The 72,089-nt window shown below is 31.2% G+C and overlaps 1 protein-coding gene across 2 annotated transcripts; it reads left to right on the top strand.

Annotated features, from left to right (window-relative positions):
- Positions 1–29,492: 29,492 nt before the first annotated feature.
- On the top strand, positions 29,493–71,887 carry LOC107168699 (uncharacterized). 2 transcript variants are annotated; one of them, XM_015518202.2, is made up of 8 exons: positions 29,493–30,618; positions 41,834–41,884; positions 59,936–59,992; positions 61,372–61,490; positions 68,215–68,346; positions 68,416–68,598; positions 68,681–68,993; positions 69,077–71,887. In XM_015518202.2, exons 1-8 carry the CDS (start codon positions 30,189–30,191, stop codon positions 69,664–69,666), a joined length of 1,875 nt encoding a protein of 624 aa, XP_015373688.2. In that variant the 5' UTR covers positions 29,493–30,188; the 3' UTR covers positions 69,667–71,887. The 2 variants fall into 2 exon arrangements, with proteins under 2 accessions (XP_015373688.2, XP_089075941.1); XM_089219815.1 differs by lacking the exon at positions 41,834–41,884.
- Positions 71,888–72,089: the final 202 nt, after the last annotated feature.

The following is a 72,089-nucleotide window of genomic DNA, read 5'->3' as shown; positions in this document are numbered from 1 at the left end:
GAACCATCCGAGAATGATTTTTTTATTCGGTATTTTAAAGGTTTAATGCGGCGAATATTTTTTATTTCTTATCACCAACGATGGCCATGTCGATTAGTCCGGGTACTTAAGGAATACTGACCATATATTATATAAGTACTAAAGTAGATTACTGCACGCAGATCGATCGGGTCTTTATGGGCTGCATCAAATCTCCACGTCGGAAATGCTCGAAAATCGACATATCTTTAATATGCATATTTCATAAAAAAAAATCGGCAATCATTAAACTCTCACTATATATAGGTCGGAGCTGGTCAACATTCTCTAGTTAAAACCTTTATCTGATATCTATATCCAAACATTTTTAATAGTTACACCGACGATGATGGTGTTATTCGTTAAATATATTACCTATTATTGTTGTATATTGATAATCCACTGGTTATTGCACTGGGCGATCGTCCTTAAACGAGAAGCATGCAAAATAAGACTATCTGCGGCGGAATACAATATAATATATATAGGTATTATCGTTTTGCCTATACCACCTATACCTTATAACCTAACCGATCGCACCGCGTGCGGTGTTTATAATCAAAGTACAATAGTATTATACATATATATTGTTATATAATATACAGTATAGGTATGGGTAGGTAAGGGGTATACGACGTTTTTCCACCCGCGTAAATATATACCGCTCCGGTGGAATAATAATAAAAATGTAGATGAGATCCCGGACAGATAGTGCAGCAGGTGATCGGGGGGACCGATAACGAGGTCACGATGAACGACTTTTGTTCAGCTTTTTATGGCTCCGTCTCCTATCCGTTTCTCACTCTTTCTCACTCGCTCCCTCCCTCTCTCTCTCTTTCTCTTTCTCGCTTGCTTGCTCTCCCGGTCCGGTCCGTCCGTTTCTGAGGTGCGCTGCTCGTAGTCCACCGCAGCGGTGCAGGTATTTTTTTTATATTTTTTTTTGTGATTCGTGTCGGTTTTTTACGGGGAAAAAAACGTTTTCCCTTGCATACGTTTACGCGCGAAACGCCCATCCGGCCGGCACCGACCAAATTGACACGTCACGACTACCAGCTATATTACCCAACTAGGTATATTATTGTGTATAATATTATAAACGCGTATTATGGTGTATATGTAATGAAATAATTACGCACGACCGTCGTCGTCGTCGTATGGTCATATAACGATATAATAATAATAGTAGTATAGTGGTGATACAGTTGGGCGATACTTGTTCTACAACCGATGTACAATTATTATTATTATTCGTATACAATGGCTTTTATAGATGCTGGTTATATTATTATGTGATATTATGTTTAAGTAAATATACGCATGTGTAAATATGTATAAGTTAAAAACCCGATTAAGACCGGTAGTGCGGCGGGGTCAGCCGCGTGGGTGTTTTAATTGTTAGTTTTTCTGTACATATTTTATTATAATATGTATATTTATACATACTATATAATATATTCAGATGTATATAAGCTGCTTGTCCTCGGAACGCGACAATATTATTATGTTATTATTTTTCAACGACGATAAGACCTGCGAACTTCGGCGACGTGAATGTACGTGAAATCGTAGTAGGTATCTGTAGGTTTAGCATTTATTTTACGAAATAGGTATGATCATAATAATTCAATCATCTGTATAGTCCACATAGACTATAGAACATAGACCAGGGGTGGCTAACTTCCGGCTAGCGTCTTATTATGGAAAACCAAAACTTGCTTATTGTTATTATGAATATTTTTAATACATTTATAATACAGATAAATAAACCAAAACAATGTGATTAATAATTATTAGGAAAAATTATAAGATGCTTCAAGCTAGATTTCTTTCATATCAATTTTTTTTATGATGAGCATCATGAGATTTTGTCGCATTGATGTCTTAAAATCGTTCTTCGAAGTCAGCAAATAAAAATGTATTCAAGTTTGAGTATATAATCGCCACAATTAATTTGTGTTTCTAATCGTATCAAACACTAATATTTTTTTCAAAACATAAAAAATTAATGAAACTATTTAATTTTAATTTTCTTATAAAAAGTTTTAGTTTATTTTAGAAACTAAATAGTGGAAACCCAACTTTAATTGTATTTACAGGGGTTATTATTTTATTTTATTGAAAATAACAAAAAACCTTTATTATGTAAAATTGTATTTTGTAGTTTCTACATTTTTAATCAGTTTTGTCCCATCATGGACCATGCCTGAGGTAAGATTCCCATTCATAACAGATACAATTAATTTCATATCATATAAGTGATTAAATGTAATTTAAACCTAATAGTTTTGTTTCTTTTTATTGCATGAATATATTTTAATCGCATATAATTGATGTACATTAATATTTATCAGGAAAATGAGTTATTGTATTAAATGTCCACATCTAATGACTAAATAATAATAATACCTATTGTTAAATTTGCTTATAAAGCATTTATTTTTTTACTTTACTGGGTATATTCTTAAAATAAGACAAAAATAAAGCTGAATTTTAAATTTTAAAAACAATAATGACATGGGAGATGGTTCATTTTATCCAATTATATTTTTCCTGTCTTACCCAAAATAGTAATATTTTAATTGTACGTGTTTATTATTATTAAAACAAGGATAAACTCTATCAAAGTCAAATGAATCGATACCTAACAAAATTAGACATAAAAGTTATAGGTATAGGGACAGTTAAGAATAATCAATAATTTAATTACTTATTCATTGCTTAATGTTCGCAAAATCTCCCATTGCGTACGAGTATAGTAATTAAATTCAACACACCTGTGCAGTGTGCACCATATCACTTGAATTATTATTTATTTATATCAAATAATATTATTATAGTGTGATCAGCTCGCTACAATATTTTTGTTTGAACATTTTTCTTTCGAAAACTCAAGTGTTTCCAAAATACGACGATGGCCCATCTTACCTCTAGATCTCGTCTAACCCAAGTTTCCCATACTATTTATCCCATCGTATAAATATTTTTATAAATATTAATGTTTTACAACAGAATTGTTCAACTCTAACTTTTAACAGCGACATAATGTAATGGAATTCATAGATAGTTCGTAATCTAATCAAAACCAAATAATATTAAACTAATTCTAATAGTTACTTACGTAATTTGATATATTTATCGGCTGTTAGTTATCTTTATTACTCAGAACAAATTATAAAAATTATAAAATGTATTTATTAACATTTTGGCTCTTGATACCATTGTCATTATTATACATGTGACTCGCGAACATAGTCATGGTGGCATAGACTACCTATACTGGTGTATATTTTAGCTACGATTTGTTTCGGTGTAGACATTGTATTTAAATACTGAAATATAAACTATATAAGAATTCGAAGATAAAAATATTATCTATTAGATAGGTATAAAATACATTAATTAAAATATAAATTATACCATAAAATGGTTTTAAATAATACCACTTATATGTGTGCTATGAACACAAAGACAATATACGCAAAACCGCGAACAGTCGCTTATGCGCATATAGGGGGTGCTTGGGGGTGCTTAGCACCCACAGGTTTAAAATTAGCACCCCATTAACTATTTAAAATATTTATTACATGGTCATATCTTTTGAAATATTACTATAACAATCTGTTTATGTATATCAGGATATTTTGAAAATATCAACATCTAGTTTATCAGCAGAAATGCTGGTCTTAAAGAATAGTCTACCAGCCAGCTTTGTATTTGAAGACATGAAAAATCAATGTTATAAAAGTTCGTTTCCAAATGTCTATAAACTACTTCAAGTGGGAATGACAATTCCAATTTCTTCTTCAACGTGTGAACGCTCCTTCTCAGCTGTGCGTAGATTGAAAAACTGGTTACGCACCAGTATGGGCCAAGAAAGATTTACTAAGCTATCTACGCTTAGCATTGAGAGAGATCTTACCAATAAAATAGAGGGGGAAATTACATTGCAAATTTTTGCAATATCAAACGTAAAATTAAATCTAACTTGTAATGTGATATAATATAATAGTAATATAATTACTTTTAATAAAAATTTATAATTATCGCAATGCGGTTTATCATAGTATTAGGGTGGTGTGGGGGCAAAGCCCTCCACCGGTCTGTGTACTATAAATTATTCCAGCACCCCCTAAATTTACACCGTATGTGCGCATATGGGCCGAACACGTGTTAAATATTTCAAATTTTACAGTTGGTACAATATTATACTATAGCCTATAGGTGTATATTACGTAGATCTACGATAAACAACTGTACATATAAAATCGATATGAAATAATATGGAAACATTGTATATACAATTGTGCAATATTTTAAAAACTATACTTCATAGTTCATAATATTATTGTTGGAAATATTCGAACAAAAATCCGGTATCCTATCGGTTGGGCATATCCGTATATGATTATTATAAACTTCTCTTCGAATTTGCATGTCTTCGACGCGCGATAAGTGAAACTGGCACATCACGAAACCCCAAGGCACTTGCAGGACGGCACGTGTTCCGTCGGCTAGCCAACAAACGATTCACCTAACTAATAAACATTCAATCCAGTCATCAGTTACGCAGAAAAGTATTACGCGAGACTTGTTATCCCATTATAGTTTATGGGCCACTACATGTCACAACATTACAATACACATTTGTTTTAATATAATTAATATACGGCGGCGCTGGTGCGCTACTATATTGTTATTATATTTATTTCTCGTTTTCTTGCGTTCAATTTAAATTACGCACAGATGACTGTAATAATATAAGCACTTCATTTATTATGTATCGTGATTGAACAATAATAAATATCTAAGGAGATTATCCGTTTGTAAGCGTCACCACGTATTGTTTTCATAATTATTGTACGAGTTCAACAGTCCTTTTAATTAAATTTTCAATAAAAAAAAGTTTTTAATAACATTATAATATCAATGAACTACGATTTGATCGGTAGTCGGTGCCTATAACTAACCGTTCAGCCTTATTATATTTCGTGCATGTGTATATAGGTAATACAGGCTGATATAGAGAAATAACTATTGTATATTAATAACCCCAACTATATTGTATTGCTGTATTACATAAAGGTATTGCTTATTGGCACTCTCCGACAAATGAATATTATTACAGACAAGCAAATATAAAGGACAAGATAGTTACAATTTTTACTCGGTTTGGCCGTAAAGGTATATAATAATATATATGTACCTGACTTGAGCATATCTTCTTATCGTACTCGGGGATCGGCATTATTTATAAACGGTTTACAATCTTTATTGAAATGCATTCTAATGTAAAATTCAAAGTATTTATTTATTATTATCGTTGTTAATATATTATTATTTTTTTGAAACATAATAAAACGGTTCGGTCTCTCTTGTTGAAGTCTCCGACTTGGCGGCGTCAGACTGTGTGATGATTCCCCGATACATAATCGGCCACCCAAAAAAATAAAGAAACACAAACACTCTTCGCGCGGCGGGTGGGTTCTTGCAGGACACTATTGTCGAGTGTCGACGCCGTCGTCTTAAATTTCTCGTTAAATGTCCCACCGACGGAACACTGCAGGACGACTATCCGCTGCAAATGAAACACGCCCCGTTTATAATAAGACCGTCTTCTTTATTATTTAAAACTCGAGTGTGTATAATATAATAGCATATTAAAAACTATAATAATAGTTTGGCGGAACTGTGAGTGCCCGATGTGGACAAAAATATTGTATTACTCTGCGCACACAATGTTCAACGGTCGCCCGCCAACACACATTATTATAATATTTTACATATAGGTACATAGGTACCAGGTATTTAATATGATACTATTATATAGGTATATATGGTATATGGTATATACCTATACTGGCTACTACAATAAAATCGCATTCTGCAACCGATTTGTGATTCGTGTGCACTCGACGAATTCGGCATGACTATGCGTTTATTGCGATTTATTTTCATTTCGTTTAATCATATTATACTGTAGGTACGTAGTATAATATTGTACACAAAATTTAGGGTGTCGGAAAATTTGTCGTCGAACATGGTATTTTCTTCCTACCACCGTGATGGCACACTAAAGTAGGTACTCCATTTCGAGTTATAATAATACTATATACCTACTGTCTTATTCCGAATTTAAATACGGTTAATTACGACCCGATAACATAATAATATCAACACGGCGAGTTATGTTATACAGTTTCACCTGCCTGGAGACGTACACGAGCGAAGGAAATCAAATAATATGATGAAACAGACACTATCATTTCAGAGCAATGCTATATATAACCGGTTGAGGTTGATGAGAAAATAACTGGATCATAATAATAATAATATATGATGATGAATATGATATGCCTTCTTCAATATAACATTGCAGATAAAACTATTAAAACGCATACACTATACAACAGTACATAATATTATAGTATGTCCGCGTATGAATAATAGCACTTTTACACAAGTTTTTTTTTACTATTCATTGGACATTCCGCGCGTGTTTGTGCGTGCGGGTAAAACTTTCTTTCCGCGTAAAATAATTATTTGAATCTTTTCAACGTACAGTAATAAAAATAATTTTGCAACACATTGACACGTCACTAAGACATCATATTTCTCACGTAATTTGGTGTGTTTTAGAGGACGCAGCGTTTGAATATTTAAATATTATAGAAATATTTTATAAGTTCAATATTATAATCGGTTTGCTAAAACGTACCTACATATAGTAATTGGCAGTACATAGTAACCACGTCACGGGATAAACATATTTACCATACTATATACATTTTCATAACTCTATAATAATCACTATATTTCATAGAATATCTGTATATTTGTAATTTGAATTCATTCCACCGTTAATAATGGATTACTAATATTATTAACCGATAACCGTACTAACGTAGTCGTATATACTGCCCTCCTAGTGGAACCAACAGTAAGTGCCAAATTTCAAAATTTGAGGTTATTTCATATTCGGCATAACCGCATAATTTCGAGTTTTTTTTCTTTATAAAAAACACCGTAACTCCACAATGAATGCCTTTATAATGCATTATAAAATGTCGTATCGACCAAAATATCGTCAAATACTAGGGGAAAACGCAGTATGTACCATGCATATGGCATATAGCATGTCCTAGAGAATAAACCAGTTATATCCATCGGAGATACTGTTTATTTTACTAGTAAAATAATTTCTCAATGTAAATAGGTACTACATATTTGCCTAGTAATCTTATCTAAAACGGATTTTCAGTATGTACGCTTTATTTTTAATCAGTGAATGGTCGTGAGTCGTGACTAGACAGTCACACACGCCATGTACCAAACGTTTTGGTCAAAAGCATTTATTGAGCTAAATGACCATGTATTTGGGTCTTATAATATTAATAGATATTATATTTGTTTTTTTGATTTGAATATTTAAATTCGCTAAAATAAACATACTTAATGCAATTTACATTATTTTATTTTATTTATTGTTATGATATTTTAATGGGTGGAATGCCCATTGTAAACTAAACCAGGTAATAGTTCTAAATTTTAATTCATATACATGTGTACTTTTTATTATAAAAAGTAGACAAGTCCATTTCTTTATGGAGATACTGCATTTATTAAAGTTTATTTTTCTTTTAATACACAATAATACTATATAGATACAAATGCAGTATCTCCTTAAATATGAAAAAAAAACCAAAATTATGATCTATGTTCAAAAAAAAATTAAGAATTTCTTTGACTAATAGTTAATGAAAAAAAAATGGGCAAAAATGATTCTATGGTGATAAACAAAGAAATCGAAAAACTCAAATTCCCAACAATTAAACTATTGGAGATACTGATTGTTTTGCTAGGAGGGCAGTATATAGTAATGGCCGAAAAACATGGTAAAATATTTTAATATTTATTTAAAAATTAAAAAAAAAAAACAGGATTGAAATGGTATTATTTGAATAATTATTAGTAGTTTTTAAATGAAATCATGAGATAAGGGAAAGTAAAAAAAGCATATTATAAACTAATTATGAATGTGGGTAAATATCTAATAAATTTTAATTTAGAATATAGATTAATGATCCGCGAAGACTATCGATACCTGACTAATTATTTACCTACGTACGTCGTTTTAGAGATTTATAGATAGGTAAATGCATTCAATGGACCCATAACTACTAATAACTGCTATATACGCACAATACGGGTGTAACACATTCACGAAATGTAGAAATAAGTTTATCTTATTATTCTAAAGCTGAAAAATATAGTCAATCAAATTTAAATTTACAAGGCAATTAACGTTTCCGTGGTTGTTTGTTACCTATAATAATAAGTAGTGAAAATTATAAGTAATAACATTTTAATAATAATTAATATCATAATATCTTATTAATGTATACACATTTGAATACTCGCTATATAAAATATAAAGTAATTTTTAGACCGTAATATAATATTATGTTGAGGCTAATTAGTAATTCGTAATAATTATTATAAACATTTTTCAAATCACGTTAACCCATATTTTTTTGTTATGATAAAAACCAAAATGTTTTCATAACTTAATTTATCTAATTATAATTCTGAGGTATGTCTAAATTTGTAAAATTATACTCGAATAAACAATATTCAAAAAAGGAATGCTTGAGCTCATGTGCGTCCTGCGTCCTAGACCTGCGGTAGAATTAATGACTTAATAGTTCTACGGTATTCATTAGATAGACAAAAATATAATACATTTAAAATAAAATATTTATAACATATTATGTAAAATACTTAATAAATTAAATTTTTTATTTCTTGGTTAGTTTTTAGTTTTTATTTTGCTTTATTAAATGTATAAAATATAACAAACATTGATAATAAATTTATAAATACTATTATAGCATATATAAATTGTTGTCACTTATCAATGGCATAAATTATTTTGATTTAATGTATTCCTAATAAAAAGTGATTATATACTAATAGGTAATAAGTTAAAATATTAAAATGAATGATATTATTAATTCGGCACTCATTTTTTTAACCAACGATGTAAATTAATATTTTAATCGACTAGATAATATTTGGACTTAATATTCTGGCATTCATTTTTATTTTTTATTTAAATGGTTTTTAAATAAAATAATACAAACTAAAGCGTATAAATATATAAATATTTGATCACGAATTTCCACGATCATCATTTTAAGAACCAATGGATGTATAAATCAAAATAATAATAATATGTATTGTGTTTAAGCCATTATAAATGCAACAGCATCATCATTCGGCGGCTTGTGTGTGCTGTGCAAAAATTGGAAAAATTAAATAACAGGAATAGGGTAAAAAGGACGGGGGTAGGGTCCAAATTAAAAATCCACCGGCGCCGTTTCGGTGTCTGCGCGGTTTCTTGTCTCTCCGCATTATATTTATTCTTTTTATTATTATTATTATTATTCCTTTCTTTTTTTTGTCGGCGGCCAACTGTTGCCGCAGAATGCCAAACAAGAGGCGCCAGACTTTTGGTACGAAATATCCATTTTAAATATTGACAGTTACCACAGGTAATACACAAGTCTTGAGCAATGCGCAGGTAGTGAACATATACACGCGTGCGCTCACACACCCCCATAATTATGTCCGCACAATAATAATATAATATTATCATCATTATTATTATTGTCTGTGTGTATACATGACAGTGTACCCGCCGAAACCTGCAATATTACAGTAATAAAATATATATTTGCGAAAAATAAGACAATAAAATCGACCGGTGAAACCTCACGTTTTGTGGTTTTTTCTCCGAGAATCGAATAAAAAAAAGAAACTAAATACCCTTCGATGGGCCCAATCGTTATTAATTTGGTTACAAACCGAAATGAAACAAAAAACAAAAAAAAAACCAACAACGGAATAATAATTTGTGTGCTGAAAATGTAATGTAATCGGCAAATGTATAGTTTTATTGGTAGCATTATTATTTGTCTTGCAAGTGGCTTAATTTGTATTAACGTCAATAAAAAAAAATTAATTCGATTAGATGTCGTTAATAAGAAAAACTATAGCCAATATATAATAAACGTGAAATTCGGTATTCGAAGGGCGTAATAGATTATGACTATGTCACACGCCCTTTTTTTTTACACAAACTCAATTATAAAATATAGTGCCACAAAATTATCTAATTGCTGTGGCTAAATTATGTGTAATGAAAGTTACCCGACACCCACATCGATGTAAAACAAATATTTTGAATGAATTTTTGATCATCTTTACTAATTACTGACAAGTGTAGTATAATTGTTTTTATTGGTGTATTTGGTACACATTTTTAATTAATTGGTAATAACCTCAAATTGATAATATTATATTTTGCTCAATTAAAATTCTATGAATACATAATATGCAAATATATAGCGATTAATATAATAAACTATAACGATTTTATGTCGAAACTGTATAAATACATTATTTGTTCAATCATCCTATATTATAATATATCGCATAGAATAAAAATTAATAAATTCAAAATTAATCGTATTCAGAATATCGACAATTTTGAAAAAATAAATGTTCAATGTGAATGTATACATGTATTAGAAATAAATTAAATGTTTTAAGTATATGAACCTACTGAGTATTTACTATTTTGTATTTGGCCGTTGCCATTACTAAACAGTTAAGTAATAAAACTATTTTTATGGACAATCATTTCAAATAAATTGGTACCTCTTTCAATTTTCACATCATAAACAAAAGACAAAACTAACATAAGCATTTCAACATAGGTACGTTATTGTAATTTAACTTATACATTAAACTGCAAACATAAAATAATGTGAGCCAGAAAACAAACTGTTTAGGAAAAACATCATATACATATGGATATTATGCGAAATTCATTAATATTAAATATTTTTGGTAACGACTCGCCGCACTATGTGTGCGCACCGGGTGTTCCGTGGTTAGGGAGGGGGGAGGTGATTCCGGTTAATTACCAACATTTCGCCTTATTCCTAACACAAAACCCTCTAAATGATTGTTCAAAAATCCGCCCGAGAGAACATAATGACGCGGAATGGCAGACGTCAAACGAGGAACAAAAAATAATAGCATAAAAAGGGTCTAAAAACAAGAGTGACTGGTCGATTTTATTGTTTCCGATACACGTTTTCGCGATATCCGTGAAATATCCCTCCCGAAGCGTTAGCAATAGTAATAATAATAATAATAATAATAATATTATTATTTAGTGTAATATTATTATTGTATGAAAATCGCGATGGAAAAGAGAGAGAGAGAGATGGGAAAAAAAACGTTATTGAATAACGACTATAGATGTTGCGCCTAACCGGTATAATAATAATATCCTCTGTGTATAGATATAGGTAGGACTAAGCGGTGCTGCAGCGATATTCCGATCTCGACAAAATCGACCGTCGTCGGTATATATAGGCAGGTACACATATTATATTATATGGTCGCGGTGTATACCGCTGCTGGACGGGCTGCAGGAGACAGTATACGCATAAACGACGTATTATTATTTTTATTATTCTTATCATACTGCAGGTACCTAAGCGTGAAACGTATTTGCATATCGTATATTATATAGCAAGCTGGTTAGGTGCACTGCTGCAACGTGACCGTAATAACCACGGTCGCGGTCGTCGTATTGCCGAGATATAGGTACGCGATATTATTATGTTATTGTACGGGTATGTTATACGCGTACCTCTATGGGCTCTATGCGCGAGTGGTGCGGCAATAAATATGAAGACAGATTTTTAAACTCTGCCGCCGACACCTATTTATAATATATAATGTTATACACATATATATGTGTGTGTGTGTGTACTGTATAGGCATTATGATAATAATAATATATTATACCTATACTCGCGCGTATATTATAATAATAATAATAATAATAATAATATAATAATATTCTCCACGCGCGCCAAACAATACGCGCTGGGGGACTGCTGCTGTTGCTGCTGAAATCGCCGTACAAAGCCATTGTGCACGCGCACACACACACACGCACACACACACACACATACACACGCAGACTCGCGCATACACACGCAGACTCGCGCGTACACAAACTAGGTATTATATTTTATACACACGTCTATATAATATTACGGTGGGCCACGATATAACGCATAGTAAGTATATACCATAATAATATAGTCTACTGAACTGTAAGGCACTATGGATAATTTATATTTTGAGACAGTGAGAGCTAGTGTTGAGTGTAAGTTTGAGTGAATATGAGTGATCGAGTAAATGAGAGAGTGTGATATTAAAACCGTCACGTGATATGCAGGCCCCGTATGTTATGTTATAATTTTGTTTTTGTTTTTTTTTGGAATGTTTATCAATTTAATACGAAGATTGTCGTTTTTTACATATTATACATATTATTATTGTTATTATTTATTATTATCATATTGTATTATATATTTATATTGGAAACTATAATAACATTATTATTTATTAAATTGTTACAATATATCATACGGTGTTCTAAATCGACTTGTACACAGTATAATATACAAAATATCACATATCATGTGATATAATAATAATAATAATTATAATTATAGTGTGATTCGTTCGACCACAGGAGACTACACAGACACGCAGTACACTGCACTAGTGTCTAGTTGCCCAAGTAAATTTTAATTATTTTGAAACACAATATTATGTATATTTTGGAGTATGTGTACAACTCAATTTTTTTTCACAAAAAAATATATAGACTAGTCATATTACTGCAATATTTATCAGTGATTTAAAAAACAAAAATGATTAACAACATTTAATACATCTCGTAAAACCGTATAGTTTTTTGAAGTATAATGTATAATAAATAATAAATATCGAATTATAGTTGCTATTATTTTTTATTAATAAATAGTATATACTATATTTAAATAAAAGTTCTTAATCACATTACATTTTTTGATAATACATAATACCTACAAAACTGGATTTTAATTATCAGCAAAATAATTTTTTTATTTTTTTATAAAGGAAAATAATTAAAAAAGTTTTTCAAATAACGTACTATTGTCTATTAATAAATCAATTAAAAGCAAAACGGACAGCGTGTATATTCTAGAACTTCTATACTGCAATAAATCCATCTATTTCTTTTTATCAATAATTTATAAGGTAAAATTTTATTTTAAATTTTAAAATGTATTAAATAAGCTTAGTTGTATCCTTTAAAACCTTCACGAACGTAAGTTGTATTATTTTATCGTCTCAACGAGTACCAGCCGAAGGTACATTACTGTACTAAAAATATTATTTTGTTAAAAAATATTTTATATTATTTATCCTTAGATTTATAAACCATCTGAAATACAAGAATCTGAGGTAATCGCAAAATGTTATGAATAGAGGAACATATAGATATTCAATCCCGCAATAGGTAATGTATACATTGCAAATAATGTGTTTTGAAATGGTTAAAAAAAGTATTTAAAATAATGCTAAGTCCAAAAATAGGTCTTGTTTCAATTTAAGATGTACAATAATAAGTGTTATTTTCGAAATAATTATATACCATATAATCATGTATCTCGTTAAAATTTTAAATGGATATGAAGTAGATTATTATTTTTTCCTTAATTTTTACTTGAGGAACAAACTGGTTTACCCGAAACATGATCGTTTTAAAGTAGATAAATCCAAAGATTAAAATACTAATAACTAATAAGATAGATAGAAGATACATGTAGTACCTACATTAAATTATCAGTGATGTATTGCTAAAAAAAATGTGCGGGTATTTCAAATAGAAAAATGACTATGAATTATGATATAAAACTTAACATTGAGTAAAAAAAAAATTGTATCACCTCATTCGATACATCAGACATTTACCTAATCTATAAGTATTTATTAGTAAGTTACTGTACAAATTGAGTACAAGTACAGTTTATACTTTAAGAAGGTCATTTTTGTATGTTTCATTAAAGAATTTTTCAAAAAAATATTTTTCAAAATTATACGTTACACTTGAATTTATAAGACAAATTTGAATAATCTAATAATAAAAAATGTACTTTTAAATTTCCATACATTATTTCTTAAGGTAACAAGCTTTCAAATAAGTAAAAATAAATAGTTGGCCAATTTTGATGTTATATTTTATTTTCAATCTTGCAAACCGTGGTTTTGGTCATTGGTTCTCAAAATTATAATCATATCTGATATCTATATTAGATTATTATCAAGTGTTATGTGAGAATTTGCAATTTCAAATAGGTAGTTATAGAATATTTTGTCAACAACCCAGACAATTCTATTAGGTTTACGGGGAAAAAGTCTATATATTATTATATTCTATAATGTCATCGTAAATTTAATGAGCATAGCACGCTTAAAAAAAAAAAAAACTAGAGAATCGAGATCACACTGTATTATATTCCTCAATACATTTACTGTGGCAAAATATATTATTATTTAATATACGATTCACCTCATCTTAGAAGAATATATTATGTCTGAAAATAACGATAATAAATATAAGATAAGGATAATTATAATTTGAGGATAATTTGTATAAAAATGGCACCTATCTAATTGATCAATAATAATATACCTAATTAATTAGAGACTTAATTTTATGTATACAACAATATACACAATATTACCTATACACTAATTCATTTCAAATTGACATAACATTTTAATATATTAATTGAATTTGTTGAACCCTAGTTCATTTTAATGTACAATTAGTTAACTCACAACATACATACGTATATATAGATGTTATATCAGTATAATGGCCAATTGGTTTCCTATGGCGACTATTATAAAAGGTACCTACAATACTATAATATTGTCCATACTCAATAATATTATTCTGCTCTAATTACAAGAGATATCATACCGATATGAATGTGCTTTCAACACGTATTATTGTTGTTATTTTTAATTTTTAACTATTGATAGAAGAGAATATCAAAAAATAAATAAGCACTCAAAATATACGCTATCGTATATTGTATAATAGTATACGCACGTGCCATCAACAGGATGCGCTACCGGTCGTTTATGTATATTTTCCCTCGTAATAATGTATCTTATTTACATGGAGGTTACGAGTAATTAATAGTAATTATTCTATCAATATCTTGTAAATTTTACTGCACAAACTCTTTATTAACTATCTAAATTAGTGTTCATCTATACAGATATTGATTATTAATGTGATGTAATATTACAATGTGTCCTTGTATTAGTCATTTGGACAATTATTAGGGGCATTTTATGAACGTTACCTTCAACAAATTTCCAATAATTGGTAAAACATTACTACAAATTAGGTTAAATAACTGTTTAGTATTAAGGTTTAAGTGAAGCATAAACTCACTTTTATTTTAAGAAGAAAAAAATATTAAAATTTATTATCTATAAACAGTCGATTTTATATTATTATAATCGTCATAATATATATTTATTATATAAAAAGTTAGAGATATCTATACATTTATTCCTCCCAAGCTCATGAAATAAAATATAAAAATCACGTTTTTGTTTATTTGTCAATTGAATAGAATTTGAATTATATTATGTCCAAATAACAAATGAAATTTAATGACTTTTGATTTACAATAAGTGCCGATGACATATTACTATACGATATAAATACCTACTCAATACTATGTTATATCAGAGGATTTCAACGTGCCGAAGATATTAATTGATTAATTAAATTTCATAATGAGTTGTTATAATGCATACGCGCATAAAATTTATCCGGAACTCGTATAGTTTTATTATGTATACGAAACGTGATTTTTAAATGATAAAATTTGTATGTTCCTATTTCTGCATTAGGTTAAACATAGAACTTGACCGTTGCTGACACCACATTTTATTTTAATCATATTATGACATTTTATATATTTTATAATCTGGGCTAATTTGAACAAAACACCGTTATCTACGCATGGGTATCATTTCAATGATTATTTTTTAAATCGTATTTAAAGTAGTATTTGACCATAGAAGCCGAAATGGCAAGTTCAGTATAGTTTATTTGCGGCAGTTATTTAATATTTTAAAATATTTTTATTTAGAGGACGATAATGTTTTTAATTCAATAAAATACAATTATTTAAAATTTTTTTTTTTCTTTTATTGAATTTATTTAACTTTATGCATTTTTGTAATATTACTTTATTTTACCGTGGTTATTAAGAATATCCAAAATAGTACGAAATAAAACCAAATTATAAATGTATACTCATTAGTATCAATGTATCATTAGTAATTACTTATAGCTGTGTTATCATAGAATATGAATAGGTACTTCTGTGTTTATTATAACGATTGTTAATAGTAGGCATGTTATGTCTAGACAATTTTATCACGATTATTAAAATATTATTCACCGTCAGTAAATGAGTAAATCCTCCATTGAGTCTACCACTCTAGTGTCACAATGTAATTACGTACACATGATAACGTCATAATACTTTATTTTCGTTCACGATAAAAATGGTAGTAGACAATAATATTGTTATTGGAAATATTTTACAGTAGGTAATGAAAAGTATCAGCAACCAGCAACACCACAAAATGTTATCCTATAGGTGCTCCATATTAGTTTTGTACTCAATATGTACCCGATAATATAATTTTTGGTGCCCTATATATATTTTTTTGATAATGTTGATGGGGGGGGGGGGGGGGGGGGAGATCACGAAAGATCCAATACGTTAATCAATAGAACTTATGCCTATGATTCGTGTTGGTGGTCCTATACTAAAAAAAATTCATTGAGTCACCAATTATAACTGTTACTATTATTTCATATTTTATTGGAGGGTTGAGTGGGTAGGTATTTATATAAAATAATATGTGACTTGTATCGCTAAATACCTATAATCTATACAACACTTTTTCAAACCTCCTCTAAGTAGGTACGTCATTATATGTTTTCTTGTTTTTATGAAAGAAATAATCTGATAACATATTATTGTAAATAACAAAAAATATCAATACAGGCGCATATATATTCAGAAAATATAGTGTTTAGGTACTAAGAATTTAATAAACTATATGTACCTAAATAAAACCAAGTTGGCTCTTTCTAGTTCTTCAATAACGACGTTTAAAAGACGGAAGTATTAATTTTGTTCTTGTCCCAGTATGGTTAACAGTTTTGCTTTATGCAGCACTAAATTGGGATTATTGCAATCATCAACGGTTAATGTAGTTATGGTCTATAATTATTATATCAATATGTATGATTTTCATCAATTTTAATTCATAATACTTAGTTAATCGTTTTAATCAATGCATTATTTAATAATATGAGTTGTAAATTTGTCATAATAAATACATCTACAAAATAACTTTCATTAGGTACACCTCTATACCTTCCAATAATATGCAGTATTTTGATATCAAATTATGTTAGGTATAAGTAATAACATTTTTGTGTTTTTATTATTTTTAATTATTCGTTAAATAATTAACATGTAGGTACTAAACAGTATAATCATCTTAATAATAGTATGTGAAAAAAATTGTCAAGGTTAATTCACCATATAAAATTATTAAGTATTTACACATATATGATGAATCTAATGAATATGAATATAATCTTATGAAAATAATATATTCATATGATTATGAATAATAGTATACACTACATTCTATAAAAAGATATGAAAGTGTTTTCTTATATTATGCTAATAAAAAAATAACAACTATATGTCTATATATACATGAGTATTATTTACGTCTACATATTACTGCTGTCTTTCAACAAATTCGACAATCGCCATTTTGCTATTACATTTGGTCGTTATAATAAATACTGTATAATGTAATGTACATGCGCGTATTTTGAAGGATCATTTTTTAGCGTGGGTTAAAAAACGGCACACCCCTTTTTTCTGATTTGCGTACGCGGTCGCGCATACATTACGGTATACACAAATAATACCTCCTTCACCTGTTGACGGATCGACAAACTTTCAGGGATATACCCTTGGAGTAACCCACCCCTATCCTATAATATTATGATAGATGCAAAGCGCAGAGTTTTCCGTCGCCTCGTGTATATACGTATAATTATATATGTCGTAGGTATATTATGTATATTATATGCACATTGCCCACGCATAATATATACTATATCATATATCATATGATGCCTCTAGTTTATATAGGGTGTTACGATTGACTGGAGCTAACAAGAGACTATGTAGGTACGCGAAATTCTTTTGACGCACGCAGTCGTTTTATATTATGTAAATTCACTTGGGGATAAACTCTATATATACGCGGTGCTGCAGGGATCGAAAAAAAAAACACTGTTTTTTTTTCTCATCTTTTTCTCAACCTTATACATGTATGATATACGTATATGCCGCTGCACAGCGGTCTCGGTTTCGCGTTATTAATGGTCCGTCGTTCAATATCTTTTTAACCGTGAAACTCCGTACGCCTCCTATTGTGATGCGTAAAACGAAATAATATATAATATATACATATATATCATGCGTATTCAAATCACTGTTGTTGAGCGAAACATAAGCCTGCCAGACGCCAGTAAAAATGATGTCGTGATATAGCGTTTTTTATACGAATGTGCACAATACACATCTGTTCTCACCCCCTAGCATATGCATTTGGCTCAATTATTTTAAAAAGTGTTTGAATTTTTTTTTTGTATAATATACTATCATTATATTATTATACAGTTGACCAATAATTTATTAAATACCTAAGCTAGGTATTTATTCCAAAAACGAACAAGATAATGTAATATAAATATATGACATAGTATGTTATAATATGTGTAAAGCTATAATTATTAATTAATCATACGACTATGATAAACCACGTCTTAGACAAAATATGACACAATAATAATAACTAAACCAAAATGAAATAATTCGATTAAGACTTAGATAATTTATGTTAATATTGTAAAATATTTTTTTATATTGGTATATCAGTATTATATATTCATTTAAATCAAACCAGCAAATAACAAAATTAACTATATGTAATACTAATAATAAAATTGTAAAACAAAACACATGTCAATACTCTATTAAACTTAATACTCATATTTCTATAGATAGTATTATGATATAAATAATATAATATAAGTAATGTATAAACAATTATGGTTAGAAAATAAAAATATTGGATACTCATATATATTTATATTTTAATTAAAATAACACGCACACGAAGTAGGAAAAAATTCTAGAGATATTCATTGGTACCTATAATATACATGACGTAGGTATGATAGTCATATGTATATTTTCAATACTCAGTAGAAAGTATCGATAATTAATTTAAAAAAATCTTAATACTTCGTTTCTGAAAATCATATTCTAAAATTTTACTTCGCACATAAACACACTTCATAATGTTAATATTTGTATAATCCTTAACGCATAATAATGTATGGTAATTTTATCATTGTTACACAAATCATTATTACTTGCTTGTGTTAATTCAGTTGATAAAACGTATTATATTAAATTTAAAATTAAGTATTATTGTAAAATGTAAATAACCGTTGTTAATACGTATTCAGCAGATTTTTCATTGAATAAATATACCCGTATAGGTAAACCTATTCATTTTTATAGCCATCTTTTGTATCAACACATACTTATATAAATATAGATAAACATATATATATATAAAAGAATACATAAACCATAATACTATAGTCATTTTATACATGCATCTTTTAACGGTCCCAACTGTAAATTCATGTTTGACAACGTTAGTTTCAAAATATGATTAAAATATTGTATACACTCGAAAAAGTAACATAATATATAGGTACCTATAATAAGATGTGACATTGTATGAAATTAAATTTGTGTGACAAAGATTCATCCTAAAATAGGGTTTGAAAAAATTGCCCATGGCAACCCCTTCAAACAAAAATACAACCGACCAAATCATAGTACATTTTTATACATATATGCATGCGCATTTTGGTATTTCCTGGTTTTCGGTAAACCCTTTCCAATTTACCAGTATTTACATTGAATACGCATATTATACGTTTTGTATATTTTTTTTCCGTGAAACGTAAAAAAAATCGACACAATACATCCCGGAGACGTTAGACAAACCAAAGAGGGTTGTCACTACTATACGTATTATGTATCATTTCTAAAAAACAGTAAAAATCCCTAGCAGCCGTTGACCTAAAAATCTTGGTCTCACACTAAAAAAAAATATATATACATATATATTATATATTATACGAATCCCCATCGTTTTTCGTTAAAAAAAAACTTACATAAAGGTGGATATTCATGGGAAAAAATATTCTAAAACCTCTTTTTATTCCGTTATTGGGGTGTTTTTTTAACAGATGGGTGCGAATTTCGACGGATACTGCGAGAATAATTACAAGATTATGTATGGGGAATCTAGGTCAACTTAGATTGGGGAGCGATTTTTTTTCCTTAAATCAAAATCCGGTCGAAACTCTTTTCATAGTCTTCGGGTGTGTAGTTTTTTTTTTTTACATCATCCATGCAAAATATGTATGGCAAGAGGACAGGTTTATATTATTGATGTATATATACTATGAAACTCCCACGCAGGGAACCGGAATGTAATTATATTTTAACAATGTATATAATAAAGAACAAAATATAAACCTCAGGTCAGGTTTGTTATACGGTTGTATTTTTGTGCTTATCCCGCGATGATCGACAAATTGAATGATTTAACGGCAACAAATGGGGGAGAGAATCGAAAGGAAACGAATTTTGCCTATCATTTTTATGTAGGTACCTAACTATAATATATACCTTGTTGTAGCATGAGTGCAGAGTGCAGGTGATGCGTGAAGTGTTTTGTTCAAGACGCAAATTATTGCGATTAAGCAACACGATCCGTCTGTGAGCACAATAAAATATTTATTTTTACCTTAACTACAGCACAATATAATATTTAAGTGGTACCAACTATACTACTGGCAACTACAGAAATGGCATATTATTGTAAAAACATATAATTGCGTTTAAATATAATATCCTCCACGTACCACCTAAGTCGTAACATTTTATCAAACGCAGTTGGGTACACATATTATTGAATTTATATGTTATTCCGGTTTGTATCAGGGTTGATATTATATATTATTTTTGAACTATTTCACCCCAAAAAATATACATACAACTAATGAAAAATGGGTGAAGATTAATGCGCTATTAAAAACAGCTAATAAGTTGAGAGGGATCGAATAACATGCGGTACCCACATACAAAATGGTAATGGAAATTTATACCTTTCCTGTGTATCATTTAATGTAATTAGGCTATTCCATATTATATTAAAAGTACAGCACGTCTGTACGGTATATACTTTTCAAATACGATTATTGTATTTTCCTTTCCTATGGGCTGGACCCTTCCTGAATATTTTTCCTCACAGCGGGGTTGTATTATTCGTTGACATTAATCGGCAATAATATATATATATATATATATATATATATATATATATATATATATATATATATATATATATATATATATATATATATAATTTAAGTATATATTTATGTATTATACGACAGCACGAATAGGAATAATATAAGTATACCTGTAAGGCTATAACCGATTTTCAATATGTTACTTTTTTTTATAATATTCGACCATCATAGATCGTTTACTCGGTTATTTCAGAAATTGAAAATTTTGTACGAAAAATAATGATAGGTACATAATATGAAATCAATTATAATATATATTACGAACACTTTAAATTAATGTATACACTGAACAATTTCGGCTAAATATTTAAAATAAGTTATTTTTAACTAAATGTGATTTTAAAAAACACTCTAATTGCGTTTTTCTTACTGCACAAAAAAATTACCACGAATAGGCATATTTTAATCATGTTTATTCAAATATTCATACAATTTAAATAATTATTATTGTTATCGTAGAATCAACTATTTAAAAGATTTATTATGAATTAATATTTAATGATATTATAATGCTTGTAAGAACAATTTGAATATAATATCTTGCACGCACTTTTTAACATACTTTACATACTTTGGTTGTTTTACACGTTGAAATATAAAAATATTGGTTTGGTAAATTTGAAATCAAGCATTTAATTATATTTTAAATATAAATTAATATAATATAATATATATTATTATATTTTAATCCAACGATAAAACAGCTTTAGAATAAAGGATTAAAAATATGATACAAATAATATCAATGACGGGCAACATATTATTATCTATAAAATATGCTGGTTAGTAGGTATATACATGTAAGACGTAGGTAAAATATATATAGTATATAATATATTTATACCTATGGTTTTCAATTACTATTTGTATTTATTTAATAATAGTCTTATCTATAGTTATGTCTCATAATTCATTTTTAACAACGTTTTTTTTTGTTCTAAACAGTTTTATCATTATTATAGAAAATTGTAAATATCACGTAGGCATTTAGAATGAATTCTTTATAGTATATTTGATTAAAAACTTTGTACATGTAACTATATTGTTCCTACCAATGTATATTATTTAATTACATTATACGCATACGATACAATGATGGCTGAATTCACCATAATATACTATATTGTTGCTAACTGAATAAGTTACAATATATTTCTTATCAATTGTTGATACATATTATACATATATATTTGACAATTAATTAGTATGCGATAAATCCAGATGATTGATGAATGCCATGGTCGTTGATCATCATTGCACATTTATTATTATATGTAAATATATAATATATGTCATTATGTATCGGTTGAGATCGTCGATAGGTGGGTTCAAACAATATTATACATTATAGGGACAGGGAGGGACATTTCAAGATAAAACAATAGTAAAAAAATGTATTGAATATTTAAAGTACATTGTACGAATGATAACAATAATTACCATATTATAAGGTATTATTGGTATTATGTTGGTTATATTAGTATTATACCGTGTGCGATAAGTGAAAGGTGTGACATTTATGATGTGACCTTAAAGACGTCATATATACCTATATGTATGAATACAATACCTATATTCTGTATACCTACTGTAGCCACTTGCATGTCTGTAGGTAGTTCAACTGTCAAATCCATAAGTTGTCTCTTGTCCTGTTGCAGGATTATCCTCACATATAGTCGCATATTATTGTTATTGTTTCTGTTAGTTATTGGCTTTGATCACAATATTTGTATGAATTTAGGTTTATTTGGATTTAAAATATTATATAAATAACTAGGTAGGGACATATCAGCATTGAATATTATATCTAAATGTTTAAAATCTATTATAGGCTATATTAGAATTTGGTCAAAATTGTATTTAACTTAAAAGTGAAGATACACGATGGATACTCCACACAGACATTGATTTTTTTTTATCTCCTCCATATATTATATAAAGTTGCAAAAACAGAGAATTACGTGGTGTCGCCGCTCAAGTGACGATATTGAGTTTCCGTAATCCTCTACGTCACGTGCGTGTACTTAAATCTAGCAATAGAAAATGTATGAATAGGTACTTACAGGTAGTTGAATTGCTGGAAACATATGTCTTTATCCTCTTTTCGGTTTTTTATATTATACTTAAAGATACTGTTCGAAAAAAACACTTTCATTCACAAATTCATTCGATTATGCATTATTATTCGAAAAAATATTTTCAAGAATTTTTCATCGAGGGAGAAGCATTTTTGTCTTGTTTTCAATGTATGATAAGTATTATTAAGGCGATCGTACACTGTTTCAATATTTAACAGCTTCTTTGTTACGCCGCACAGTTGTAACAGTAAATGTGCAGTAACATAATATTATTATGCTATATTTATACCTATCATATTATGTTATGTACGAAATTTGACATCGGTGTACATTTTCAGTGTTGATCGATTGAAATCGCTACTTGTATAATGTAATAATGAAGTCAAATGCGTTTCGTAATACACGCGTGTGCTATTTTTTAATTGGCAAAATAATATCGAGACAATATATTTTTTTTATTCCTGAATTTTGTGATTGGGATTATTATTTTTCGTATTTTGTTTATCATTTATCTTTAGATTGCACATAATTAGTGAGCGAAGGTCGTGGTTCGACGTAGTACTGAGGATTCAATATTATTAAACAAGTGATTGACGTGCAGTGCGGACGGTGCGACACAATATAAAAGATAAAATTGTAATGATTATAAGATAAAACAAAAAACAAATATATTTTTTCAATTTTAATTTAATTTTAACTTAATTTATAAAAAATCTAAATCATTTCAATTTTTAATTTCACGCGCACACACATAAATAAGCAATCCATTTTTAATCATACCCGTGGAATTCATGGAAAGTCCCAAGTCTGTCAAAATAAGAGGTAAAATGGATTAATAAAATACAGCGTCCCAGGGTATTCAAAATAAATAATAAAAAAATGGTCGTCCAAACGCGTTACAATGTTTTAAAATCACTCGCCCAAACGCATTATGCTAAATTGCCCAAACACATTGCAATTTTTAAAAATTCACCCAAACGCGTGACGCCCCTTGATATGTGGTCACCCATCCTGAATTCCTGCGGTAACTGTTACTAACAGCTATTTTGCATATAGGCAAACATTGTAAATCCTGTGTGACATCTTACTGTGTCCGCGTCTCGTCGCGACGATCAGTTTTACACGTTGATTTCCGCTCAGTGCCCGATGAAGAATGTTGATTGAATAAAACACACATATATATATATATATTATATATATGGCTTAGCGTATTCAAACGTAAGTAATTAATATAATATATTTGTAAAAGTAATATGACTATCAATCATTATATAGTTAAAACAACATTAGAACAGAGATGTTAATATCTATAGACTAAGTGTAATTTTATAACCTATAGACAAGACGTCTACTCTGTGAGAAGCAATAAGAGGAATGGCAAAGAATTGTTTTTGAAACAAGTCCGCGTGAGGTTCAAATCAAAATATCTCTTAACATGCACTATTGACATTTTTGATATTTTGTCTATAAAATCGAAATGAATTTATCGATTGCTATTGGAAATAATCATATTTCCTATAAATAAGCCAAAAAATGCAACAAAGTTTGATTCCTGTGTTTATGATTTATGGTTATTATTAATTATTAGTAGAGACCATGGAATTAACCCAGTGACGTATATAGGTGTCTTAAGGTGTTTATCCGTCTTCTCTCTCATTAAATTAAATTTTAAATACGTCACAGATGGAATTAGATGCATTTGCATCATCATGTACTGAGTGAACGTATACCTACACATCTTGATAATAATGTGGGCTTTTAAATTCTAACTGATTTCATAGACCAAATTTATTTTGCATACGAATACATTTAGTTGAAGGTTAAGGGTTCTTAATGCTATGTGCTCAATTGTCATTAAGCATGTTTACATCATAGGATATTTAGCACCTCTTCAGTGGATATAATATAATTCTGGTCTCTATAGACGTCTTACTATATATAGTACTTATTATTAGTTATTAGTTTATTGCATAAACTAATCGTATAATATATGATATAGGTTCGCGACGTTCGTTGACCACTGCGAGTAGCCAAGTCAGTCAAACATAACCCGTATATAGTATATAGTATAAGTACCAATATATCTTATATGGCTTGCATACGAGTGTTATACATTATATTATTACAAAAATACTTTGTTCGTTAGAAGTCCGTTATTATATCGATACAATATACATAATATATAATAAAGTGTAACGCGTGCGTAGCGGCGTCCGTCTGGTTAAAATAATAATAATAATAATAATAATACGTCCCCTCTGCGCGGCGTGCACCGGTCAACACCGCGGGCCCCATTGTGCCTAAGTGTGCGTGCGGGCGCAACGCCCGTGTGTGTGAATGCGAAAAATCAATACCGCCCCCGCGCCGCACCTTTGGGCCGTGGACGAGATGACCATTCGACGGCGGAGGCTGCTTTATATATATAATATGTATACCAAACACATAATGCACGATATGGTATACATTATATTATTATTATAGGTACCTCTATATATACGCGTATATTATGTGTGTAACGTCAACATCTGTTGAAATGACCCAGTTGTCGCCGTCGTCGTCGTCGTATATACGCGCATATATGTACAGCAGCGTTTTCCGTATCCGGATGTATATATACGCGGGGGTGGAGGCGCGAATAGCAATAAAATGGGGAAAAAATAAAATAAATAACGTTTCGTATATTATATGTACGACTCTCGTCGCGCGTCTGTTATATTATTATTATATTGTCGCCGTCGCCGTCGTTATAATATTATGTATAGATAGGTATACTATATACGTGTGCAGAGGTGAGCGCGCGTGTATAATATATATACATATATAGTCCATCGTGGTGAAATGACCGTTGTATTGTTGTGTCGAATATATATAATATGTACGCTACGAGTGCAATTAGAATATGACGGGTCACATATATATACGTAGGTATATGCTGCGTTATAAATGTACATATTATGTGTGTCCGTCGACCCTCGGCCGTAACACAAAAGAAGCACTGATGAAGGGTTCGCGATAATATTATTATTACTATTATTATTAGTAGTAGTAGTATGTGCGTTATAATAATATGTATATTAGGTGATGTGGGCGAAACAAATTTCCCACGTGTGCGAGAGTACTTATATGTACCACGCGGTTAGGTCATATAATGCTATTTAGACTAAACATTGCGAGGTCAGAGGGAGCGATGAGCTGTGGTCTTTGAAAAGGCGATACTCATGCCGGTCACCGCGTCTCACACTTCGATTATATAGGTACCCAAAGGTGTGCATCTATGTATATGATATTATATGGGCAGCACATGCATATTATGTAAACGAAAACGGCCGGTACTAAGAAGCAAAAAATCGACTTTTGTCGACTTGGTCGACGGTAAAGCGTCGTGACGGAATATCGGAGCATGGGTGGACATCGCATCTCTGCTGACGAAAAAAAAACAATTCAACAATAATAATATTACAGAGTTGTACTATAACATATAATATATTGTCGTGCAGTGTTCGACCAAGTCAACGTGTGCCACCGAGTTCGTTCGACTTGTCGTCATAGAACCTAATAGTTGTTGATTTATAATTATGCTTGTCGTCCCACTGTTGTAACTTGTGTAGTCTGCTTGCTGCTGCAGGTCGCGTGGTTGGATGCGGAGACGGTATCTAAAGAAAAATATATAATGTTATTATTTATATATTATTAATTATTAATATCCTTGTCCGCACACGTTATACAATCAAATTACAATATTTTAAAATTATATTTCAATGCGGATACGACAGTCTTGCGAATTTGCCAAAAACATTTTATTTCGGCAGTATACCCGAAAACGGTTAGGTACCGCGACTAAATACGACCGATTGTCTTCATTCTATATATTTATGTACTCAAGCCTGAAGCTTTTTACTCGCATACGAACACGCTTACCCCGCGTCATTGCAGCACCGAAATCGACGTATACGCGACTATAAAAGTATCATATAATATATATATATATACTGTGGCATGAATGAACTCGATTGGCTATATATTATTAGCGCGATGTGCAAGTAAAGGGCTACTTTTCCACTACTGCGGGGACTTCGCAAAAGGGATTTTATCGTTGTTTTTATATAATAGTATAATAGTTTCTAAAGCGACACGTTCACGAATCCGTTGGCTTTATTTTCGATAGTTTTTATCGCACTACAATTTTATTATATACGACGGCCGAAAATAGGTAAGTATTATATAAGATTATAGACTATAGCTATATATTTAAATTATAATATGGCAAAATTTTCAAATATATTTTGTAGTTATTTTGATTTTGTCAATTAATGTTTTTCAAATACTTTTATGTATAACACAGTTCATTAAAAATAATATACGTTTGTACAAAAAAAAGATTTAATTCAGTTATGGATTTAATTAATGAATAATTATGTACCTATTTATAATAGTAAGCTTAAACTATAATTAGTGTCTTAGACTTATAAAAATTATACATGTACTATGACTATATTACTATATATTATATACTATTATAGTATCTTTCGCAATATATATGCACAATAAATATCTACTAAACTATTGGTACTAATATTTTAATTTAATTTATAGCGGTATGCTGTACATAATCAAACTGTGTATAAATTAAATATTATATTTAACTTCAAGTATTAATAACTGTTTAAGTTTAGAAATAAGTACCAGTGTACATATAAGTGCAATGATTCCTCATTATACCAGTCATGCCTGTATACTTGTATTATCCAATTAGTGGTTTTACTGAAGTATAAAATAATAAGTACTTGTGTGATTCGTATATAGTAAAAACAAATTTTATTAATTGTCGTGCTAATTATAATAAAACAAAAACATTTTTATGTCTGACAAATTATTTTACATTTAGTTAATATAATAGTAATTGAAATAAACACTACTTTTATGTTACATAATATAGTTATTATATTTACCGATATATGATAATAATAATTGTATAAGTATCTATAACTCTATCAAGTTATTCTAGCAATTAATGATATATTGTACGATTTTAAACGAGGTTCGCGGCTAGATAGTAAAGTTGAACCTATTATACTTTTAACAACGTCTTCACTATATCTAATGGACGTAGAGGACGTCGTTTATCAGAGTAGAATTTAAAATAGGCGATATATAACTTTGAAAGTTAAACGTCTCTCGGCGCTTGAAAAACGTATATAGGCATTAGGTAGTTCGTAGTTGGGAAAATAATACAATAATGAAACGGAATATTTGTACTTCAAATACCTGCTGCAGCGACGCGCACGTATAATAAATATATTGTATTATATTATTATATTATGTATATAAAAAAAAAAAAAAAAATGTCAAGTGTATAAATAAAATAAAAATAAAAAAACGAAAAAAGCGTAGAAAAAACCTTAAAAAGCCGTGCGGCCAAACGGAAGTCCGATTTAAAGAACTAGGCGTGTCCTTTTGAGAAGACAGGAGATGCAAGAAAAAATCCGTACCCGCGCGAAAAGTTATAAGGACCACCGGGTGGTGGGTCGGCGACGAGTGGGGTGGTCGTAAGAGAAGGGGAGGGGGGCTCGAAAGTTTTGCAAATCCTTACGCGCACACGTCCGACGGGGACGGAGTGGAAAATCGTCGTCGCCTCCGACGGAAATGCCCGCGAACAGCGCTCGCGGAACACCGGCGCGCACACGCACGCGGGGCGTGTTCCGATTGGTCCCGCCGCCCGTCATGCCCCCTCGGACGGCCCCACTAGTACCTGTGTGCGTAAGCGTTCTCCCCCCTACACGACGTAACCGACGTGGTGGCGTCGGTGGAGGTGGCGTGGCGGCGGCGGTGGCCGACGACGTCGACGGCGACGACTGAATGAGACAACACCGCGCGCCGCCTTCATATAGTCATACGCACCGGTCAAACGTACACGGTCGTCCCGCGTGCGGTTATCGTCCGTTTTTTTTTTGGGTTTTTTTCCGTTTTTTATTTTCCATATTTTTTAAAAAATAAATAAATTCGTCTTCGTACTCAACAGTGAAAACCCCAAAAAAAAAATCGTCGCGAGACAGTGCCGTGTCGAATATTATAAACGATATTATTAATAATAACGCATTGTTATTAAGATCGTCGTTGTTATCTATATATATATATATATATTAATATTATATACACTTATATTAATTATATAATTACAATACGAAATACGCGCAGTGATAATATTATTATAATTTTTTTTATAACAATCGTGTGCTCGCGATTGTGCCGTTGTCGAAACAAGTTTTCCGTGCGAGCATTCGTCGCGCGCGCACGTTCGTCCGTGTTTCCGTCCGTCCGTTAAGCTGGAGGGCTTACCCGCAGTGGCCGGCGGAGAGGGGCTGAGGCTGGCCACGGCCACCAGCGCCCAGTACCGCCGCGTCGACGACGAGTCAAAGCTCGCGCACAAGTTCCACCCGGCCGGGTTTGAATTCTACCGGAATCTGCACAAGTTCCACAACCTGAACAACAACAACAACCACAGCAGTAAGAACAACAACAACAACGACTCGCCGCCCTCGGAAAAGGCGGCTGCCGTAGCGGCCGCGACCGCGGCCATGATCCTGCAACAGCATCACCGAATCGGCGGTTTGTTGGCCGGACGGCGGGCGTCGTCGTGTGACGTCACTGCCGCTACAGCCGCGGCCACCGACCAGCAACCGCTTGACCTTAGCTCGTTGTCCGTGCCCAAGTACAACAACGGTGGCCGGGCGCATCCGTACTTCGCGCACCACCTCCATAATACCCATCACAACAATCGGGTGGCGGGCGGCCACCCGGCGTCGTCTGCAAAGTCGACGGTGCCATCGCCGCCGCCGATGGCCCTGATGCGCGCCGTCCACGCTTCCGTCGGTTCGTCGTCCGAAGACGATGACGACGACGACGAGAACGAAGACGACGAAGATGACGAACGTGGCAGCATCGGCGGAAGTAGGAGTCGCGGCGATCAGTCGTCACCGCTACCGCCGCCCACGCCCAACGAAAACGGTAAGTCCCGAGACATATTATGATATCGATCTGCTCGATTGTATTTTATTATATTATTCGAAAGTGACCCCCAGTGCTTGAATTGAGGGGGCTCGAGGGGTATGAGTTTCTCTTATTTTTATAAAGTAATCTTGCAATTCTCTTCCATAATAATGTCCTAATCCATGATAATTAAATATTCAGTTACGAACATTTTTTTTTTTTAACTTTTTTACCGCCCCTTTATAATTTGTTCCCAATTCAAGCATTGAATATTTTTTGCCGTTCTCGTCGAGTCTCGATGATCTTTTATAATATTTTCATGACAATTTTGTGCCTGCATACTTTTTCAATTTTTTTGGACCAACTGTTATGTCGCCATCTATTCCTGCGGCACCTGTTAATTATGGCTATTTAGCATAGGCAAATATTGCAGATCGTGTGTGCGACGTCGAAGTGTGTCCGCGTCACATCGACGATGGGTTTTACATCACAATATTCAGAATGGTCGTCGCTCATATTGCACGATATTTAGAACAAGGGCACTACGATATTATTATAATTAGCGATCGTTTAGTAACGACACGTCAATTAGTCATGGTTTAATGGTTCATATCGAAAATCCGACGCTTACATGTCTCTCTCTCGGGAGTTATTTCCGGTGAATGAATAATATCATCATGTTTTCCCGAATATTCGTCAATCGCGTTACGTCATAAGTCGACATAATAATATTATAATTATTATACCCTGTAGTCATGGTAAGATGATGAGATATACCTGTACGGTTATAATATGAGATGCGACGAAACAATTGGTTGTTAATAGTCTCCGCGACTATGTGTATCCTTTTTAATTAACCAATTATTATTATTATAACATAATAATGTCATAGTATTCCTTCTAGACGCGCCTGCAAGGACGTGTTATTTCATGACTATTATTGGAAATCGTGCCATATTGTCCATTAGGATTGATTGACATTTCTGCTGGTTGATATTCTGTATACTATTTTCCCACAGTCTCAAATTTATCTCAAACTCTACTGTAATATTATGCAATGATTAATAATATTGTGGATATTTATGTCTATAGTTCGTCTACTACCTACTTAATTTTGGAAACGAATTCAATGGGAATTTGTGTGTATACATAATTTATTTTACTATTATATTCTATTGATTAACACGATAAATAATTCACAAACTTCAGTTTGATCCTGGTGAATATAAAATTAAATAGGTACTTAAGATTAAAAAAAAATAGCATTTCGTAGAAAATCTATTTTTACGGTATACGGGTTTGAATGTAATCATTATTATACCCGTCTACATTTCCCAAATTCTAAATACAAAATTAGAATAATATACCTAAATGAGATTGATCGATTATTTGAGACGGCACGTGTACATAAAACGTGAAATTACGATTAGATATTTTGATATGGCTTTAGAAAATTAGTTTCATCATGGCCAATTACATTTAACAATATTATTTTTAAAACTTCTCAATAAGAATAGGAAAATTGAGATCCAATTAATTGAATAATTTATTATTATATATTTTATAATTCGCATTCAATAATAAATTGATAACAATGTAATTTATTAATAGTATTTTTCGTGGGTATTGCTATACCTACGATGTAAATTTTTTATTAACAAATATACTTTTTATGCATAATTAAATTACGTAAAAAGTTGAAACTATATTCGTATTTTAAACATTATAAGTATGAAATAATCAGGATATATCATTTATTTTTATATTATAATTTAAGTGTATTTAAATAAATTGTTTGATGTACACATCTTAATATGATTTTTTATAGCATGAGTACAATTATTATTGATATAAGTGCGTACAACAAATAGATAGTTTGTTACCTATATAATCAATTTATAACCATAATAATAAATAAAATATAAACATTACCTTTTAAATGCATATTTTATTCCTTGAAATTAGTTCAATTTTATTTGAATTTAAAAATTTACTTCTTAATGAACTACTCAAACATATTTCATGAAGCATAATGAATGATAGTGTATAGCCGTGAAGATATGTAAATATTATATTTTGATGTATATTTTTAAAATACCCTATAAAAAATAAAATAAGAATCTGTCTTGTTTTCATACGAATTTTATTATTTTATATAATTAATTTGATCATTATAATTCATAATCTATACAAAAATGCAGTACTATTTCAGTTTAAATAGTTTTGTTTATGATATAACATTTCTTTATTTTAATTATTATTCAAATTTTTTTCTGAAGCAGTTAAAAATCGCATTAATTACAATGTTTCTTTATGTTATACTATCATATTTATTTGCATTTCATGTATGAGTTATTACTTTACGGTTCACCTGTTTTAATTTTATCATTATGAATTCTTATGGAGATACACACACAGGAAAATAGGTAATTATATGCATTTTATCTCGTGCGCAGATTGTGTGAATTACAAACATCCATCATAAAATAATCTTGCACATATCGTATTTAAATCCATAAAATGTGTACTTATTATAATAGAAATGAATAATATAGTTGTTGCACTACAAAACAATAAAAAAAAATGTATGTTTATATTTCTCTCATGTTCTTTGACGCGATTCTCAGTAAAAACTAGAAAATATAATATAATTACGAAATGAACTACGCACGCGTGTGCAATATCGTGTAACTTCAGTTTCGCTCCGTTTTTTTTGTATTTTCGTTTCATCGGGTAACGTCTCTTACAAATTATAAAACTATTAAACTCTAGTTATATTATACTAGTATGCCCGGTTTACATTTTTACGTAGTTATCGCTGTATTATTGTGCTTATAAGTACTCGGTTATAATATTATTATTATTATATTCGCTATGTAATCCGTCTACGACATAATTATTGTAATTTATAAGCGTATAATAAAATATTGAATTGCAACTACGACGTAGGTGTGCAGTATTAAAAAAAAAAAATACAACACCCGAGAAGAATTTATACTCGTCGTCAATCGCAAATACCACAGGTTAACCGCGTTGTTGACCGCAAACATCGTGTCAAACTGCTTAACCATATTATCTAAGCTGGTTATTTTGAAAATTTTCCAATAGTTTTTCCTAGATTTTCCCCGTAATGAAAATTAGGTACTCTAAAGTGACATATTCGAAGACCACGGTCCACGGTCGTGCCGATTCATGTATAATATTAGATATTTTAGTATATGGCACCACTTATGCAGAAATCATTTAAAATATTAGGTGGTGCGGGCTTACGACTCCTGTCTTTCCGTTACAATAATTAACTCATTTATAGAATTTTTTGTTATTATAACATATCCGACCAAACTAAACAGAATTAATAAAAATATTTTACGGAACTATAAACTATACAATAACTTTTTTAAACTACCCGACTACCGTCTACCTTATATCATGGAATGGTACGTATTAAAATTATTTAAGAACCAAGCTGAGGTGATTTTTTTAGATTGAAGAGTGATATATTGGTGAATTGTATGGACCAGTTTATCTATCTGAAAACGTCTATGTAAAAAGAATGAAAAAATAAAATATAAATAGATATTGTAAAACCAATAGAGCCCTTTGGATTTAAAATAATAATAAAACGTAAATTTAACTCGCATGCATGTGAAATAGTCACTATAATTCATTGTTGGAGGAGACGGGAGGTCGGTTTCGAATGAACTTGATGAGAGGTTAAGCCGTTAGCCCCTCTTCCCGATCTTTGGGTACCGCAGTTTGTTTTCATTGCAAAATTATCACAAGATACAGTGTTGTAACATGCCACTGTAGACGCGAAGGCGCCATTTACTCTATAATCCTATTATAGGTACCGATTGTATTTACCATAAGTGCGTTTCTGGCCACGAGCTCGCCTCGATGGTGTAATACATTACACGCGTCCCTTCCGTGTTATGGAATATACCCCTTTTCGGTATATCTATGGTACCTACACTGCGGACCGTGAGCGGATAGAAAAAAAAAAGAAGTATAGGTAACACAAGTATAGTTATCCGGAAGGGTCGCGCCTCCTGGTTTTTTTCCCCGTTTTGTTTTCCGACGGCTCGCGTCCGCGTAACCCCATCCGACATCCACCCCCCATCGTCATCATCATCATCGCCGACGTCGTCATCCCCGTGCGCCTTCGGTTAGGTCTGCGGGTCCGAATCCCGTGTGCGGATTGTGTAACGGGTTGGGCACGAGGGCTACTTTGTTCGGAAGGGCACACTTCCGCGTCCCCCGCCCGCCCGGCGGTGTAGTACCCATTATTATTGTTACTTTATATATCGCGCGCGCGCCGTTGTAATATTTACACGGTGACTCTCGGGCCGGCGGTCGTGCCCGTGCGCCGCCACCGCCTCGTCCCCCGGACAGATGTTTATAATAATGGTACCTATAATATAATGCACACACCGTCGTCGTGTGTCTACCTCGGCGCGAGAGAGACTCGTAAATTCCCCGGCTCGAGCCAAAACCGTATAATAATAATAGTAATAATAATACAATATCCCACTAAAAAACAATAACGATTAAAAAATAAAACAGTGCGCGTGTCGTCGTTTTTCTAAACACTCAGACGAGGAAACCGCACGTCCCATCAGGGTTAATATGAGAAAAACATATCCGTTCACACACACACATTTGATCCATCTAGCAGCGGACCTGAAATATGCGCGGGCGTTGCATTTCATAAAACTAAGTTTTTAACCATTCGACGGTGTAAACGATAAATGTTTATTACATTAGGTTTTGCAGTTATTCGATTTTCGTTTAGTTTTTATCTGAAAAAGTTATCGTCCCACAATATCATTTTAATATTAAACAATATCATCAGTGGTATCAATTATCGCGGACAAGTTGAACTTTGTGGATTTGGGAATAGCGTGTAACTGTCCCAAGAAGTATATTACATCATACACGTCACACGTGTACCGTGTCTCTTCACGATACCGTTCGATATCAACCGTCGTTTGTTTGATTGCATGATTTTCCCGTAAATTATATTATCTCGCATATAATGACGATTCGTTTAATAATATTATGTTATTTTTATTTTCCGTTGACGTTTTATATTATGCAGGTGTATCGTATAATATAAACTATTTAGTTACCGTATCGAGAAAACGTCTCGACTTGCTATTCAAAGCGTTTTATTATTTGAATATAATTGTCAATTATTAGCCATTTTTATTATTATTATCTTCACTGGAAAATACCGTTGTAAATAATGTATTAATGTGCCTACAAAATTAGAAGATACATTGATAATTATTAATTAGTACCTATCGTTATTGTTGTAGTTAGTAGTGACTAATTGTGTATATAAGTATACATCGACGACCTGAGATATTGACGTTATATTTTGTTTTATTCACACAAGATCCATCTACTTAATTTTTCATAAAACTTCTTATATTTAAGCATTTTATGTGTTATTATTAAAGCCGTGTTTATTACTCAATTTCAAATTTAAATTCAACGTTTTTTTTTATTGCCATGCCATTAATTCCGTAATTGGATAAAGGCAACACCGCGTAGTTAAAGGAAAATTACCCGAAACAAAAGGGAACAATAACGTACAACCTCTGTAACACAGTAGTCTATTAATTTTATGCAAATTACACGTTAGCATATATTATTATGACCTAGTGCCGTTAATTTCGGTGATACCTCGTCTTATCTGCACCGGCGATCTCAAGGAATTTCCGTTTTAATACTTGCATAAGACATAATGAGATATCATGATTACAAAAATGAAAAATTGAATAATGTCTAAAGTAATCATCTACAGAAACAATGAGTTCACACATTAGGTAGGCATGGATAAAAATATAATATGCTTGTATATCTCAGCCGATGGACGATATATTTTCATTGAACTGCCGTGTAGTTAATTATGTAAAAACAAAAGATAAAAAGTGTTAAGGAGGAATATGTTTCGTCCTTGATTGTGAAATATTTTGTTATCCGAACACGTGAACAATCGCATTTACGGTGTAATGACGTATATCCATCAAAACTCAAAGAAATGACTATTCTGTACAGGCAATGTGGCTTGGTTTCCATCGTAACACATTAGAACAAGGACTAGTAAAATTACCATATAATATCGTATACCTACATTTAACATTTTATGTTAATGTCTAAATGCATCAAATCGGTTTTTAATTGACCTATCCTTCGAGTACAATAATTATAAGTGCATTATCTCACGCTCCCACTGAACCCGGACAAGTGCCAATAATAATAATAATAATAACTAAAATCGGTGGCGCCTCTTCTCCCGAGATCCCTGTAGATTGCATCCGGGCCCACGACGTTTAAATGCATTCATATAATATTTGTATACCACCTGTTGATACGTCAATTTAACAGGTTTGCTATCAGATTTTAGTCAGAAGATGTTAAAATATATTATGTGTATTTTAAAACAACCTTATACAATCGTATTCAAAGATAGATATCGTTATATAAATATAAATATACATACATATACGGTTTCGCCGAATGACTGTGTCGGTATTGTTTCGTTCTCACGACAAAGCCTGGGGCGTTAAAGTCACTTTTCCGAAAAATCTAAATTGGACTCGCACTCAGTTTTACAAGAGACAGAAGGGTGGTATGTGTATAAGAATGGGTAAAAAAACCTAGTAAAATAATGGGAAATAAAAAGAAATAATTAAATGTAGGTACTGAGAAAGAGAGAGAGACGGCCGGCGTCCGCATTATGAATACGTTATTATTATATATAAGAAAAAAGAAGTGTCTGGTTAAAAGCCCAGAAGCTAAAACGTATTATTTCTACTCCGGTAATGACTCGGCACAATTTGTTCGGAATTAGCTTCTCCTTTCATACATACACACATACACACTCGCATCACAGTACACGTGTGTAAGGCCTTCGTAGTTATCAATAATGAATACAGTATATATGAAGACGAACGTCTTAGAAAGAGCAAGACAGAAAATATAAAAATGCATTAAGAATATTATTTGTCATCGATTGTGTGACTCGTGCAAGAATGCCGGCGATATATGTAATCCGTTTCGGGTAATTATTCTTTTGTTAGTAAAATGCGTTCTTTATTGGTGTCTCGACCAATGGCCGACATGGACAATAATATCATTCCACATGCGGTTTTTCTCAATTCCATTATTATTATATTATAATGTATGTATTCAGATTGATGTAGTGACACAAAAGAAAATCAAGGAGAGAAATCTGTACAAAGAAAAATATCAAATTTGGTATTTAAATCTTTTAAAATTGTTTTATCATAATTTATAACTTACAAACGTCCATGTTGGCACTACAGAATACAAATTAATATTTACCATTTAAATGTCTTGTAATTCAGTATTAAATACTTTTTGCGATGTTCTATGAGTAAAATTTAAGTGTTGACATTTAGTAATAAGTTATTAATAAAATAGCATCCATAAGCTATTGAAAAAAATCAGTTGTTGTTTCAATTTGCATTGTTGCAAAATAATTATAATTATTTGTGAATAAAACATTATTTAGAAAGTCCTTGTAATTAGCGCAATCAATGTCAAACAATAACAATAATAAAACGTATGTAGGTATAGGTTAAAGTACTATAGTTTTTGGTTTTGTAGCTCGGTGTTTTTCTCTAGTGTAGTCCGGCAATTTTTTTAAATACTGCAAACAATGCGCGGGGCGGGGGTAAACAATATCGTATGGGTTTTGAACACCGGGGTCGAAAGGCGATCTGCAGAGTTGAGTGGAAAAAAAAATTAAGTGCATAAAAGAATAAAAACGTTTCGACTCTCCCGTACTGGATGCGCGGGTGTACCACCTCGTCTACCTTCAATCGCGGTGTATCGACGGGTGACCGTCGCGTCGCCGCCACTCGGTGTAGTGTATAATATGTTCACGCGTCTACCATCGACAGTGCTATCCATTTATAATGTTATATAATAATATAATTATATACCTATATAATTCGACGACAGTGGTCTCTCGCGGACTCGTCGCCCCCGTCGTTTCCGCACCTGCCCCACCGCGCACCGGTCGTCTTCAGTTAATAATAATATTGCCAACGTGCTCGTCCGTCCCGCCACTAAACACACACTCACACACTTACATATGTTCGTACGTTGTGTATTTTAGTACGGTACTACAACGGTAGGATATAGGTAAGTAATATATTATAATAATAATAATAATAATAATAATAATGTGTAGGTATAAGTGCGCGTCCAACTACCGCTCATAATAATAATGATAAAAAGTGTATACTTCCTCGGGCGGCAACACGCATGTACAGCTAGACGACACGGTGTGAACAAGTTACCCGCGGCGGCGCGCCGTTTCAATTTGTCCAATTATCGCGCAAGGGATTAATCACCGCCGCAGCCGCTGCAGTCGTTGTCGTCATAGATATTGTACGCTCGGTGGTCGTCTGTCAAACGCGTATAAAGAGCGGAAAGGAAAAAAAAAATTACAATATAGGTACATATGATAGATATGCGCGTATAGGTGCATAATATATATTTAAAAAAAAAATAAATAACCACACGATCTATAGCGGTGGCGGGAAGATGGACTGGGCCCCCGAGGCCGGCGACCGGCACCTAGGAATGTTTTTATTTTACTGTATGTATACCTATGATATAATATAATATATGTTAAGAGTGTTACGACGGCGGCCGATGATTCTGCCGCCGCCGCCGCGTTGCACGTAATATAAATCCGTCCGCGGCGTCTACGTCTTCATTACTGAACGTTCGCGCACTCGATATAATAAATAATAATAATATGATATACTGACGACGACAAGACTAGCGCTGTATGTAATATCTATAATACAATTATTATTATACATAGGTGTATAATGTGCGTATACATACATTGTACGTACGCGCGCGCCCGCCGAGACAGGTGCGCTTAATCAAAACGAAAGAGGAAAAATAATATAAACGCCTCTTCTCCGCGCGAGTCCAGAGTTCTTCACTTTTACAAATTTCAAAATCTGTACTATGCCTATTTCGTACAATAATAGCCGGTATACGACCGACTATACTAAACGGTTAGGTTAGTATCTATGTATATACAGGTGGGTAATATACGCGCGGCCTGAAAACGAAATTAAGTGTCGGTGGCTATAATATTATACATGTATGTAGGTACATATATATAATATATAGTTGTGTACCAACATCAAACGCTATTACTTTCCCGCCGCCACTGTTGACTATCGGTGTCTGCCATATTATACTATATAGTGTGCTCGGCCGCGAGTAAAATTAGTCTTGAGAATAATGATATCTAGACTGCTCGGCTCTGCACTATATGTAATAATATTATTATCTCTATCGCGAATATAACACTGCCTATATTATATTATTATTATTTATTACATACCCGGCCCGATACGCCTGAAAAATTAAATATATCACAATACAATACTACCTACGCTTTATACATACGTGCGAAATTTGTTACCTCTGTATTTCATTACTCGACATTCAACTACAATATTTAAGAATGAATATCAGGTACTATACATATTATGATACGCCCGCGATTCGAAGATATCGTTATTAGGTATATCAAATATTTTTGATATTTGTACCTATATAACCTTTATTTTTCCATTGTATTTGTGTACTTGCAGTAACTTATTCAACGAATAGATAGTGCGCACCTTACCTTATTATATTCACATAATATGTGTGTATTCCCTTGAACGTGACTATAGGATTTATAGGGCCAGCGGGACGCTTTCAGCGTTCGAAAAGTGAATTCGAGTTCGAATGCTTGACACACATAGCAACGAAAACCACAACAATGGACGAGATCCTACCGAGAGAAGTATTACCGGGCCCGGGATAGAGACAAAAGCGATTATTGTATGCATATGTCTAGGGAGTCTCGAAATGAAGTCAAGGTCTCTACAGTGGAATTTATTGCTGCGAATTTCGGTGCCACCCGGTAGCTCATGCGTGTATATATTATTATTGTGTATAATATATTTATACATGTACGTTGACGACGGCGGCGGTCTGATATGTAAAAAAAAGCATTAAGATGGACAAAAAAAAACACACACACACTATTATACTGAGCGTTAGGAATTCATTAGCGGCGAGATAGAAAGGGCCCGAAAGAAATCCTTGGTCTTAATTGTGTATAAAAGCGTCTGTGGATATAATATATGGAAACCGGCGCGTAATTAGAATAGACGAAAATTGTATTTTAATAATAATAGTTGATAATAATAATAACAACCGCGGTAGCCCCGGAAGAATGAAAAAGTGTTTAGAGAGAAGGCCATTAGTTATTCATGGCTGACACGCGGGGCTGAATCATGCGTTATTAAAAAAAAAAGAACCAGAAAGAAAGAGAGGTAAAGAAATAATATCGTATTGCTTAACGACGAAATATTCTTTACATATATATGCTTCAAACCCATTCTGTTTCTCATTAAAATATCATTAGACCGAACGAGTGTGTGCCTTTCGATCTCTCCCCACCTCCCCTCAAACTTTGGGACCCCGCTAATGACACACACACGACTCTGTGCATGATTATTAATCTTCCCCACTCTTATAAACTAGATAAGTAAAAGTCTATAACGCCGTAATGGTCAGTTGTCGCGGTTTTATTTTTCGCCTTCTTTATGCTATATAACTTCGAAAATACGATTCCGATAACTTTTAACGAAAATAATCGGTACCTAAAAGATATAAAAATCCAACAAAATAGTAAACAATAATAGTTATAATATTTTAATTTAACAAAATTCCATAGGAACCATTTTTGTACAATACCTATTAAATAATTATTTTATGTTTGTGTTGAATATGATAACGCGTATATAGGTACCTACATGATTTAATGGGTTAAACATATTGTATGGTGACGTCAACACATTTGATTCATATCGTGAATACCGGATGACTGTTACCTATAGACGAATGACTCAAATACCTACCGAAATATTGAATACGATACGGAATTAAAATATTTAATCGGACTATCATAATATATTTTATATACGGTGTTAGTTGTAGGTATATTATATTTTATTCTGCGAAACTGTCGTTCACCTTGTTTTCTCGTTTGCATAGTTTCTCTTTAAAATAGTGTGTGAAATCTGGTCTGCGTGTATATAACTATATCATTATAGACTATATTATATATATATATTTAAATATTATAATATGTTTCATTTTTTTTTTTTTTTAGACACTTCAGACCGACTGATGCATCTCGAACACAAATTCTACTGTCGAGATGGTGAGTTTTAAAATGATATTTTATAATTTTTTTACACAAACTTATACATTACATATCTAAATTATATCATACAACAATACATTGACGTAGAATGTATACCGTGCGTCCGTTCATCACTGCAACAGTGCTTAGGTTCCCTCCTCTTCATTTTTTTATTTCGCCAAACATAATTGTGTTTGTGTTCTTGTATCGGCGGTGAACCAGGCATTTTTATTATCGTTGCGGTCGAAAAATATCGACGATATTTTATGGTTATTAGGTCTCATCTTAGAATATAATGCTTCTAAAACATGTTTGCTCGTGGTAAAATGGATAGCTCTCGGGTGCAGAAAACTGGCGCCAACGCACTACCACCACCACCACCACCACCAACACTACCCTACGGGCGACTACCTGTAAAATGTTGGCCCAGGTTAGTGTATTGTGTCTAGATATAATATAATATTGTATATTATATATAAATATATATATAATGTTGCATATTATATTATATTATATATAGTATAATAATATACGTTGGTTGGTGTAGTATGCATTGTGTAAGAATATTATTATATGAGTGTTTTGTGCCGACTTTTTTTTTTACTGGAGAATCGGTACAAGTAAAAGGATTAACTCCGTGGGAAACACGGCACAGATTAATGAGAGTCTATTAGAGGTCTATGGAATAAAAAAAAAAAATAATGAAATAATGAAGTAGTAGCTTCGTGTATTGTTTTCGACTGGACCGCAGACGACGAATCGTGATAGACGACCGAATGATATTTGACAATGGAATTTGGCATTGTAATATGGAATTAAAAATAACAAAAAACCTAAAAAATTGAAACATTTTAGGCTCTGAATTTCACGCTCATTATTAGCAATAAACGGCTGTGTATTATAATGTTATAATATGTTACTTTCACTCTCCGTGTCGATAATTTGGTTCAATAAAAACGATATATATTCTACTCTCGTTAAGCATCCGTTGTCGATATTTTTGTTGTCTTTCGAAATTTTAACAATCGGTCATTTTTATTCCTCCAAACCGTAAAAACATACCTATATTTATGTTGATCTAATTAGATTATCGTGATCTTCCGTATAAGACAAATTGCGTTATTAAACCGAAACGGTCTACCATTGAGCACGAGTTAATGCTTTCGGTATGTCACGAACTTCTCGGGAGGTGGTTGTTCGTCTGCTTTCTTTCCGGCTTCCCAGTATTAATGTAATGGACCGAAACGTGAATACTAGTGATTTTATTGTACTCTGTTAATTTAAATCACCCAAAATGCGTATTACGAAATATCTTAATGAAACGAATATGTATCCAACTACCTCCATTGGTATGTAAATCAAAATATAAGAAAATTTGTGTTTTTGTTATGTATCTTTGCATCATATTATATGAATCCAATAAGATAAAAATGTAAAATGACTTGCACTACTGTTGAAATAACTGAAACCTGAACAACTATAGCTCGTTCTCATTAATCATGTCTTATACAGACAAGCGTAAATCTAATTTAATTTTAAATTACTTCTTTTTATATGGATATAAAGTTCTATGCGATTTTATTCCTAGTAATAAATGTGTATGTAGTATAATGTACATAAAAACGCGTAAATGCACACGTTGTTTTTATTCCGAATAAGATTACAATTCAGATAGTGTAGTTTTTTTTGCACGTATATAGAAATTCAATATCGGAAACGAGTAAGTACCTTCTAGGTATCTACATGAATGTTACTGTTGATTATCATTTATCAGTTATGCAAATGTATGGTATATTACGTGTCACAGCGAAAGCATAATTAATATTGTGATGCTGGTGGTAATAGTTAGAGTTATATATTCGTAAAAACCATATTTCTCTGGGTAGGAAATAAAAAAGATAGAAGGGAAGCGATAGTTAATTACCTATTATAAATAACGGGAAATATAATAATTAACAGGTACTTTATAATATTAAAAAAAAATTGTTACCGGACCACATCGAACAAAAATATTTTCTCAACCGAACTAGGAAATTCTTCAATAAATTCTTGTAAACAGACAATTCTTTATTTTTTCCTCCTTGCAACAATATAATTCCCATTCATGTATGCGCATTTTGTTGACAATTTCCTACACGTTCTTGCAGTCTGGTCACGTTTTTTTACACAACTGCATTAAAGTTGGTACCCCTCAGACTGATCCTGGACGGGTATTTTATTTTCCTTACCTTATTTTGTAGTTTTGTATCACTCATCTTCAATCCGAGCACAACGATTCAAAGAACTATTGCACGTGCTGCAACTGTTATTGAAAAAATAGACAATTTCGTTGATGTAGAGTTAGTTGCACATATCGGTTGAAAACGCGATAATACACATGTTTATTTTATTACTCATGATATGAACAACGTGTAATTACATAAATATAAGTTATGTAAATAGATGGAAAACATAAAAATAAATTACATAAAACTACGTGTATCGTTACAATATTAATGTAAATCAGTTGTTGTTTGTATTGTTATGAATTGTATGATTTAAAATACTTGAGTTATTTGTCTTAAGCTAGTGCCGGTAGCATTTTTAATTGAATAAACCGTTAAAATACATAGTATTATACCTGTTCAGAATTTGTAATACATATTTTGATGAGCGTTAAATAAATAGTAGATATAAAAGACTACCAATATTCTAGATTAAACAGATAGAATAGAAAATTACAATAAATGTATTTTATTTTATCAAATAATAGTGTTATTACTTGATTAGTAATAAACTAGTAACTGTATAACTACTAAGCAAATATAATAATATGTTTTCTAACAATTGACATGATAAAATACTGTCGGACTCACGGAAGATAAATAACTTACATATTTTAAATTATTCAATTTTTAACACTCCAACACAAATAACTGATTTACATTAATACTGTTATACGATACGTTCGCAGTTTTGTTTTTTAATGTTTTCTGTTTATTCACATGATAACTATTCTTTATATAATTACATAAGTAATAACTATTTCTAATTAGTAATTACCCTAATATGCCCTATATTTACATTAGTATTACTGATAAATATTTAACTATACAAATACGATATAGGTTTATTGGTATATAGATGATAAACATGTAACCTGCAATTGTTACACAAACGTTTTTTGACAATAATTTACTATTTGAAAATGTTTTTTCTGTAGTTATACAGCCATAAAATGTACAATCTATTTTCAGCGACTTCTTTATTGTTTTTTGACACATTGTACGTCTTGTACTCATATTTGTTATATTGATCCAAACGTTAAATTTAATGCTAAAGACTAAAGAGTATAGGCAAACAAATAATTACACGAACTAATAAATATTTATTTTTATAATATTTGTTTTACAAACAAAATGTACTTACTTTATACTTATATAATATTTGTCAAGCACAGATTGCGGATACGCCCATTAAAACATACTATTATGCTACAATAACAGTATTAGTTGTCTAGTGCAGCACAATAAATTTCGGTGTGGGGTTTAAAAAAAATGTGTTCTAAGCATATATATATATATATATATATGTTTTCTATTATATTCCACGATGGCAAAAAAAAAATTTAATCAAATAATATAGGTTCTGTTGTTCAGAAAAATGCTTCTGCTTTATCCGAAACAACATTTTAAGTTTCGCTTATATGTTATAATTTATATTGGAATCGGCCTCACACAAAATTTCTTCCTCCACTACGTACCCTGATGTTTGTATTATGAAATCGTTTCAATGAAAAAAAAAACGTTTTCCAAAAAATTCTCCAAATTATAACCTATGTTTACACGCAAACTACGGGACTCAAATAATAAAAGTTTCGCGCGGTTTGTCGTCATTGAGGCGGCGTTTCCACACATATTATGCGCTTTCACCTGTATATTACCGTCTGCAGGCGAGTGTGCGCGCACCGAATGTAATAATAATTCGCTCCGCATCAATCATAACGCACGCGCGTTCAAAAACCCAACAAGGGCGGCGGCGAACCCAATAATAGCTCCTCGTCCATTTCCATATTAATGAAACGACCGGCGGCTAACCCCTCACGCGAAAATATATCGCTTCAATTTCCTTTTCGTTTTTCCTACTTTTCAATCTATATATTCGTGTGCGCGCGTGTCTGTCTGTGTGTGCAATATGATGTCAGTGCATGTGTGCGGCTGCAGTATTTGGCTCTCCTAAATATATCAAAGTCGGTTTTTTCACCTTAAATCCATTAGACCGTTGCCACCCCGCGTATTGGTTTCTTATTTCTCTTTTTTCGGGTCTATTTTATATTTATTATTAAAACTCTCGCCCGAGCCCCGATGGACGTTTATAAAACGTTTTCGGTTAGCTATACAGTATTATATATAGGTGAGTAGTCCGCGTAGCTATTTTTCGTCTATAACGGGACGCGAGCTGCCATATTATTATTGCTATTATTCGCACCGAGAAAATCGCTCGATTATATTAGACGTATTTCGGGTTGTTTTTTTTTCTAAAGTATATTTTTTTATCATCCTAAATATATACGTCAGGTCCATCGATTAAATCATTTTTTTAATACGCAATAACTTCGGTATATTAAGGCACCTACGATTTTTTTCTTTATTGTATTTAATTTTATTCACTATAATTCTTTAATTGTTAAATGTGGAATGCTTCAATTTTTTGGCAAATTATGTTATTGCGTACAATAACTATAGTATTCAAATATTTTTCATAATATATGCACGGTGTACATATAATAGTTGGTCTATTGGCATTGAAATTACACTAATTAAAAAAATTATTATACAACTATAATAATATATTATACCCATATTAAACGTCCATTTTTATTACAAATTAAAACAATAATTTTAGTGTTTAATTAAGATGCACCCAGTATTTTACAAATGTTTACACTAAAACTTACATGACCTTAATAAATAATTGCAAACTTCCGTTTAATATCAAATAAAAATAATATATAATTCCATATTATTATATAACTCACGCATGAGTCATGGCACACTTTTTATGTGGAACATAGATTTTATACGGGTTTAAATACGTTTAAGAGAAACATAATTTAAATATTAAGGTGATATTGTATCATGACTTCAGAACCATATTTTTATATCATTGTAATTTATAACGCACCTATACTAATGCTGGTATTTTATATGACATCACAAAATAAATATTAATCTATTTTAATTCTTTCCTTTAATGACTCAACATTGCATTCATTTTAAATATGTAGGTAGGTATTCGTAGTTTTCAGACATCCAAAAAATTTTTCTCTTTTTATTACCATTTCCTGCAGCGTAGTTGAAAATATCGAATTCCTTTTGATGGCGGCGAGTAAACCTTTAATAAAATTTCGTTACCCTTTAACCTAATCCTATTAATTTTTTTTAATTGAATTTTTATTATAAATCCTTCACCCCCGTACCGGATATAAATGAGCTTATGAAAACCCTTAAAAAAAACTCCCGTCTGACATATTCATTTGCCAATCATAATACTGACGCGTATTGTATTATCCACCTACTGACAGGTAGGGTTTCATTTATATGACAGCGTTTGCAACGTGTCTATTTTTTATTTTGTACCTTGCAATGCAGTAGTACCTACAGTGGGAGGATTAAACTGGAAGGTATAATGTTCATTCTAATCTAGCAAATTTTTACAGGGTGTAATGATGCTCAGTTAAGTTTTTATGCTTTCCCTCTAGCAAAAATACCTAAATTTAACGATCCTAATTAATGTTTGTCTCGGTTATATTATGCGCTTGTTTGGAAAGTGTAATCTTACATGAGAAGCATACCTGCACATTACACTAGGTATGCTAAACGTTTTGAATAATGGTTTGAAAAAAAAATACCCAAATAAATAGTGTAAATATTAAGCGCATAATGTGATGTTAAGAAACAAACTTATATGCGTATGGTTGAAAAGAGGAACGTGAGACTCCTGCGTCGGCCACCGACTAATTGCCGAATGTGCGCCGCGGTACAAGCTAACGATCTCGTTTGATTGATGTTGCTGCACATTTCAATGTCCTTGCCGGTCTATGTGTGTATACATTATTATCGTTATTATTATTATTATTATTATTATTATTATATACGTACGAATAATATTCGGTCTCGAAAGAAAGAAAAACGCCGCGGTAAGAATGAACTGGGCGACCTCTGAAAATCGAATAACGTATATACGCAAGAGCTAAAAACTACACGGCACCCGTGTGTGTATCATTTTATTAGAAAACAGTCAGGATTTGTAGTGCATACAGCCGGCGGGTCGGGATGGAAACGCCCCGGAGCGACAACGGAACAGAAAATTTAATAATAAAAATAAGTCAAACACGGTGCAGAAATTGTATTCGGGAGGAGTTCTGGGAATTCTGTTTGTTTTTACTACCACCCCCGCCCGAGGCCTTTGCCTTTGTGTAAACACCAATATCGTCAATGCCTTTGCCGCTGTATGTGTTTATTCGACGGTGAAAAACGCGGAAAAAATTGTCGAGGAAAAAACACGTACCGAGTTTTTTACAGGTCACTGCGATTACACGGGTTTTCTCTATCTCTTTATCTGTATTTTTTCACTTGAATTTCTCGAACCGTAAAGCTTGCGTTAAAAAACACCTATGCGCGCTTTCGAGTCAGAAGAGCACACCCCCGTGTCCGGTGACGAATCTCCCGTCGTCGAGTAATCGACCAAGACGCGGCCGATTAAACGAACCGTTGCCTGTGACAATGTATCGAATTACCTCACATTGGAAATAATAATCCGTCTTTTTAACTAATAATGATATCACAAATGTATCGCATGCGCGATCGAGCCTAAAATTGTAACTATATACAATAATACATTTTTACTTGCATAACTTATACTCATCATACAGGCATACAAATCTGCAGAAATTACAATTGTTATATTACAATTGCGTCAATCATTTTAAATATTTCAAGTAAGTCCAAATGTTATAAGTATATCTACATTATTGTTTTTTTCTAGGTTAAATTGCATTAAAAAACCATTCAGTGTACCTGCCTATACAAGCATAATTATACTTGTAAAATATTGAGAAACTATTAAATAATCAATATATTATTATACATATTAAATATATGTGTTTTATTTTTATTACCAAGAATTAGAATCAGTGTTTATAAACAATTTTATAAAAAAATATACGTTTTTCCTTTATTTGACAGTTTCAAACGTTGTTAATTCAATACTATAGGAGTAATGAAAAAAATAAATAGTAGAAAATAAATAGGACGATGTTATCTGGGATTGTATTTTTTTTTCTGGATTATATAAATACGAAAACATGTTTGAGTTATTCTTTCTTTTTTCGTCAAAATTGTCAGGTGTTTGCGAATCCAATACCCACGAGTATTTTATCATCATATATACATAACCGAACATATACATACCCAATACCCATGGATCAAACCGGCAATTTCTCTTTTGGAAATTGATCATCCATACGGGAACATTTCTTTTTTTTTGTGAAAAAAATCGATGGCAAACAAAAACCGTAAAAAAAATTAACACTACCTTTGCGTGATATAAAAATAAAACCGTGAGAACTCGTTTTTTTTGCTAAAAAACCAACCCCAAAATATATTCCTAACTTGAGTAAAAAAAAATGTATACGTGTGTATAGGTACCGTTGAATTAATAATAATAATAATAATAAAATATTTTTAACCTGAATTAAACGATTCCCCCTTTATAAAAAAATCTTTACACAATTTAAGTAGGGACATTTTTTCGTGGGAATTACTGTTTTTTGCGTAATACTGAATATTTTTTATGTGTTAAAACACGCCGTCGTTTTTTTTTTTTTGGTTTCTGAGGGAGATTGACCCCCTACCATAGTATATGTATGTACGAAAATAACTTGGTTTTAGGGTTAAAACGATAAGTGGTTCCGGATTTTTTTTTGTCATATCCCCTAATTTTTTTCATATAAAAACCTAAAAATCGGAAGGTATTGTTCGCGACGGTATTTCGTATAACAGGAAAATTCAAAATATCATTAAATATACGTTCAAGATCAGCTGTTATTATTAATGCGTGAGATTATTTTTTTTTATCCTTGTACAGATTTATAATTTTTTCATTTTTCTTGTATCTCACCATATATCCGTATATATTATAAATTATAATCATCTATTCATTGGTAGGCATTCAATGAAAAACGACTACTTCAAACCTATGGTTTTGTGGTATGATTGATTTTATTGTTAGATATTATTAATAAGAATTTATTTTTTTTAAGTTAAACGCTCACCGGATATTTTATTATTCTACATAATATTATCACCTATAATAAGATATAACAAAAATTATTTAAAAAAAATACATATTTATATACACGCAACGGAAATTTTGTACCCTAACGCCATTTGTTCGATTCCGTTAATAAAAATTACCAATGATAAACTGAACCCTATTAACATAACGCATAACCCTTCCCGACTAAAACAGCCATTTTATTCGATCCCTATTTTTTTATACTCAATATAGAGACCCTGCAGTACATATAAAAAGCATGCAAGACCAATCGGGTTAACCGTTTTAATAAAATGTATTCGATGTATTTGATGTGTATGTATTTTCCGTTAAACATTCAACAATCGATTTTTTTTTTTTAATAACGTTTTTTACCCCCTTTTCTTAAACCTACTTATCTTTCGCGGTAAACCAGGTTATGCTCACGTAACATTTCTTAGGTTTCATTCTACCGTTTATGCATTGTATAATATATCTGCGCCAATGTATCTTTAATGTCAGACACACATGTCATGCCGATTGTGATTGCTCTGCGTACACTGTTAGTGCGCGCGCGCGCGCGTGTGTGTGCGTGTTATGTGGGGGGTAGTATGATTTTTACCAAGCACAAAAAAAAAAAAATATGCGGAAAAAAATAATGCAGCTGTGTTGGTTTAGAAATAATACATTCGATATTGCGTGCATATAAAAAAGACCAGTAGATATAGGCTCAGCACAATGGGTCCATCCAAAAAAACCATATATCCGTGTAGAACTCAAATATAAAAAAAAAATCCTGCGTGTAAATCAAGACAGCGTTTTTCACGATCATAATAGCAAGATAGCATGGGTGCATGCTTATAAACTATCATGATGTAGGTACCTACAATGTAAAAATAATATAAAACAAAATGCGTAATCGTGACAACAAATTATTAGGTATAGGTGCATAGCTATATATAATTTTTAAAATCCAGCATAGATACGTGATACGAAAAAAAAAAATAATTAACATTAATTTTTACTAAATGGTATTTACGCGATATGATAATATGCGTCATTTCTATGAAATATTGTTACGTTTTATAATTTCAATAATAAATAGGTAACTCTATGTATTAATATCATAACTACAATTATTTTCAATCTTTTAATTAGATAATAAAAAAATAATAGGTAAGGTTGTTATTTTTTATTCAACATACGCATACGTAGGAGGTATGTCTTGTATGAAATACGTCATATTATGTTGCGGCCAGTCTAATTATTATATTTCTATCCATTTTGCGTGTTCGTTATTTTACACATTATAGCTTAAGTAAAACGAAAAGAATGTGTTTGCAATTTTTCGATCAATATATATTAGCGAGGAATTATACGAATGTGATATTGTGTGTGAAACACACGTTGTGCACAAGGATTACGCAATGAAAGCCGTGTTGTCAAAACAACGCCCAAGAAAAATAGCTGCCTAACTATTTGAATAATCATAATAATAGTGCGTATAATGTTATCATTATTTTAATGGGCCCGTGTATTAGTTGATCAGTGAAACAATTAAAAAAGCGCCGTGCCGTCGTCGCCCGAACAATCGGCACTTATTGCGAAAACTCATACGCTTTGTCCCACGGTTAAGACAAGAACTACAAGAATATAAAAAGATATTATTAAGAATACAAAAATTACTTCGGCTTTCGATTTTATAGTGTTTTGTATTCTGAATCCTATTTATAAATGACTTAACAGTTACTTTAGTAGTGGTACCTACTTTTTTTACTAATGTAAAATATTTCCTTTATGCATTTTTTTTTATTCTAGAAATATAATAATATTACTTTCAGTTTCATCATTTTTATTAAAAAATATCGTCTATCATTATCATAATTAGTGAATATATAAATATATTACATATTCGTGTATAATTATATTTTCTTAATGTATTTTTGATTTGGTTTTATTAAAAACTTCAAAAATTATAATATTATAAAGCGTTAAACTGGTATTTTAATAGAATTAAACTCAGAAAAGCTATGGTCAAAGAGAAAAAAAACATATGAAATCCCTTCTTCTGCTTCTAGATTCTGACAATATGTACTCGTAAGTAAATTGGGGGAGGACACGACACGAAGGATATATATATATATATATATATATGTATATATATTCAATCATCGGACGGGTTTTTTAACATACCCCTTTTTCCAATTCACTGGCCTTTGTATCCACGCTATCTGCCCTTTGCCATGTCTCTTCTTATCTTGTATTATTGTTCCTCACTGACCTTTTGAAATTCCTATTTTCCATCTTTACTCCCTCGGCTGCTTTAGATTATTGAGGGAACACTGAACACACAAGCACGAATTCATCGTTTTCGCTCTCTTCCCGACGTTTGGCCGCCGAATTATTTCTATTTACATTTCAATCGGATTTAGTTCAAATTATGTGACTGGTTTTCTTAAGCATATGTTTATATATATATATTATGTAGTTGACCTCAGCCCTTTGAAAAAACGTCAAAGACTGTGTACGGAATTCTGAGTGATTTTTTTTATCATTTCAAAATCGAACAAAACAAAAGAATTAAATTCACTTCCTATTATTTATTTACCCTGTACTAGCCAACAGCTGTTAAGGCCAAGTGGTTGTTTTTTTATCCTTCTTTTAGCTAGAAAATAAACTCCTACTTGGGTAAATGGGTGCGAAATTGAAAGGCACTTAAAGTAAAACTCTAAAGAAACGTGCGAAAGGGACCGGCCAAAATTCGATTACGGTGGACAATATAAAAAACCTATAAGTCTGTATATATAGAACGCATTTTAGGGTTGGTCAATGGCATTTAAATTACGTTTTTTAAGCGAAAGATTGAATTATTTTCGTTCATATAATACTATATTTCACCTAATAAAAATAAGTAACATTATAAGTATAACAGAAATTATTTTAATAAACTTATCATCGTCTTTATTTTTGAATCACCATTTTGTTTTGTATTTCATTGAACTACATAAACCAATCAGCTAACGAATTACCATATATAGTCAACCCTTACAATCACCCCTTTTTGCATAACGGTTTTTATAGGCTGCTTTCGCAAAGGGATACCATTGTGGCATTGTGTACTTTTAAAAAATCCGTTACGAAAAATATGTTGTTGAATTAATGAACCTCCCTTTAATTTTCACTTCCTCCTAGGCATTCTAACACTCCGGGATCTTAAGTTTATAATACATAATTTTTTTTACAAATACATTTTTTGATGACAAAAAAGGGTGTGCATTTCGACACAAGCACGTGATGCAGGTGATAAAACCAACCGTTTTTTTTACCCTTTTTAACGCAGGTATATGAAAATGAATAAAAGAGCTGAATAAATAGCTCGAGCCAATAGGGTGCTTTTTTCACCCCTTATGAATAGAAAAACAACTACTGCGCATTAAATCCAGCATGTTAAAAAGAGAGTAACGTTACACGTACCATAGTATAAACAATTTCACTATTCATTGATTGAAAGTACTGCAAAAGGGTTTTACTGCTGGCACAAGCTATGTCGGCATGCGTTACTTACATTCAACCCTTCTATTAAATATACAGGTAATAATCAAAAGGGAAATTTTGTCACGTGACACGAACATAATAAATAATAGAAGCTGTAGCTCAGCTACCATTTTGTTATCGACATCCTTTTAAATAATTTAGTAATTTATACATACGCAAAATAATAACGAAATAAATTATGTTCAGATTATTATGATGAAAACTTAACAATAATTATTCCAGTAAAAATAAAATAAAATTGTATCGCAAAAATAAAAACGCTGAATTATTTATAAATAGTTGTATTTTACAAATTATTTATGCACACTTAAACACACCTGCTTTGTAGAAAAGAATGGTCTAAGTAATCGAGAGCTAGAATAAAAAGCAAAAAACCATGGAAATATCTTGGATTGCATGGGGGTTACAAGAGGTGGCCTTGTAAATGTAGACATTGCAAGGATATCGGTAGTATAATTTTTATTATATATATATATATATATTAAGGGACTATTGCATTTCAACAGCAGGTGTTACGAATCTCTGATTTATATGTGCAGACATGCGAAAAGCGCATAAAAAAACAAACGAGTATGTGAGGGTGGCACATCTTGTAATACGATGAAAACATGCCATCATAAACTCGTGCTTGTGTATCATTCACCCCTTTTTATATTCGGTCATTTTTTTTCGTTTTAAGTCTAGTTGTTCAGATTTTCTCCACCGTTTTCAGCCCCTCGACATAACGATGTGTAGTAGTTAAATGGACTGAGCGATAAAACCCAAGTTCAACAAGTATTATTATTCTGTTTGAAAACAATTTTTCGCATATAAAAATAATAATTGGTAAAAATAAAATATTATTTTTATTTTCATATGATAATATTTGCGATTGTGTTGTAAATGCTATTAATCCATAACAGCTTATTCAAATATTTATACTGACCAAATTCTAATGATAAGCATAACTCCATCGAAATATTTTAAAGTAGTTTTTTTCGTTAAAATAGTAGGTATATACCATAAGCATGTGTGCAGACGTAATAAATAAGCTGTATTTGGCCAAGGGCGAGTGATCATGTTTAAAAGGCGTGAAATGAGTAATGTCGCATTATCGTAACGTTGGGGGTCATTTTATTTTATTTTTCAGTGGTAAAGAATGATTGCTAAAACGATTTTGGTAGAAATCGGAAGATAACTACTACAAACTCTATTTGATATTTTGTGAGTAAAATAAGCACCGACATCAAAGGGAGAAACACCTCGAAACGTTACCTATATAAATGCAATTGAAAAATGTTTATTCAAAAATAATCAGCAGGGTGCCAAGAATTTCGAACGTTTAAAGACGTATTGAATTCAAGGGTTGCATGCAGATTTACAGGGTTTCTCAAAATTATAAAACCATTATTATAACAATTTTTTAAATTTTACATTAAATATGGTCTAATTTTATGATTTTTCTTGTTTTCGTATTCGTATAGTATAAAAAACACGTTAAAAATAAAATAATTATAATAACAATCAGATATAAATTATTATCAATACCGAGTATTCATAATATTATACATCTTCCTTCTTGAATAAAACATTAGGTGTTTTTGAAATATGAATCACTGGTACGTGTGTCAAACACATAAACTGTGTTTTTCGTTAAATGTTTTATGAAGATCTTTAAATTTATACATATTGTTGAGCAGGAATTTTGAGACACAATTGAACCCACCGAGAAGGTAAAGAAACTACATTTTAGGTCGGTAATAAAAATGTGTAACGTTGTACACACAAATAAAAACCAAAAATTTTAATGTGGGTGGGGATGGCATAACGTCAAAATTAGATGCGAATGTATGTTCGAACAGTATAGCACGTTAAGTGTTTATGAATCGTTCAATCCGTAAATATCATTTCAGTAATGCACGTGTTTTAATGTCTATGAATGTTATATTAATTTAAATAGTAACTATGGAACCTTTTATTGAAATCACTAAATATTTTCCTTATCCGAGTAAGTCTTTATACTTTATTATGACTATAGGATAACCTAAATAGTAAATATTATTCAATAAAATGCTTACATTTTAGTATTTCGCGTTTAAGAATAACAAACAAAATTTAAAAATTTGACTATCTATTGTCAAATAATATGTAAACATAAACGTTATTGACTCATACAACAATCATGTGTACCGTTCGATCAATGGCAAGTATCCAATTACACGCTGTTTAGCATAATATTTTTGTTAGTTATGATAACTTTGTATATTTCCAATTTTTAAATCGCTTATAATTTTAAACTATGATAGTTCGCTTTCTATACTACTTTAAAATAAAATATTTAACTTGGAGAAAGTTTTATTCTAAAGAATATAAATTATTCTTTCCTAATACGTTTTATTTTCTTCTATATTACGTGACCAGTCATAGACACGAAGTCGATACTTATTGCTTGTACGATTATGATAACTCTACATTGTTTGTATCGTATTATATTATTGTGTTGTTTTATTTTGTATTTTTGACTGTTGAATTTAATAACACGTAATATGAACTTATCCATGGCTCACAGAGTTTCTAATTTAAATTTAGTAAAATTTAATTATTTTATTTTATATACATATACAATATGTATAATATAATAGATAGTACTTACAGTTTTGATACAATAAGAGCTAAAGAGTAATTTTATCATCGTTTAATATATATTTATACTAAGTTTCAATATGACGGAACTATTGCTGTGCACATGTTGGTTCTCAGTTCAGGGTACGAAGAACTTTCAACTGATGTCTGAGGTAGGGGAGGATAGATATTTATTATTAACGGCCTTTAGAGTTTGCCGCTTGGGGTGTTTGGAAGGGGCTGATAACTTATATGCGTGTAGTATAGTGGACACCATAATGATATAGTTAATGGGAAATAATTGAAAAGGGAGTTTTGAAGAGGGAGATGAGCTATAGTTTTTGTCAACTTACTGAAAAAAAAACTGAAGTGTAAAACATACTTAGTAAATTATACACATACCTGTTATTTTTTATACAAACTATACGTTTTACTTTACATTACTGATTCGTTCTATATGAATATTTATGTTTTTTCATAATATAGTTATTAAACATATTACTATAGATTATAAACTTAATATACTAAAAATAATATAAATATTTTTTATGTAAGAATATAACATATAGGTACACCTACATATGGTCACGTTTTTCTCACCGTAGAAATTATAATAATACAAAAATATCTGCAGGTCAATGTGCATAAGCGTCGGATACGTTCTTTTGTCAGGTACCGGGGTCTGTTCAAAATATTTCCAAAGAAATCGCTCTTTCTACCTGGGATGCAGACCAAGTGGTCAGCCCAGGATGGCAGGATTAGCATATAATGTATAGATAGTATACGCAGTGCACATGTGTCGAAGATTATAATGTGTACAATAATAAAATATACATTTTAAATGTCCGTATCGACCCTGAATCGGCATTTTCGAAACTGCTGGTGGTATATTTTGTATGATGTATATTTTCACAATGAATGGTAGCCTGGTGTTATTTGAAATATATAATGCAAAAATATACATACACGTACACACACACGCCATATAATACATCCTTCCAATTTTAATACCCTACTAAATATTATAAGCCACACGCGCGTGGAATATGTATATCGAATATCGTGATAATCCGTGTGTTTGAAATATTTTGTTTAATTTACATACTGTTATACACAACCTAGTTATGGAAGTAGTGACCAGAATAAATAAAATAGGTAGGTATTCCGACGTTTTTGGCCAGCAGTGCAGACAGTGCAGTGGACAAGGGAGCGGGTATTATTTTAGCCCTTCATTTTTAACGTATATACTAGCTATTTTACTTATTTGTTTAGGGTGAGCCTTTTGAACCATGTTTAAATTATTAAAATATTATTCGCGAATACTCAATTTTACATTATTTTTCGATTTGAGATTCAAATTATGTCCTCTGTATTTTGGCCTGTTTACAGCCGATGTCTATTTATTTATTCATTTTTGTTTTTTCGTAAAAAAAAAAAAACTCGATTCAAATTATTCTCCCTTCGGTGAATGATTCAGACTACAGCTCACTCGAATATGCAAGATTTGCTGACCCCTATATTACAGTCCGCCCCCGAGCCAACATCTGCGATGTATTGGGGAATATAATGAATATACGTGCGGCAAACATTCACAGAGCTGTATTACTATAATGTATTCCATGTACATATATCCAGTTTCGAGACAAAAACTACCCTCATTTTTGGGGATTTTTCGCCTATATGTACATGGATTACGCATGCACGGTCGCTCTTATTTGCGAGGGTATTAGAATATGTCACACACAAACAACGATCAATATCTAAATGAGTCATTCTGCGAGTTAGTGAAATCAAAAGGTCTTTTTGTACATGAGAAAAATAATTGTTCTGCTATACACAAACAACCAACCCAACGCAATTACTTGTACTTAAATAATATATTGTCTATATATGATCAGTATAAAACCTGAAGAGCTGTTTTACACCTTCAATATTTTTCAATAATATTGACGATGATTAATTAAAACATCAGTTTTATGAAACACCAAAAAAATATAAATTTCAATAACATAATTTATGTTTGTTAAATATTGCAATATGACAATATTTAACTTTTTTTTTTGTTGGTCAGTATTTTAATTATTATGACCTATAAAGTATGCTTAGGTATATTGTTCTGGTATTTTATATCGTTTTTAGATTTTGTTTCATATTATGTTGATGCCTTAAAAATAGAAACAACAAACAAAAAAACATTTTTAAATTTTTAAATTTTTACAACAGTACCTATCCGTAAAATCCAAAAATGTTTTATTTTAATAATAACTAAATAGGTTTTATTTTTTATTTTGAAATGTGCATTATTTTAAATTAAATATGTGACTTGACTTTGAATGGAACTGTCAGTAATTTTTTTAAGTGTGTAATAGACGTGCTTTTGAATTTTTTATTAGGTTATGTTGTGTATACAATTCGTCAAATATAAAGACAGACATGATAGGCAGCTCTACCCCTTTGTCAAATGTATATACAATACCTATACATACCGATCGGAAGAAAATTATTAATTCATATGGCTTTGGTATAAAATTCAAAAGTGGAATTTCTGAGGTAAATTGACCAACTAACGACTGACTATTATTTATATTTAACTGACTTATTGGACTCGTTCGACAGTCGCTTTGGTGTATAAATTTAAATTTCCCGTCACCTTTCGTGTTTGTTTCCCCTCAACTAGACTTCCCTATACACAAAAAAATATAGTCCACCGAGGTTAAACGTAATAAATGGCTATAGGGTGTTTGGGTTGTCTTTTTTGGCGCGTTACGTTCGTATAAATAAGACACATCACTTCTGACTAAATCGCACTTCCGAACACGAAATGTCACCCTTGGGAATACATACTACTTATGGCCTTTATCTTTTTTCACTCGTCTTGTGTAATAGTTCAATGTGTTTTGCGAATCCCTAAGTCTTTATTATGAAACTCGTGAATTTTCATACGTTCGTTGTGGTCATTTTCAGCTATATAGGTACTGGCATATTACTATTGGATTTTTCACATTTTATTTTCAACGAGTTTCCATTTGTATTAATATTGTGAAAACGTGATCAAAGTTATTGTTAGATATGAAAAGATGTATAAATAAAAGTTTTTTTTGTTATACACTTTATTTCATATAGGTTTTGTATATCAAGTCCATTGGGAAATTAACAGTAAAGTTTAGTTTTAGAAATTAAACGATCTTATATATTAACTTTGATCATTAACAAACTTGGAATTACTCATGGGAAAATATATTTCTAATTTTGACTTCAGAATATTATAGAAAAAATAATAAGTGATTGTATAATTGGAAATTGTTAAAAGTATTTAAAAAAAATAGCTACTGATATCACGTGCTGTATTTTGTAAATAGCTTACCCTTAGCTTATAACTGCTTTGGTCACGTCCCTTAACAATAGGAAGTGTGTGTATAAATCAGGTCCTTGTATAATATCTCGTGCCGACTCTATTCAAAATATCTCGACCAATTCCCTTTAGGCAGTGTACTCGCGACGAACATAAACACAAAACAATAGCCGCATAGCACGAGCCCACAACCCTTTGAAATAGAACCCTTCTTTATACCGCGAAATAGAATACTATAATAGTATAATAATTTTTTTTTTTCACAGGTATCGATGCCCAGAGTAATAAAAGTGAAAAGTCTCAATCACCGGTTCCAGAAGAAGGTAAGTTTAAAAATACTTATATTTAGACTAGATTAGGATAGGTAAGTGTGAATCGAGTATTTTTTTATTCGTGTTCGCTATTGTAAAAAGTATTATACATAGTCACTGGGTATATTTTACGCAGGTAGGTAGTTACTCTTAAAATGATGAATTTGATAAAAAATAATATCGTATATTCAATATACGATCATACAGCTCGTTTGGATTAACCTCGATCATAACTTCAGGGGTCAGATTCAAGTAAATGTAAAACCATATAAGAGGGTGAAAATGGGGTAAAAGAGATTCACTCCCTATATTTCTGCATAAAATATAAAAACTGCATAATATAGCATAGGCTCAATTTGTGTGTTCGTGAACCCGTAAAACTATATTTTTGGCTTTAAAATCAACCCCTAATCGTTCATGGGAAATTATTTCTCTCATGATTGACATGGAACGGAATTTATTTTTCAAAGTAAAAAGTACAATTTAGCCCGCATATGGGGGTAAAAGTGATTCAGCAAGATTTTCTCTTGTTTGTAAAGATAATAATACTAGTTTTGAAAATGTTCAAAACTTGTCCTAATTTTAACATTAGTGAGTACATTTAGACTATATTTCTTTTATTTATATTCAACAAAACTAGACATACGGGCACCAGCATAATAATTAACAGAGGATTTGACATTGGGTATAAAATCTGGTGCAACCCTCAATACCAATGGTCATCACGATTCCCCCCTAATTATAATAGGATGTACATAATACTATAATGGTTTATAAAAAAAATTACATCTATAATAATAAATTATATCTTATATAATAAAACGAAATTTAAAATAAAAACACAATGTTAACACAGTGTGTATAGATAATCTGTTTTATTGATGAAACTATAATTTAAAGATTATAACCGAGTGAAATTTAAACGTCAGTAAAACTAGAAATACTATGTTGGCTTTATAAATTGGGCGTGTGTTACGCACATTCAGCGGGTTAAAAAAGGGTAGTTGGAAGCCATGTTCAATGCGAACCCTCGTTTGCATAACTAACCAATTGCAAAAGTACATGACTTAGATGCGGGGTTAGTTTTTTGTAATCGTCTTTTGTCCCTACATACAATTCATCATCGGTCCAATCATGGTGCTGTATTATAGAAGCGTAAATTATTCTATAATCATTTTTTTAAACCCTTTCTACAAAAAGGGTGAGGCTCGTGGCAAATGACACCCCTTTCGCGCACGAGTCAAGCAACACAAAAAGTATTGTACATCAAATGATTTATGTATGAATTGAATGTACTAATGTATGAAGCTTGTTAAAACTTTTAAATCGGTTATGTAACGATTTTTTTTTTCATCATAAAACAGTGATTAATATTATCTTTTGTATCATAGATGATAATGGAGACGAGGAAAGGGTGGAAGATATCGTTGATCACAGCGAGGACAGTACTGGAAGTGATTTGTTGCTCAACTCAGATGGATCACCTGACAGAATTGGAGCATTAAACTTGGTAAATTTTAATCAACTTTATGTGTTATAGGTAACTGTTATAAGTGCATAACAAATAAAATAGACTTGCTAGACATATTTCGCTAATGACATATTATATTAAGCACATATAGTTGGAAATAAATATATATGTACTAATAATATAATCATATAGGTACCCACCTTATTCACTTTATTATTCAAAAGTTCAGTAACAGCTATTTAGTACAATATTGTAAAACGTTGTTAAAAAAAAGTATAGTTAGGTTGTATTTAAACATATTTCAATATTTGAACACTGCGCATATTGTGCCAATATTACGGTTAACCTTACCTCAGAGCTTTTATTTAGTATATTATAGATATTATATTGTGTATATATATAATTTAAGCAACTGTAATAGAAGTTAAAACAAAAATTCGGGTTTAATTGGACACTTTATGCAAAGACTCGGTCGTTATTATAATTTCATAAAAATAATACCAATCGAAATATTATTCGTACTTTGTACATACCTATATATTATTATTGAATACTTGAGATTTTTTACTTTTCGTTATTCAAAACCAACCGTATTTATCAGTTACTACAAATCGCAATGATTTTTCGTGAAATACGTTTACAGATTACTTACACCCACATTACTTATACTATATTATATACTGTATATGTATAAGTAAGTAGGTAGGTAGGTACGACTACGGATTGTAGATGCGATTGTAAACTGTGCCCCTATTTTTTATCAAAATTATAAAAGTGACATGTAAACTGCGCCTGGGCAAACTTTTAAAATTTGGTATATTTTTGGAAAATTAAACTAAATTACTAATCTAAAATTACAATCTTTAATTCATTACATCTATGTATAATATAAATAATTAATAGAATACAATTAGATTTTTTTTTACATGAAATATATACAATCTATACCTCATGGCACAATAAGTAAATGTGATACAATAGAGTAATAGACAAAAACATATAAGGTATTAAAACATAGTAAATATTATATTAAAACAGTTTACAATAAATTATATAGACATGTTAAGTTCGAGAAAAAAACACCCATTTAATGACACCTACTCTTGTTTTTAATATATGTATGCTAATTTATAAACACACACACACATATATTATTATACTTTTTTTTTAGAACGTGATTTAATTATTTATTTACGGCACCATACAGTTAAATTAAAAATTAAAAATAAATATAATTTTAAAAAGTACAATATTAGGACAAAAAAAACATATTGTTGATACATATTCATCAATTAAAGTTTGACCACTGTTATGAAATAAAATTTCTAAGATATTTGTTTAAGTTATTTGTAAAAACAGAGATTTTTCTAAACTCCAGTCATTTTCTATGTATTTATATTTAGTTTTATTCTTTACTTAAAAAATATATTTACTATGTCTTTTTTCTTGGTTATTATTTAATGTATATTTTTTCTTTTTATTTACTATATTGTTAAGACTGAATTCAAATTCTTAATCCTCATGACATTGCTATCACGTATGCTTATAGGTGAGTTTTCAGCTTGTATTAATTTGTTACTTCTTTTGTATTTTGTTGTTGGCAAGAAATTAATATATATTATTACATTATTATTAATTGAAAAAGTACACAATCATAGTGACTTTAATAAATCAAAAGTTTTATATATTTTACAAATGGGGCACAGCTTAAGTTGTACTTATTTATTAACATATAGATAAAAATTTGGGCGTAGTTTCCAAAAAAAAAAGTCATTTGGGCGCAGTTTACATATGCCCCCGATTGTAGATATACGTTTATGTTTCCCAACACACTTAAACACACGATATATCATGTCGCTGCGAATATTACGGTGTATAATATACTTTCCTATTATATTATAATATTTAATATTACAAACACTCTATAGGTAATACTATATTGTGATACTTACCTATTTACAAATTATAACATATTACAACCATCGGTCTCGCGTACGTGTACCTATGTAACAAACGAGCGCGCGCACGCACTCGCTAACAAAATACTATATATGTATAATAATGATTATTGTATTAAAACGTCACAAAAAAACGCACTCTGTACTCGCGGTTTAATATTAGGCAGTATATATATATATATATATATATATATATATATATATATCAAGTGTATGGTCATATAATGTGTCGGGTGGTGTTTGTTTTACGCCTTGTCGTTAGGTGTTTTACCGGAGCCCCGGGGGACGGGCGCGATTAGAGGCGCACTGCAAACCACTGGCTACTCGACGATTTAATAAATTCCACGCTGGCCGCCACTAATTACGCGTAGGTATCCGTATAGTTTGTAATTTCTCGAAGGTACAATAACGTTCGTGCAGTGAAATCATGACGGCCTCGGCGGCGGTGCGGTTGTATAATAACGACGCGCACAAAATTCGACGTATTTCTATGTGTATATTATAATAAACACACACACACACACGTGCGCACACACATATACATATCATGCACCTTTAATATATATATTATAATAATATCGTATATCTTTTAATATGATATATAACCTGTACAGCTCATCTGCCGGGAGCGTTAACCCACAGGCTCGATAATTATTCAAGTCGTTGGAACAAAATTATCCTGTGCGCGTGTGTACTCATATCTTTCTCTGGTCATACAATGGATATTAATGTTGACGAGCTATATTCAGCTCACTCTATATTTATTTCTAATGTGATATATTAATTATTTCCCTGCAGTTAGCATTTATACGCAATATACACACAAAGCATCTATATATAGCACTTATCACATAAAGTATAAACATGAACGTGAATAGTAATTTTCCACACGCCTAATATATAGGTTAGGGGTGTATGTACACAATATCGTATATATGCGTATTATATAGTCCAATCCGTTTTCATTGTGCAATAACGCCATGTCTTATATCGCTATATCCCTAATATATTCCGAGTGTCCGGTCAACATCATGCCTTTGATATGCGTTAGACTACTCCCGTTCGAATATTTAAACATTTACGGTCTATTGAAGATTATACATCGATAGGTTTCCTATACATATAATATATATATATATATTATACATAATATGTGTGGCTCGAGGCTATCTAATATTCGACCCTTCTTTAATATAGTTCGGCACAAAAAGAGTGCGAACTGCGGTCAAACTAAGGGCCCGACGTATGCTATTTAAATAAATAAAAAACTCATAAAAGGCACAAAAAGTCGCCCCTTTCGATTTCAGCAAACATTATGCTGTGTGTTATATAATATAGTATATGGGAACTCATCGAATATGTATCCACAATAAAACACACATACGAACTGTCTTGCGCAGTTACAAACATATAACATATCGAATCCAATATTATGCTATATTATCCGCAATTTATATATGTACAGTTTTTGTTTTACTCAGCATCCAAAATTATATACCGGGCTTGAATTTAAAATTCAAATTCGGAATTTACCACATCGAATTTCCATTTGAAACGTATCTACGATTTTCGTTTCTTTTTATAATATACATAGAAATGATGTTGCCGTGTCACCGTAGTGCCTTTTGTTTTAGAATTTCGAGGAATGTGACAGAATTTTGGCTCATATTCGAATGTAAGTAAAAAAAAAAACTTTGGTGCGAAGTACACGTGTATAGGTACGCTGTATTTATTAGGTTTAGAGGTATAGTACAACATTTTGAAAATACTGCGCCTGTTCGGTCAAATTAAATAAAAATTTCAGTTTACTTATTCCGCATGTTTATACAAGTGAACTAGTATTTGTCAAAGACGAGAAAAGTGTTTTACTTACGTGTCCCATTGTGTAGTTGCGCGTCTCTATTATGATTATACGAATTTTGAAAAATCGATATTCATAGTTGGTGACAGCCTGGCGAGAGGGGAATGATTATTTTTTCATTATAGATCTCGACAAAAGTTTGGTGTATAGCCGCAGCGCCGCCGAATGCCTTACATCCTAAAGCGCACGCAACCCAAAAACAACACTGCGAATCGACGAGGGAAATAAGTTATAATTAAATAAAAGGAATTTTGACAGCCGTCATAGTTTCGTATATAGCGTATAAGACACGCGTATGAAGCAACGAAAACAATGACACACACTCGCCATATATCTACCGGTTGATAGAAATTGATTAATAACTTTGGCGAAATGCGCGTAGGTACCCATAGACTCCTCTGCGTCACTCCTCCCAACCCCTGCCGCGTTGTCAACACCCATCGTAATAAGGCCCAAGCATTCTTCCTAATGGCTTTTCCAGGTCTCAGTAAAAATGGTGGCGATGGAAAATTATTATTTTCCCCGTAAAGGTTTTCTCTCGCCGCTGCCAAACGTGTCAATTATTATCATACACACTAGAACACTACACTTTCTCTGTGGTGCCGGAATCTATACTCACACACATAATATTTTGGAAATTATGTTTTTTACAGAATTGTCAATTTTTTTTAGTTCAGTGTCCTAACTATAGAACCAAAAAAAAAAAAAAAAAAAAAAAAAACAATAGAAAAATGTCTTATTATTATCGTAATATAATTCATAATTGTCCTGTAATTATTTCTTATATATACGAGAATAAAATGGACTTAAATGTTTTGTAATTCATATTTGATTTACTTTTCTTCAATGATAAATCGTTTATCAGCTATAAAAACCAAATTATTATCGGTAAAAAAAAGTATGATAATAATGGATTCGTTTAATCATCTTGAGGAGGGGGATGATTTATTTTTTAGATATAGTCCAAATCCTTCATAGTACATTTTATTAAAAGTGACGGTATGCTCTTATATTTAAAAAAAAAACCATAATAATTTTTTTTATGTGGGAAATTTATTACTCTAAACATTTTTTACATAAAAAATTTTTTTTTTTTCTAAACATTTTTACCGGAGAATGAATACATGGGTACATAAAATGTTATCGAAGTATGCACTGTATTTTTATTTTTAAAATCTGAACACCTTAGTATGTAACATGTGTGCGTGTACGCGTATGCATTTTTATCCGTTTCGACGATCAGTCAAGGTGTATTCGCATCGTAGGTTTTTATTTTTTTTTGAGAGATTTACGCACTTGCAATATCTTTTTTCGCAATTATAACACGAAAAAAGATAACGAGGTAACGGAGGTAAAATGTAAAACTGTTCAGAGATAAAAAATACAAATAAAAACGACGTCCACGTGCCACCAACGCGACGTGTATACCACCTATTACTATTATACACCTATTAAAACGAAATAATGAAAAAAACTCGATAAAAAACTGGCAGCCGGTGTTTGGTTACAAAAAACAAGTCATAGTTTTTTCGGTGTATATTATACTTAATACTACCTATGTGTGTTTATTACGCACAATATAATTATAATAATAATATCGTTTTTTTTTCTCGTATTGCGCTTTTGCCTATCCATTCAAATTGTCTATCATATGCTACATTATTGTGTTACAATTTCGTAAAAATAATACATATGCTATTATTTTATTATTATTATTATTATTATTAGATCGTGTACTTACCGCTGAGGCTGACCTCGTGTAATGTCACGTATTCTCCGCCGCGTTAGTCGTTATTTTCCAGTTTCGTTTTTCCGCGCTTCGTCGTCGGTCGCTCACACATTATCTGATTACCATATTATAATAATATATACAACATTATACGTTTGTAATACAATCGATGACTGGACAATTTGTAAACAAAACGATCGAAACACCATTCAACAAGTCTCCTCCGTGATATTAGATATTACGTTATACAGAATATTATATACTGTGCAGTCGTATAATAATATGTACCTTTTACACAGCGACGGCTCAACGCACACTGACGAGGACGACGATGAAACTTTTGCGTGTCACGAAGGAGACTTACCACTACGTGCGAACTTTTAACGTCCTCTTATTATTGCTTTATGCGCCAATCCTCGCGTAACTGCGGCGACCAACCGACTATGACACGTGACTCGTCAGCAAACGTTTTCCAATTGTCGTTTCGAGTATTCTATTTAAATTTTCCTCGAAATCACACCGCCCCCCCTCCACCCATAATTCACCAAACGCTCTTTTAAGAAAAAAATTATTATTATTTTGTTTAGTTTTAGTTTATTTATAAATACTGTGTTTCCGTTAATCGGTTCGCGTTACTAAAGCGATAAAAAATTTCAAATAATTTTATTAAATAATTATTAAATAATCGTACGAAACTACGGTTTGCGTTTATCATTTTCAAAATAACCGTAATCGGTATAATATAAACTAACTATAAGGATTTAGTTTTTTTTTCTGTATTTTCAAGTCTGACATTCGAGTAATATATTTTAATAATATATTAATCCTTTAATTTCATTTAGTTTTGTATTACTAAGTTATTTCTTTATTTAATAAACGAATTATTTTTAAATTACGCGTTTATTCACATTTAAATATCATTTCTAAGTACTTGGTAGGTGATTTGTTAGTGTTGTAGTGCACTAGTGCCTCTATTATACTTATTGTATAACTCTTTTATAGGTACTATATGAGTAGGTATTCGAAAATCCCATCATGATTGTATCTTTGTTATTCAACTTATTTTTCCTATGTGACTACTATATTTCATTTAAATTATATTGAAATGACAATTTTATTGACATCGATTTGCATAATATTTTCATAAAATAAAACTATATTCCTTAAGAGGCAATGAATGTTTCAGTATTTGAACAGTTTTATTTGCGTTTTCAGGTTTCACACAGACACTCTGGTAGCTCTTCGAGCTCAGGCGTTAGCAGTACCGGACCATCGGGAAATTGTTCAGCAAATGTAACAAGTGGTAGTGATCCATTAGCTGCACTACAAAGTCAGCAATTTGCACAGGTATAATTAATATATTACATTTGTTAAACATAAGAAATTCATATCTAATATGCTTATAATATATTATAGATTCCTGGATTGGGAGTGTTGTCACCACAAAGCAATCCATTGATTGGAAGTCCCCCAGGGGGCCAATCATCTCTAACACCTCAAGAACTTCAAGCACTTTTCCAACAACAGATTCAATACTTACTTATGAGACAGTCTACAGCAACACATCAGAACCAGACTCCATTTTTTTTCCAAAATCAAGTAATTTAAATCAAAAATCATTCTACATTGTATACTTGTAATTGTTAACTAGTTATTAATAATATGGACATGTAATATTTAGGTTCACCAAGCATTGACTCAAGCATCACTTCAACTACAACAGATCCAACAGGCTCAAAATATGACTAACAACCATCAGCATTCGCCTGTTGGTAATGGTCCTAATCAGTCTATACGTCCAGCTGCTTCTTCAACACCATCACATCATTCTAAACACTCTGCTCAGACCCAATCATCGAATAATGACTTGGATCTATCTGCAGCAGCAGCTCTAAGCCGACTGGCAGAAACTAAAACTAGCACTGATGATACTACCGATCTCGAAGAATTAGAACAATTTGCTAAACTTTTTAAGCAAAGACGCATCAAATTAGGTAAGGATACCATATTGTGTACATTTAAATGACACAAAATCATTTATATGAATTTCTTAAATTATTTTAAATTATTTTTATAGGTTTTACTCAAGGTGATGTAGGCCTTGCAATGGGAAAACTGTATGGCAACGATTTCTCTCAAACAACAATATCTAGGTTTGAAGCGTTGAATTTGTCATTTAAGAATATGTGCAAGTTAAAACCACTGTTGCAAAAGTGGCTTGTAGATGCTGATAGTACAATGACCAACCCTAGTGCTTTGTGTAATCCTCTGACAACACCAGAAGCAATCGGAAGACGTCGCAAGAAACGTACGTCTATTGAAACATCTATAAGATATTCTTTAGAAAAAGCATTTAGGGCAAATCCTAAGCCTACATCCGAAGAAATATCTGTATTGGCCGATAACCTATCCATGGAAAAAGAAGTTGTTCGTGTATGGTTCTGCAATCGCAGGCAAAAAGAGAAACGCATTAATCCGCCAACAACAACTATGGCTGGTCAAACCACATCTACCAACACCGATATGTTTACCGCTTCAATGTCAGTACAAAACCAGAGTGACATGTTTCCCATGCTAACTTCTCCAGGACATCCACTGGCACTTGTATCTTCTCCATCCATCGGAGGTCATCATCACCATCACCACCATCAGAATAATAGTGAGTGACATTGGTCCATCTCATCGTCCCTAAACAATGGATTTGATGAGCTCGGTCAACGTAGATATTTCAGGGCTCCTATTGATGGCAAATTATCACTCTGTTAGTCATATAAAATTTTGTAATGACTTTCATACAGAAAATTAGCAACAATTCCTATTTGAAACAAATAATTAAAAATAAAAACAATTAAAAGATCTATCCTCGCAATACTTAATTAAGTAAATCAATTATGATTTAATTTATTACAATATAATGTTAATATTATAGCATATGTATACCTATAACTGTTTATAAATAATATGTACATACAATTATTATTTTGTAACAAAGTAATAGTGGTTAGTATTTTAATAATTAATCATACTTAGTAATTTAAATTTAGATAAGAATTTTTTTTTTCGTTCTGTTGTAACAATGTTAGTGTAATATTTCATTTCTTTTCATATTGTAAATAGTAACCTTAAATTTGGGGATTAATCAAAATAATGTCATTGTCAGTCTGAAAATCAAACTTTTAAGTTTTTTTTGTGCTAACAAGCGCTCTTTCTTTTGTTAATTAATTTATATGTAAGTATTATTTTTTTTTCAATGTGTTTCTCGATAAAACTGTTTTAGTGATAGTTCATGCTTGTAAGGGATTATATTAATCTGAAAATTGTATTGAACTATATATAGTATTAACATATTCAGAGTTATTAGTCTTAGAAAACCACTAATCGATGTCTTGCAGAAAATTATATATGTTAAATTCGTTATCATTTTCCATTGTTACACCGTTGCAGGTGGTGGTTTTTTAGGATTAAATATACTCTGAAAGTGTCAATGATGTTAAAATTATACAAATATACAACCTGGAGACTTGAAAAAAGTACAACTTTTTGTTTTTGAGATTTTTAAATATAATGAAATATTTGAGGAGACAATAACGATTTGCATAGTTCATTGTTTGCTGTGTTTTGTTAGTATGACTCTATAATTCAACCTATATATAATTAAAATTTGGTTTTTATTTTATTTGTTTGATTCAATAAACTAAATTCGAAATCAATAACTATCGGTTTTTGGGTCCATTCGCAGCTATGAAACTTTTTTTTTAAATTCACATATCATAAAATCCACCTTTTTTTATTCATTTCACAAAAGTTCCTAAAGTCTTGCCTAAAAGGCAATTGTGTAGTAATTAATCAATTCTTATCATATTTTAAGTCCTAAGTGTTTATTTGCCTGGTATTATTTTGAAATTATTCCAGTAAATTCACCATAACCTACACAACAACCAGGGATTAATATGACATCGCTATGAATACAAAGAATGCCAAGAAATAAATCAATTTTTGTTTGGTTCTAACTAATTGTTGGTAACATTATCATTCCCATACAATGAAAATGTAGTCTTATAGCGGTAGATAATAATCTTATTTACATTAATGTTTTCATCCTCTCTAGTTTATTAATTTAGGTTTACTTTTATCTTCGATTACAGAGAACTAAAAGAGTTATTATTTAATTTTTATTCTTATGTATTTTTTCTATATTATGTTGTTCCTACAATTATGTGTTCAGCCTCTTTCTCTAAAATAGCCACAAAACCAATTTCAACATATCCCATAACCCTCTGATAAAATTCAAAATAGTCTTCTATCGTCCATTAATATCTTAAAATAGAAATGTTTTTTTTTTTTGTGGATTTAAAGTTGAGCTTGAATGTTTTGACACAACACTGTGACTGTGTATGTTATTTATTAGTGTATGTTCACTGTCAAAACATTTAACCTCAAAATGTGAACGGATCAAATAACCGGCCATGTTTGCTTAAACAATATTTTTAAGTATGCTTATGTTTTTCTAAAAAGATTAGCAGCTCTATCAACTTCAGTAACAAATTTAACATCAAAAAATTCAATGTATACCGTTCCATTGTTCATATCATTAGAATAGAGAGGTGTGTTAACGTAAATTAATTAATATATAAATGTGTGTAAATGAATATATATGTTATACACACATACACATTATATATAATTTTATAAATTTAAGTTAAATTAAATAGTTATTAAGCGTATTTGTGTTTTTTATTATTATTATAATATTATAAATATTAGGGGCCGTGTTATCGGTTTTGTATACGTCAAAAGTGTCAGGTAACTAAATGTTAAGGAGACATTAATTTTAGTCTTATTAGTATGTGTAAAATATTAAAATAATAAAACAAAGATTAACTGAAAATCCTTGTTAATTTTTTATTTTTGGTTACCTGTCATGTCACCCCTATTTCCAGTTTCAATGTGTACTAAAAATACAATAGTTTTACTTAACCTATTAGCATTAACTTACATATTATTTTTTTTTGCCCCAAACTTTGTAGATCAATATCTTTTGTTTTTGTTTTTTTTTTTTTTTTGTATGTATATAATTGTATCTTTAATTT

Source organism: Diuraphis noxia, unplaced genomic scaffold (assembly GCF_037042655.1).
Source record: "Diuraphis noxia isolate RWA-SAM2 unplaced genomic scaffold, SU_Dnox_SAM2 contig0002, whole genome shotgun sequence".
Classification (NCBI taxonomy): domain Eukaryota; kingdom Metazoa; phylum Arthropoda; class Insecta; order Hemiptera; family Aphididae; genus Diuraphis; species Diuraphis noxia.
The sequence above is the reverse complement of the archived record's forward strand: the minus strand, read 5'-3'. Positions and strand labels throughout refer to the sequence as shown.

What these genes read in the sequence shown, in the direction of transcription:
- LOC107168699 (XM_015518202.2), top strand. Translation starts at nt 30,189, where the DNA reads ATGATCCTGCAACAGCATCACCGAATCGGCGGTTTGTTGGCCGGACGG. An exon ending in GCCCACGCCCAACGAAAACG is followed by an intron (nt 30,619 to 41,833) that starts GTAAGTCCCGAG and finishes TTTTTTTTTTAG; the next exon opens with ACACTTCAGACCGACTGATG. An exon ending in ATCACCGGTTCCAGAAGAAG is followed by an intron (nt 59,993 to 61,371) that starts GTAAGTTTAAAA and finishes TTTGTATCATAG; the next exon opens with ATGATAATGGAGACGAGGAA.